The following is a 72,089-nucleotide window of genomic DNA, read 5'->3' as shown; positions in this document are numbered from 1 at the left end:
TACCTAGCCTCCGGTTGCCTAGTCGTAACTAGGATTTTTTTATACCTAGTTGTAACTAGGGTTTTTCTATGCTGCCTGCACACTCAGTTAAGCTCATCAGATCACTTCACATAATTAACATGAATCCTTTTCCATTATCAAAATTAAGGTTCGATCATCTGGTGCTCCTTGCACCAATAATCTCCCCCTTTTTGATTATGACAACCTAGATTCTAAGTTAAGTAAAATATTTACTTTAAAGTAACAAAGTAAATTCACAGTAACAATCAAGGTAAGTCATAACAAGCATATAAAAACTTAAAACATTTGACTCCCCCTTAATTTAAGACTCCCCCCGAAGTTAAGTTTTACTAAAAAAATAATTTAAACAAAATTTCTCCCCCTAAACTTGATATGGTCTTTGTTTGTCAATTTTGATTATAAATCATTCAAGTCATACATGGCTTTTTAGAAATATTTTATAAAAAATAAACCAATTTTACAAAAATTAATTTTGAACCTTTTTAGCCATTTGAAAAATATATTAAAATAATAAAAATTTTCAAGTCATATTTTTTTCATGTCAAGAATATAACCATTTGAAAAATATTTAACTTTCAAAAAATGCTTTGAAAAAATATTAGACAATATTTTAAAAAATATTTTGACTTTAACTTATCTCTCTCCTCCTTTGACATTATCAAAAATTTTGTTAAAACTTTATTTTTGTAAAAAAATCATAAAAGTTTGAAATCACTCAATCACGTGAAAAAAATGGGTTTGAGTCCAAGCATGTTATACAATATATAAAAATACTTGGATAAAAAAATTATCTCTTAGATGTAGGATTGGGTTGGACCGGCTAGAGAGGGTAAATAGACGGTTAAAAAGAATAGCACTCGTCTTTTAAAAAAGAAACTTTGTTGCAACTGGATCATTACTTCCAAGGCAGTTAACACTCAATCAGAATTCCTTTAGGTGGAGAAGCCTTTATAGTTATAGCACAGAGAAAAAATTATAAAGTAAATTGATGACCTGACTTTTAAAACTCTAAGTTTTATTTATAGCCCAAGAGAATAGATTTAGATGAACTTTCTCTTGGCCGTTGATCCGTTGATGTGATCCTAACCATTGATCAGAGATAGGCTTTGATCGTAGTAATTGATTAAATAAGGATAAACTTTATCTTTAATAAAAGATAAACAGAATTATCCTTAATTAAGTATTTATCTTTTATATAATAAAAGATAAAATTGATTAAATATTATCTTTTCTTCTTTTATTTTTTTCAAAGCCACGTCCAAAAGGTTCAAGTCTAAATCTTCTACTCTAGTCAAAGTCAACAGTCAAAAGTCAATGATTTGACTTTTATTGACTTTTTGTAGAATCGTTGGTTGGATGATTTCTGGTCAATCGGAATTAGGCTCACCCGAATCCGACTCCGACCTTTCAATTATATTCTTAGTGAATTCATCTTTACTCCTTTTGAAGTGATGAATTGATAGTAAAAATTATCTATGACAGTCAAAATAACTCGATTTCTTTTCATATTTCAATCTGATTGATTTTAATCTCTTCATACATATTGGGCATTCTAAAATCCCAGTGATACTCCTTTCCGTTAACATGCTAATAAGCTAAAAAGTTATTTATCATCCAAAGAAGTGCAGCCTTTATTATAAACATCTGATTAGTATGAACATCATTTGTAAGAAAACTTTCATCCCATAATTATTTCAGCTCTGCAATCAATGGTTGCATATAAACATCTATTAATGTCTTTAAATTTTATGGGTCAAGCATAATCAATGTTAAAAATATATACGTTGTTTTCATATACATCTCAAGTGGAAGATTATACAAAGTTAATATAACTAGCCAATAAGAATAATTTCTTTCTAATTTGTCAAATGAATAAAATCCATCAAAACAAAGATCTAACCTAATGTTTCGAGTTTCCTTCGCAAATTTAGGATATTTTCTATCAAAATTTTTTCACACATCTGTATCTGATGGATGACACATTAGACTCCCTTCTATTTGATGATTTGCATGTCAAGTCATGTATTTAGTAGTGACTTTTGATGCATAAAGTCTTTGTAACCTAGGAGTTAAAGGTAAATAAAACAACTGACTATATGATTTACATCGTTGTTGACTCCTATTGGTTCTCTTATACCTAGCTTGATTATAGAATTTATAAACATTTGCATCTTGATCATCTCCCTAATATATCATACAACTATCTCTGCAAACATCAATCCTTTCCATAGGAAGATCAAATTCTTTCATAAATTTTTTCATACTATAAAAATCATTAGGCATTATGTGATCACGTAGCAATTACCTTTCTAATAACTTGAATAAAATTATTAAAATAATCTTTAGACACATTATGCTTTGCTTTGACATTCAACAGTCTTGGGGTGAGAGATAATTTAATATGACTGTCACAACCAGTCCACACAAGTTCATCTGCAGTACTCAATATTTTCTGAAATTTGAGATATACCTCATTATTCACGTTTTCATGAACACTTTATTCTTCTACCTCCTCCAATAGTGATGTATAAGTAGTAAACATTTGTTGAACTATTAGAGGATAACTAAAGTTTACAAAATTCAATTTGCGAAAGAAATTCTGACCTCCTGCATCAATTGTCATCCTCTGATATGGATTTAATTGATTATAATAACTTTGATCACCACTAACTAAGACTTATATGTTTTGTCCATAATCCTTGTCAGATATGAATGGTTCATCTATGACATGTCAAATTATAGTAATTCGGGATAAAATCAAATCTATAAAGATATTCTCAAACTTTATCATACTGTAAAAATTTATCATTGTGACACTTTCTACATGGACACATTATCTTATCTCCATCCATATATTCAACATTACTACAAGCAAAATTCATAAATTATTCCAACCCTTAATAAACTCATTAGTTAAACTTCTGACATTCAGGTATGTTCTTTTTATACATCCAACTCCTTTCTTTTTGTATTTTTTTTATTTTTTAATTTATTAATATATTAAACAAAACTACTACATATAAAAGCTACTACTCTCATTAACAACAATAACATAATTCATTTCTGCTAAATTTTTATAACAATAAATAAAATTATACCTAAAGCAGGTGAACCAAAAGAGAGTGTATCCAAATACTTTAAGTCCACATCAAAATGACACCTACACAAACAATATTACAAAGTCAACAATATAAAATATATAAATTATATGTGTAATTGTATGTATTAATTGATAAATAGTAAGTGATTGCTAGTTCAAGTGGGACTAAAATGGTTGCAAGGCTCACCTAGCGTCCACGTGCGAATCACCTCAGTCGCCCACGCTCGGCTCACCTCAGTGCCCAACCAAATCGCCTCAGCAATCACTCGACCGACCGGCCAACCAGCCTCATCGGGCCACCCTTAGCACGGCTACCTCAACCTTGACCTCAGCTAGCGCTCACTCCCCAGTAGGTTGGCCTACGGCCAGCTAGCCTCCTCGATCGGCCGTCCAACGACCTCAAAAGCCAGCTAGCCTCATCAACCAACCCCCCAACCTCATCGCTGACTCCACCGCCATCCCCCCCCCCCCCCGCCCCCCCCCCTCATCGTCGGTCGGCCCGCCAACCTCACCGTCGTCCCCCCCCCCCCCCCCCCCCCCCCCCCCAATTACCTCACCGTCAGTCTACACCTAACCCAACTAGTCGACCAGCCTCAGCTAGCGCTAGGCCTGTCTCAATGGCCCACCAACCTCAGCGGTCGATCGATCAGGCAAATCAACATGCCAATCGACCTCAACAGGCGATTGGGCAGCCTGATCAACCACCGGGCCAACAGATTCGTCGGTAGGGAGAGGGGAGAAGAGGGGAGAGGAAAAGAGAGAGGGGAGAAGTTTACCGCCGGAGTTTCCGTCGCCTAGGACATTATTGTCATCATCGCAGTCGCCGGATTCATTAGGATAGGGATCGAGATCACCGAGATCGGGGGAAACAACTAGGATCAAGGTAAAATAGGGATCGGGGAATAGAATCAAGGGAATAGGAATCGGGATGGAGGAATGACTAAGTTAGGATTTTTTACAATGAATGAAAATTCGTCGTCAATTAACGATGACTTTTGTGGCAAAAATAAATTTAACAATGATTTTAGCAATGAAATTTATACATTGCTAACTCCGTAACTAAATTATTTTTGTCATAAAATTCATCATCAATTAACGATGAAAAAATATTTTATTATAAAATTTGATGCTAATTTATGACAAAATTTATTTGTCGCTAAAATTCATTCCTAATAAACTATTTTTTTAGTGAACCATCAACACCTTAGACACACATACTTGTGAAATCCCCAAGCACATGTTTTCATCTCCCTTGCTCTCTCACTTGATTTCCACCCACTACCAAAAGCTGAGTTCTCATAAACTTAAAATTTTTATTTGTTGCTTTTGTTGGCACGACTAAAAGCTCTCTTACCATTCTCCTTATATTGTTTCAACTCCCTGCTCTCCTTAAGATTGTCTTGGCATTTCCCCTTTGTCTTTGCCCCCATAAACATCATCTTCTTTTACACAATGTCATAGGGTTTCAATTCTAGCTTTCAATCTCCTCGAGAGGTATGATTTTTTTTTTAATGTAATGTCAACGTTTAACAAGCATCGTATGTCTCAATGTAATGGTTAGTGCGGATTGTTGAAGTGAACAAGGGTCGATCGACAAAGTTGAGACAATGTCCTCTCCCGTAGTGGTCAACTGTAACTTCCTGATTTACCTCCTCAGATGGTCGTGGGGCCGACAACGGATTCCTTTTTACAACCATAGATTGGAAACCTGCAAATATACCTTGGAGTAGGTCTAGTGGATTTTAGAATCACCATCTAAACATACCATTGGGCATGCTTTACCTTGATTGATCCTATCAATGTCTCACATGTCATATTCAGTATTTAGGAGGTCACCAATCACTTTTTTTTTTTTTTGTAGAAAGAGCAATTGATGTAGTTGGAGACCTTAGATTGAGTCAAAATGGTCACCCTTCCTTACATTCTTGAGATTTCCTAGATTTGTCCCCGGGGCCATGGTGCCACATCCAGGTTGTGACCATCCCTCCCCAGCTACGGCGTATTTGTAGAAATTTTCCTCCATGGGGATCGCAATTGGATGCTGGGCGTCTACATTTATCCTGGTGGTCGATGAGAAACTTCCATGGGACCGGGCCGGTCATCCCCAGGGATTGAGTCCATGAGACTGATGGGATTATCATTTTTTTTAGATTTCCTAGATTGCTCATTTTCCCTAGTTTTAAGGCCTTATCCATTAAAGATTTTTGGCCAAAAGTTCTTAATGGATGTAGTGGACTCAGATTGAGTCAAAAGTGGTTACCATTACATTTCTGATTCTTCTCATATACTCATTTTTCTTGAATTTGAAGCCTATATACTCATCAATGACTTTTGACTTGAAAGACTCATATTGAGTCCGAAGTCACCAAATTCCTGACAATGTTCTCATTTTTCCTATGCTCAATCTTTTATGCATTTGAGGTCTTTATGCCTATCAATAATATGTTTTAGTAAAGAAGCACTTGCTGGATATGGAAGACTCAAATTGAGTTCAAAAAGGCATTTTTACATTTCTGATCTTCTCATTATTCTTTCTATGCTCAAATTCTCTGCATTTAAGCCCTTTATGACCATTGATGATTTTTGAAAAAAAAAATCTTTAATGAACCTAGAGGACTTAGATTGAATCTAAAAGGATCTAAGTTCAAATTTCTTATCTTTGACTTCTTTCCATGTTCAAATTCCTTGTATTTGAGTTCTTTATAACCATTTCTGACTTTAATTTGTCAAATCCTTGATATACGTGGAGGACTCAAATTGAGTCTTAAAGGTCATCTTTGTTGGAATTTTTGATGAGGCCAAATGGAGGTTGAATATCCAATTGCATTTTATTGCTTGTTTGATTCTATAATTGTGTTAGTATGCAATGGAAATGTGAAAACAAATACAAAACATAAACAATATAAATACTAGGTTACATGGTTTGGAACCTTAAGTTCTTACTCCATACCTATAAGTCATCAATGAGTCATTCAAAAAAATCTCTTCATATTTTCTTCTTAATTCTCAAATGTGTTTTAGAAATGGAGAAATAATCTAAACTTACAATTAGCAAGAAGATACAATTTACAACATAAAGAAACAATTACAAATGTAACTCTTATTTTGGCTTATTCTCACTTTCTAATTCTTACTTTCATATGCATAATTAATTTGCTCAAGAACTCTGTCAAAATCTCCTCTTGTTTGTCTTCTTATAGCTTTCTTGTTATAAATAGTTATTTGCTTTTCGCTCGATCAATTGATTACCAACTTACCCCATCAATCAATCTCATGACTGTTTCAGTTAGAATTGGTTATACCTATATCTAATCAATTATTTGGTTCTCTCCAACGACCACTTGAGTTAACTAATTACTTGTTGTAATATGTAGGTCATCTGATGGTCACAACTTGATCATATCATATCAATAATTATTTTTCTAAATTTCTATTGTTTTATTAATCAATTGCTCTTGTTCATTAGCGTACTAATTTTACCTTAGTTAAAATTAATCACTCACGAATAAAAACATTCTACTTGTTAGCAATCTAGCGTAAGTCGATTGCCTACTCAATCCATTTATCAATTAATTGAATCTAACCTTTAATCGATTGCATCCTTCAGCCAAGTCTAAAGTTGAGTCTTTACCTAAGTGAAATTTACTCAAAATTCAAAATATAGATTATTCGTTAACTTTCATCATACTTAGATTTTTCTCTCAAAAGCTCATGCTTCCGAAGTTTTTTTTTTGTGAGATCTTGTCCTTGACACTTCTTGTATCAAGAGACTTTATTCTAGGATTTTCTCATTTGCGTAGCGTCGATCAATCTTATCCGATCAAAATTTTTTTTTAATCAAGAGATCTAACCTCTGAAATTTATCATTTACTAATATTATTTAGTTTTGACTTACTAAAATTTTCACCTATCCGATGAATCAGGCATAGATTCATCTTTACCTATCCTTGTGCTGAGGTGACCCTGATCATTTGCCTGAATGATCCATATATATATTGAATGATTGATGTGCTTTTGAGATGCAGATGTCCCATCCTCCTCTGGTTATTCAAGGGAAAACAACAAACGAAGCCATACCTTGCCTTTCCCATCTATCCCAGAAACTAACCTGACATCACTCTCTCTATAAATTACAGCAAGCACCCATCTGCAGCTTACGAACCATGAAGGCAACCACGTTTGCAAGCATCATCCTCGCTCTCGCCCTAGCGACGATGGCCGAGGCTGGGCGCCAATACACACTGGTCACCTGCCCCCAGGTAGACATGTGCTTGGCACCTTGCGTACCGTACCTCACCAGGAAACAAGCGGCGCCTCCGCCGGAGTGCTGCACCGGAGTTAGCAGACTCAAGGCTTTGGGAAGCACCACCGCCGACCGCCAGGTAACGTGCAGCTGCGTGAAGCAAGCGGCAGCACGCTTTCCCGACCTCGACGGTGAGGCCGTGAGTGCCCTCCCGACCAAGTGTGGGGTGCCGCTGCCATTCCCCATCAGCCTTGACTTCGATTGCTCCAAGTGAGGAAATTATAAATTGAAATTTCCAAACACAATTTTATGAATTATTTTTCAATATTTAACTAATCCATTCTGTGGAAATATAATTATATATTAAGTCTGAATTATTTTTCTGGTTCACGCAGGATTTCCAAGTAGAGTGGGAGTTTCTAGAACGAAATAAATTGTGGAAGTCATATGTTCGCCTAAGAGTGTGATGCGTGCATGCGTGCAATGGAATACACAAAGATTTGGTTTGTAATAAGAGCTACACAAGTGTTTTTGTATGCTTAATTTGGCGAGTTTTCTAAATTAACTGGAATAACAATACGTAAGTTCATCTGACGTATTTTATGCATTACAAGTCTGGGGATCAGTGAGAAACTTAATCGGTATTACCAACACTAACACCTTGATTAATTGAGAGAGAAAGTCGAGAAAAGGAATACAAAATGGAGAAAAGGAACCTATAATAAATATCATTTGTGGTGCAACCATGAATGAGAAGTTGTCACACGTCGGTCAATATTTAAATAACTCTCATGTCGTGGTCGCCAATGAAACAATAGAAAATAATAATGAAAGAAAAAAAAAGTGAGATTAGGTTTAGATCCTCGTACCGTCGTCAGCTTTAATTCTTGTATGCTATAAATATGTTGAACCCTAAGGTTGTTGGACGATCATGTGCTGCAATAGCACAATCATAAGGGAGTCATGCCAAATCTCAACTAAGCCGTATTTATTTAAAGGATGGTCAATGAGGTTGAATCATCCATCTTCAGAATTAATGAGATCATAAAAGCTAAACATCTATATTATCATAAATTAATAATATTAGGGAGTCATGTCCAATTATAACTTGTACTTGTAAAGAGCATCTCCAATTATGGCCCCTACCTACAAGGGTCATGACCAATTATGGCCCATGGCGGCAAAAGTCATGTCCAATTATGGTTCATACTTACAAGGACCATGTACTTGAGTTGAGGTTGGCCGTCGTGGAGAAGATTAGGGTAGCCTAGAATGCTCGAAGGGGAAAGTATGGACAACTCAAGGTACCACCTAGGGCTATATAGCATGGAGATCTCAAGGGGAAAGTATGGACAACTCAATGGGGGGGACTTGAGGTGTAGAGTTGCATGGACAAATCAAGGTGTGAAGTTGTATGGACAACTCAGGGCGCCGAGTTGTACAAGGAACTCAGGATGCTGAGTTGCATGCATGGGGAACACGGGGTTCTGAGTTATATGGGGATTGAGAGTCCGAGTTGAGCAAGGGACCACCTAGGGCTCTTGGTTTGCAGGACTGCTAACATGGAATGGAATCATGTAGGCTGGATCTATTGGCATACCATAGAGCTATATGGGTTGGATTTGCTAGCATAGAAGAGGATCAATATCCCTAGATATCACATGTCCCCTTTTAAGTCAGACAAAGGAGCCAAATGAATAAAATCCTAGTGGAAGCTGGATATTAGAAGTTCAAAAATTCCAAATGGGCCATGTTATATATGACACTTGTAATGGTCAATCTCCTACCTACATTTTGAATCATGCCATTCTAACATAGCCAAAATATTGTCATTATGATGCCTCACCTAACAAATTTGAGGGTAATCTCTTAAACAAATCATTTAAATTAATAACGACAGTTAATCTCTTTGAGGTCTCACTGTGTCATAGGCTATATAGCATGGAGATCTCGAAGTTGTGCTGCTCCCTGCTCTTGTTTAGGACCCTTTCTCTTCCCCAGGTCGTTGATCCTCTCGTGGTTTATGCTCTGTCCAATTCTTGCGATTATCCCGTGTCATTAGATCAACGGTTTTGATGGCACCGATGAGTTTCCACGCCATTGGATTAGAGATTTGATAATCCTGAGGAACCCCCTGCATCATTGGATATAGGGAGAGGTTGTATAGCAACTATTTTGCGCTTCTTCTCCCTTCATGCGGTTCATTAGATCTCCATCTTCCATATCTTCCTTTGCATGTGTGATCCTTGTAAGTTCTTGTCTTCACCTTTTCTTCATCTCTAGCCTCACTTAGGTGGCTTATAGGTCTAAGTTTTCTAAACCAGCTAGTGAATTCGATGGTAGATCACTGATTGTTGTTGTGGGTGACGCTCGGAGAATTGTCTTCCCAAGTTTATCGAGTGGCCTTGGTTCAAATTGTTTGCCACCCAACTCACTCTTGTCAACAACCAGGTTGGCCAGGAAGGATTCTATATTCCTCTAGATTATTATCCCCAAGCCTTTTAACTGCCCCATCTACCACTAATCGGATCCCTAACTTTCTTCGTAGGTTAGTTTGGCAATAGCCTCGAACTTCCCTTTCATCCACTCTATCCGGAAATCACTGCCAACTCATCCTTTAACCAACTCACCTCCAACTCTTTCCGCCTCTAGAGAATAGAGTTGAGTATTCTATTAACATCGAATCGAATCAAACTGAATTAATCAAAATTGAATCGAACTAAATTTTTTTGAACTAACCGAACTGATCAAATTTTTAAATAAAAATTAAACAAATTGAACTGATAAAATATCGATTAATTTAGTTTTCGACCGAATTAATCAAAATAATCAAATAAATATTATGAAAAATTTACTAATTAATTAGAGATTTATAAATTTAGTTATTTAGAAATTTATAAATTATATTTTTATTTTGATTAATTCGATTTATTCGAATTAACTAAATTAAAAATTTTAAAATCGAACCGAATTAATTAATTAAAAAACATAATTAAAATTTTGAAATAATCAAATCAAAATTTTAAATTCGATCGATTCAATCGATTTATTCAATTTAATCAAATTTTTATTCATCCCTATTATATCTCTATTGGATAGCTCAGGTAACCACTTCATGTTTTTTTTTTTTACTAATCTGCTCGTGGTGATCGTTTCAAGACTTTGCGAGCTAAAATAGAGTTGCCAAAATGCGTCCATGATTTTTAGAAAGGTTAAACGTTGACAAAAATTTTAAAATATTATTTCAAAACATATCCTGAAATTAGGCCAATTCATTTTGTCAACGAATATTTTAGAAAAAGGATTCAATTTGCAATGTTTTAACCTTTGAGAAGCTCCAACACTAAAATGCATTAAATTTCAATTTGTTATATAGATTGGATTTTGTCAAATTATGACTTTTCTATTAAAGATGATTTTTGTTAAAGAATGAAATTGATGATTCTATATATTAAATTAGTTGAAAGTAGTGACATAGTCCGGATTTTTAATTAAGAGACGAATTCAATAAATTTAAAAAATTAACACAACATAAATATATAATCAAAGTCATATAATTTCAAATATTTTTACAATAAAATTTTTTGAGATTTCATGCTTTGAAAATATTAAATAATAGTTTCATTATCAAATATATCAAACACATCTTGTTGAATATATGATACCAAACAATCATTTACCATATCATCTCCTAACCGATTATAAAGTGAGGTTTTGATTATTTTCATTGCTGAAAATATTCTCTCCACTCGCAATATTAATTTCAAAAGTAACTATACCAAAGGATACAGTCGATGTTTCTTCAATTGAATCATCATTTTAGCAAGCTCATTAATCCCTGCAATCTTAGAGAATTGACTGCTATTTTGCATATCAAAAATAAAATTATCAAGTTGGTGTTAAAGTTGCATTAATTCTATCGGAAAGAAATTGGATGGATAAAACTGAGCAAACTAAAATAATTTTCTCTTATCATAAGTAGATAATGAATTTAATGGATTAAGACAAGTCATACATAACAATAACTTTGTGTTCACCTCATTAAAGCGACTGTTTAACTCTTAAAGTTGCAAATCTATCACTTCATAAAATATTTCAATGCAATAATAGTGAAGATTTGTCTTTCCTTCAATATTTCATCGTCGTTATCTCCCATTAAAGGAGAACAAGTCTTCCATGTGTGAGGTGACTATCTCATATTTAATATAAAATAAAAAAACTTTATTCAATAGCAAATCCCAACCATCATCTCTCATGGTTTGTAGTCGATGTTTACTTGATCTTACAAGAATCATGACATTTACGTTGTCTTGATCTTTTCTTTGCAAAGCTTGCGACAAATTATTTGTGACTCTCAAGATATTTTTTTTAAGTGCATCTAAAATATGAATTCATATTTTCTTTTCAATTCCAATAGATTATTTTTTTACCACTAAAAAAAAATTTTTTTTAGGGACGAAAATTTATGACGAAATATTTTCATCACAAATTTGCAAATAAATTTATGATGAATAATATTTTCGTCGCCAATTAGTGACAACTTTTGCGACGAAATCTTATTTGTTGCTAATTCTGCAACATATAAAATTCGTCGCAAATTTCATTGCTAAAAATTTTTTATCGCAAAATTTATCATAAATTAGCCATGAAAAAATATTTTGTTGCTAATTGGTGATGAAATAATTATTCATCGCAATTTTACGATGAAATATTTTTTTGTCGCCAAATTGGCAATGAAAATATGATTCGTCGCCAAATTGACGATGAATTTTAAGTTTCGTCGCTAAAATTTGACAACGAAAATAGGATTCTTGGCCAAATTGGCAAGGAATCTCATTTTCGTCGCCAATTTGGCGACGAAAATAGAATTTGTCGCCAAATTTGGCGACAAATCTCAATTCTGTCACCAAATTTGGCGACGAATCTCGATTTCGTCACCAATTTAGTAATGAATCCTATTTTTGTCGCCAAATTTGGCAACGAAACTTAAAATTCGTCACCAAATTGGTGATGAATTTGACGATGAAAAACTTTCATCGCCAAAAACCATAGATTTGCTGACTTTCTCTTCCCACACATTTTAGGTTTTCGATCTCTTCCCTCTTGCAGTGCGCCTCCGCCGTTGCCGCGTTTTTGCTAGATCTCTCCAAAGAATGGAGCTTTCGTTGTGTCTAGATCTAGGTATGCGAAGTCCTTGCTCCTTCCTCCCTTCTATTGGCTGGCCGACTCCTTCTTCTCGGTATTGGGCCGCTACTCGCGACTCGTCGGCCGCTGGCCAGGGGCGGGTCACGGCCGTAGGCCACTTGATCGCTGTCAGTAGCTAGTCGCGGTCGTTGGCCACGTCGGCACTGGGCTTACAGTCGCAAGCCAACAGTCGTGGGCCAGCAGGGCACTAGCCACTGGCTGGTGGCCGCGAGCCGTGCTATCTGCCTACCGTTAATCGCGATCGGTGGTTGTCGCGATCGGTGGTTGCCACGTTTAGTGGTCACTGACGGCAAGTGCGAAACTGATTCAACTTTTCTAATTTTTTTTAAGCATATTAAATTTAAATGTTGATTAATTTTTTTAATGTTATTTGTGCAGGTTTACAATTTACGTGGACGTGAAGTAATTGGAGATATACTTGTATTTGTTTACCAGCTTTAGGTATATTTATAATTATAGTTATTTTAAAATTTTGAATAATATTTAGCTATAATTATATTTATTTGAATGTTAATATTTATTATTTTAATTTAGTTTGAATTAATTATGCTTATTTAATTGATGAAGATATAGGAAATAATTTTTATTTATAGTAGATAATTTTTATTTATAGTAGGTAAAAATTATTGCAATTAAGTAATAATTATTAATATTTTAATATGTTAAAAATTTTGGGTTCAAGAAAGTGCAGGAAATACGAAGTTAGATGTATAAAAAGAATTTACCTGAACGTAGAGGTTTAACCAATGAATTTATTGTGGGATTAGAATAAATTTTGAAGTTTGCTTCAAGTAATATTGAATTTATGGATAGAGATAATATAAGATGTCCATGCAGAAAGTATCACAGTGATAAATTTTTACAATGTAATAAAGTATGAGAATATTTTTGTAGATTTGATTTCACTCCTAATTACTATAATTGGACTTCTCATGGTGAATCGTTCATATCTGATGAGGATTATGGACAAAACATACATAAGAATCCCCTTCTTTACATGATTTCTTCTTTATATAGATAGATATAGGATCTACGGGGCAATTATTTAAAAGTACACTTTGTGCAACAACCCTTCCTATTTGATAGAAAAGGATCCCATGATCCTAAACCGATATTACCTGGGAACGCAAATCCCAAGTTTGTCTATGAAGAGCTAATCTAATTGTATTAGTTTTTATAATTGATTTCTTCTGTGTAATACTAATGGATAGGGTCTCATTGATAAGTGTTGCAAGATTTCATGCATTTTAACCCATGGTTATGGATCCGAATCCGTTAGTATGGAACATTTTCTTTTCCAAGTAAAACCCTTTAGTATATGAAAGAATGAAAAAAATGCTTTCGTTGTTGTTGAATAAGAAACCTTCGTATCTTAATGCATGCATTTAATTTATTTGGAGCTATTAGAGCGGAATCCGCTTTTTAGGAAATATGAGTCGAACCAATAATAAAAATATTTCTTGTGAAATATCTTTCACACCCAGTCATGAGGGATCAAAGTTACTATGATCAATTTAATTCATATCAAAGGATGGTAACTGAAGCAGTAGGTCAGAATTTTTTTGCTGAACCGAGTGGTCCAAGTTCTAGTTTTCCTCCAATGTTGAACAAATATTTACTCCTTATGCATGACCGTTGGAGGAGACACAAGTACCAGGAGTTGGTGAAAATTTGAATAATAAATTATATCTCAAATTTAAAGAATTATTGAGTGCTGCAAATGAACTATTGTGGGCTGGTTGTGATAATCACACTAAACTATCTCTTATAGCAAGATTCTTGAATGTCAAAGTAGAACATAATATGTTTGAAGATTGTTTTAATGATTTTGTTCAAGTTATTGAAGAGGCATTACCACGTGATCACATAATGTCCAATGATTATTATAATATGAAAAAACTCGTTAAAGACTTAGGTCTTCCAGTAGAAAGAATTGATGTTTGCAGATATGGTTGTATGTTATATTGGGGTGATGATGAAAATGCAGAAGTTTGTAAATTCTGTAATCAAGCTAGATACAAGACTACCAGAAGGAGTCAACAACGACGTAAAGTATAAACTCAGTTATTTTATTTGTCTTTAACTCCTAGGCTACAAAGACTTTATGCATCAAAAGTCACTGCTCAACACATGACTTGACGTACAACTCATCAAATAGAAGAGGGATTAATGTGTTATCCATCATATGGGCATATGCACAACAGTGAAAATTTTTTGATAGAATATATCCTGAATTTGCAAAGGAAACTCGAAATATTCGACTAGGTCTTTGTGCTGATGGATTTACTCTATTAGGTAAATCAGGAAGAAATTATTCTTGTTAGTCAATTATTATAACTCCGTATAATCTTCCACCTGGAATGTGCATAAAAATACCGCATATATTTTTAACATTGGTTGTGCCTAGTCCACAAAATTCGAAGAAGTTAATAGATGTTTATATGCAACCATTGATTGCAGAACTAAAACAACTATGGGATGAAGGTTTTTCTACCTATTGTAGGGTCTAAAGAATGTCCACATCTCCACAATGGCATAATATTGTCCACTTTGGGCCTAAGCCCTCATGGTTTTGTTCTTGGGCTCTCCCCAAAAGGCCTCATGCCAATGGAGATACTTTCCATCCTTTTAAATACATGATCTTTCCCATGTGTTTTAGATGTGGGACTATGTTTGCACCTTTGCAACCCAACAATCCCCCCCTTAAACAAAGGACCACCGGAAGCTCCGCTACCATTTCTCATGGTCCGGCTGCCATTTCTCATGGTCCGGCTGCCATGTCCTCATGGTCCGGCTGCCATGTCCCTCATGGTCCGGCTGCCATGTCCCTCATGGTCCGAGCCTCTCCTACTTCTTTTGTTTTCCCCGAGGGTCCCCATATGGTTAGATCTGGATCATGGCTCATCCGGCGGTTAGTCCGGTGAAGAGCGGCCTCGCTCTGATACCAATTGTAGGGTCTAAAGAATGTCCACATCTCCACAATGGCATGATATTGTCCACTTTGGGCTTAAGCCCTCATGGTTTTGTTCTTGGGCTCTCCCCAAAAGGCCTCATGCCAATGGAGATACTTTTCATCCTTTTAAACCCATGATCTTTCCCATGTGTTTTAGATGTGAGACTATGTTTGCACCCTTGCAACCCAACACCTATAATGTGCATACTAATCAGATGTTTATAATGAAGGTTATACTTTTTTGGATCATAAATGACTTTCTGGCTTATGGTATGTTATCAGGATAGAGTACCACTGAGATTTTAGGATGTCCAATATGTATAGAGAGATCAAAATAAATCAGATTGAAACATGAGAAGAAGCCAATTATTTTGATTATCATAGATAATTGTTACCACCAAATCATAATTTCAAAAGGAATAAAGAAGAATTCATAAAGAATAAAATTGAAAGAACACCTCCGTCATTGAGATTAACAGGTCAACAGATCTGGTATAGAGTGTATAATTTTTCATCTGTTATTGAAGATCCATATGGTACACCTTATGAATATGGAAGTACACATAAATGGACTAAACGGAGTATATTTTAGAATTTACCATGTTGGTATAGTTATTTGATTCATCATAATCTTGATGTAATGCATATTAAGAAGAATATTTTTGATAATCTGATTAATATAGTCATGGATATCCCCAGGAAAATAAAAGATAATCTGAATACATGAAAAAATATGTGACTCCTTTATAAAAGACCTACTCTTGATGTTGATGAAAGTAGTAGGGGACCAAAGTCAAAGGCAGTTTATACATTGAATACAGATCAGAGACGTGTTCTTTGTGATTGAGTGAAATCTTTGAAATTTTCAGATGGTTATATCTCTAATCTTGGAAAGTGTGTCGATTTGAAGGAATGTAAATTAATTGGTTTAAAAAGTCATGATTGTCATATATTCATGGAAAAACTCATTCATATCGCTTTTAAGGAGTTGTTACCAGATTTTATATGGGGTGTCATTACGTCGTTAAATATTTTTCTTAATGATATTTGCTCAATAGTTTTGAGATACTCACACATGGAGACGTTAGAGAGAGAAATTCTAATAATTTTGTGTAATTTAGAAAGGATCTTTCCACCTTCATTTTTTGATTCGATGAAACATCTTTTGGTTCACTTGCCATATGAAATCAAAGTTGGAGGTCCTGTCCATTCTCGATGGATGTATCCATTTGAAAGGTAAAATCATATTACTTATATACTTTATTATTTAATATATATTAATATCTAATCACTTTGTTTTATTACAATCAGATTTCTATATCATCTGAAGAAAAAAGTAAAAAAATAAGGCTCATGTTGAAGCCTCTATTATTAATGCATACATTGTGGAGGAAGTAACACTTTTGCATCATATTATTTTGAGCCTCATGTCCAAAGCACAAGATGAAGAGCGGGAAGAAATGATAAGGGCCATATTGATCTCAATTTGACATCATTTTTAATTTTTAATTATCTTGGTCAGCTAAGTGGACCATATAAAGAGAGATACTTAACTGGTCAAAATAGTACACAACCTACACATATATTTTACTGAATTATCCAGAAGTAATATCCATATTTTGAGTGGGTATATATTTTATATTTTTTTCTTCAGTCATAAATAATTTATATTATAATTATTTTTTATAAGATTTTTCAGAATTTAAACTTTGAAATGTCAACACAAGAGTTTAATAACTTTTACGATGAAGAATTTGCATCATGATTCAAAACTTAATAATGAGCTTTTGTATAAGGAAGCACAAAGGACAAAACTTAAGTGAAGGCACCTTCGTTCATGATCTAACAAAAGATTTTCATTATATGATATTTATATTACATCAACCTTAAATTATATTATTCTTTTACTGTTTTGCTCAAATTGGTACATCTATTTCTAATAAACTAGTGTATCCACAAGTTGGTAAATTAATACATCTATTTCCAAGGGATAGTGTCGAAGCATGTTGGTATACGGCTTCATCTTTCAACCCCTAACTGTTAGAACCTTGTGAGCTAGAAGGGGAGGGGGATTAAATAGCTCAATTCGCTCAAATTGGATCTATGTAATGATGAAAGCTTTTTGCTACCCAGCCACTCAATGAGCACAATGCTAACTCGATCGATTTACTTGTTATCCGCCACCTTGAGGTGACTAATCTAATGATTCACATTCAACTCACCACTTCCACTATATCTTCTTCTTCTCGGACAAATCACGAAGGTGGAGAAAACCTTTTACAGCAGGATTATAGTTGTACAATAACAAGCAAAAATCACAAAGAAGAAGAAGAGAGGTTTTACAATGATCTTGATGGATTTGCTTCTTCTTCATCTAGAAATTGCTTCAAGTTGTGTAGTTGAATACCAGATAGATTCTTCAGCACTATAGCAAGAGAACTTGGAGCAAAATGACATGAACAGTGGCCATCAACGACTAACTCTCATCATTTAAACAGGTTCAGCTTCTCTTGAGATCAATCGACTAATTTTCTCATACCAGTCGACTGGTTCAGTCAGCGACAGATAATGACTTCTAAACCTTCTGAAATCGTGTCTGAGTTTATCAAATTTCAAATGTCAATGGAGTAATTTTACTCATCATTCGACTGTTATAGATGAATCGAGTCATTAGTCGAATCAATTCTCTTCTATTTGCTTTTGAAACAGAATTAGTTGATTGGTGTGAAGAATCAATCGAGTCAATTCTATTCTGTTTATTTCCGAAATAAAATCAGTCAACTAATGTAAAGGATCAATCAAGTCGATTCATAATCAGTCAACTAATGTGAAGAATCAGTCGAGTTGATTCTTTTCTATTTGCTTCCGAAATAGCATCAGCCGACTGATCTGGAGAATTAGTTGAGTCGATTCTAAAATCCATTCGACTGACTTCAATATCAATCGATTGAAATTTTGAATCTGGCTAAAAAATTTAGTATCAATCGACTGATATTTCCTTTCAGTCGACTGACACCAATATCAATCGACTATATACTATAATCAGTCGACTGATAGAGGTTTTACTGCATCCATCTAACTTACCAAGTGTAAGGAAGCTAGGTTGTATGAATCCCTTTCATTAGGAGGCTACATAAGCTATACATGGTAGAAAATAAAACTTAATTGAGCTTTTGAATATTACGGAGGTAGATAGATTTACAAAATTCTTAATCTATTTTATTGGTTATATATTTATTGTCTTAAAGTCATTTTTTAACTGCATTTTTTTTCTATAGATCATTACAGGTGACTTAGTGGTGTGTTGATAGGTGCAATCTTTACAAAAAATAGCATAATGGTAAGTTTTTTTATATTCCTCATTATGCAAATAATTTTTATTTAATTTATTCTAATATATTTTTTTACAGTTTCGACATGGTCGACACAGTACGAGTCATGACCACTCTGCACCTACGATCCCCATTTCTTCAAGTGCAGGACCATCTCACACAAAGGACTCGTTAGGACCTTCTCATTCCCCAGTACCCATGGAAGGTCCTTCGACTCGACAGTCAACTGTAGAGATCATGAATACACGAGAGTTTATATCCCCTCTCGACGATTCATAAGTATTTTAAATTAATTAATATTGTCAATTATATTTTTATAATTATTTAACATTATTTATTTTATATTATATTATAGTTTTGCCGATTGTGTACGTGTTATTCATGGTATTAATCGAATTATGAATAACCATTGGCGAGGGAATTCTATGACATATACAAGCACTCCTAATCCCACCCAAGAGTTGTGGTGGAATGAGTTTAAGGTAAACTATCCACTTTATTTTATATATGATATTACTATTGAATATATAATAAATTATTTATTTCTTCTTTCAGTGGATGTTCACTAGGGACCCTAACGATGAAACAAAAATTAGAAGAATTTTTAAGAAAAAATATGGTGACCACATCCGTCATGTGCTTAATCATGCTAAAACAAGGGGAAAAAATCACCATGCATTACCGAAGAGAATTGGATTAGGATCTGTCAATTTTGGGAATTGAAGAGAGCAGAAGGAGTCACCAGAATAAGTTAATCAAGCTTATAATTCTTGTGACTTATCTGTGACATATACAAGCGGCTCAATCAATATTGATGAGCATACATATAAATTGATAGTTTTTTAAAACTACTTTAATTTTAATTTATTTCAACTTATTTTATTATTTCTAACAATGATTTTTTAGGCTAAGAAAATAGGATGAGAGCCATTTTTTATAGATACTTATACTCACATATTTAAAAAAAAAGACAAGAGTTGGAGCGGAAATAGAGCTAAAGCAATTAAGGTTTAGATGTGTATCTAAATATTTTTATATGTGTTTCTCAAATATTATAACATATTAATATTTCTTTTGATAATACAGGAAAATATGATGAGCTCGAGCTAGCACAGTGAAATTCAAGTGCTAGCTCTGAAAATGATGGATCTGAGTCTTCTATTGGGAATGATCTGAGTCTATGGCTGGAGGCCAGTGAGGGATCCAAAGGTGGTGGAAGAATATTGAGTATGAGTTCTTTGAGTAGAATTCATAGAGTTGTTGGTACATCTTCTGCCACCTCTCCAACCGTAATGACACAAATCCATAATTTGACTGAAGAGGTTAGCCACTTAAAAAGTTTGTTAATGCAATGAGATCAAAAAATGAGGCAAAGAGATTAGGAAATTAATGAATTACGTCGACAACAAAACCTGATCATGCAACATTTTCAGTTAAAATCCGCTCCTCGTAATGATGACGACGACAATGAAGATAGTGGTTCCTTATGAGTTTTTTTGTGTATGAATTTTTTTTACAATAAGTATTTTTAATATTTATCATTTTATTAGATTTTAAGTTATTAATTTATATATTTTTTATTAATACTGTTAATTTCTTTTTAAACCGGATTTGTGAAGCAAAATCAGAAGAAGTAAGTTTTACATATTTAGTTTATAGGTTTTAGTTTTAATTTTAAGAATGATACTTTTCTTTCTTTGTTTTCTTATGTAGGACAAGAAAAGATATTGATAGAGAAGGAAGCAGAGTCTCTCGAGAGCAAAAACGATGACGATGATTTTATTGTATTTTTTTCTCGTCCTGAGATTTCTTTACATTACTTGTATTGTATGGATATGGATTTATATGACTGAATGTAGTGGATTGATTGTATCATGTTGATATTTATTTGGTATCATGCATATAGTGGATTTATTGTATGGACATGTTATATGTAAAATTTTGATATAGATTGTGTGATCTTGATTATGATATATATGAAGATTTGATTTGCATTGAATGAATGTGGTGTAATGAATGTGGAATGATTCGTATTTATTTAGTATGTTTAATTTGATAGGTTATATTTATAATTTGAATCGATCCAATCAGATCAATATTTTGTATCTATGGGATAATCCATAAATAAGAAAAAAAATTAAATTTGTGACGAATGTTACGACGAAAATGAATTTCGTCGTCAATTTGCGACAAATTTTACAACGAATCTAATTTCGTCGTCAACTGATATTTTGCGACAAAAATAAGTTTTCATTGCTAATCGGCGATGAAATAGTTTTCTTCGTCAATTGGTGATGAATTTAGCAATGAAAAACTATTTTTATCGCTAAAATTTACGACGAAACATAGAAATTTCATCGCAAAAATTGATGATGACTTTATAGCAACGAAAATTTTTCATCGTAAAATTCATCACAAATATTTTTGCGATGAATTTTTTTTTGAAATTTGTCGCTAAATCAACTTTTTTTTATAGCGTATACCCTTTACTTGTGATCTTTTCCCTCCTCTTCAACAATTAAAAGGATATCAATAATTGAAGGATAAAAGCATATCAAACACAATAATGTGAACCCCAACATGTCCTCCTGACTCTTTATAATGTCTTCTCTTGATTCATATCCCGTCTAGTGGAGATATCACCATTGCAAATTCCTTCAACAACTTTTTTAAATTGTTTCTCATGAAGTATGTTTCTTCACTTGGTTGACACTCCAACAATATTGTTCACTCGTGCAACCACATCAAAAAAGTAGAAATTCTCATGTGATTTTCAGCAACAGCTACAAGTGTAAGTTATAGTTGATGAGCAAAACAATGAACATAATAAGTAAACTTGTTCTCTATCACAATTAAGCTTTTTAAGCCATTGAATTCTCCTCTCATATTGCTAGTTCTATCGTATTCTTGCCCCCAGTGATTAGATATAGATAACCCATGTTGACACAATAAAGAATCAATAACAATCTTAAGTGATAAGGTAGTAGTGTCGCTTACATATACAATACCTAGAAAGCGTTCAACAATATTTCCTCTTACATCTACAAACCAAAAAACAACTATCATTTGCTATTTAACAAATACATCATGAGCCTCATCAACCAATATAGTAAATAATTCATCATCTCAATATCGAAGAATAGATAATTAGTGGTTAAATAGACAATGGATCTGATATATCTTGTTGAATATTAGGCCATGTCAGTTTTAGGTTTGAGGGAGCAATGTCCAATGCAACTCTATTGATATCCTCATTATCGTCAGCAAAAAAAATCTAATCAGTTCAAAAAAATTACCATGATTGAATTAGTTTGTGGATTCATCATGACCATAAAATGGTAATCTTTGACGCACAAGAAATCTTATGCAATCAATTGATGCTATCAAATGAACATGATAATCGACAGCTATCTGACTACACTGATTGATCAAACAAGTTTCAATATGTTATTTTTGATTAATTAAGTCATAAGTCACCATCATACATTTATTATGAATGTTGCTATGATTTCCAACATGTTCATCAAAATTTTCTTTCTTTCTCTAATTTTTAAATCCCTCGATAACAAAAGAATCACCACCACTTTGACCACCATGACCAGTTTTGAATAAATAACAATAAAGACAAAAGGTTGCGCCTTTTGCAATGCTATACTCTAGCCAATTAGGATGATTATTAAACCATATAACTCAAAATCTTTGTTTCTCCTTTGGTTAAGAACGCCAAGGAAATTCATAATTTTTAGACTAAAACAGACACTTTTGTAAATAGTAACATTGAACAATATCCCTTTCATTCACATTATACTTGAGGATATTCCTTCTTAGCTCAGGATCACTAGGATACTCATTCAAGTTAATATAAGGAGATGGTGGAGGCGGGGGAGGAGGATGTTAATGCAGTTTGCCTCTAGGGTTTTGATGTTTAACAATATACTTAGGTCTGATTAGTTTGACCAAGGGTTGATTCAAAGAGGATCTAATATTTAAATATGAGTGAAGTCTAGTTAGGTCAAAGTTGACCATATGACTAGCAAGAGAAGTTCTAGTTGGAAGCTAGGCAAGAAAGTTCTGGTCAGTGAGACTGGGCAAGAAGTTCTAATAGATCAAGAACACTAGGTGGGAAGTCTAGGTGGGTCAATAGACCGAATGTCTAGCTAATCGATGGGTCAGTGAGAATCAGACATCAAAAGCAAAGTCCTAGGTGTCAAAGGATTAGATGCTAAGCAAGAAGTCCAAGCAGGTCAAGGGTGACTAGATATTTGGCAAGTGGGAACTTTACCAAGTGACTAGTCCTAACTGAAGGTTAGGTAATAATAAGTCCAAGTAGGTCAAGGGTAACCAGATGTTTGACAAAAGAAAATCTTAAGATACTAACCCTTAAGTAAACTTAGTAGGTTAGACCTACAAGGTAAGACTTAGGTAAGCCTAGTAGGTCTGATAGACTATAGTTAGGATTAGTTGCTTGCTTTGTTTGTTGAATGCTTATCTTGCAAGAACTAGAAGCAAGACTAAACATGACAAAAGTAATCAAATCAAGTCCAGAGTTAACTCAAGTCAAACCTAGTTGAATCAGCTCTGGGCGCTCGGATCATATTCCAAGCACCCTGGTTTGGTCTAGGCGCCTGGACAAGGGTAGCTCCAAGCGCTTGGATCTCATTCCAGGTGCTTGGATGGTCTAGCGCCCTAGGCTGGTCCAGGCGCCTGGATAAAGACTAATGAAGCCGTATTAGATTAAATCGGTTCGGGGCACTAAAAAAGAGATCTGGGCGTCTAAAAGAGCCTTTATAAAGCCTCAATGAGCAACATCAAAGAACAATAAACTGACAACTAGTCTCAGATTTTGTGGTGCTCATGAATGCAATTGAAGCTCGGCTCGTGCGACCGAGAAAATTTCAAGAGGGGTGTGCTGTGTTCAAGACTTGTAGATCGGCTCTACTCGAGTGTTTCTAATTTGTCTTACTCTTTATGCTTCATTTTTTTTTTCATTGTACATTGACTGTAAGACAGATTTCTCTACCTCCGAAAAGAATTCTGGAAAGGAGACCACTAGTGGACAGGCGTCTCCTATAGATAAGCCTTCGATGTACTAATCCTAAGTGGTGGGAACCAAGTACATTCATGTGTCATTGTATTTTATGTTTTTAATTTTGCTATAAATTTTTTGTGACAGAATCGAATGATTGAACGAACGATATTCACCCTCTCCTCTCTCACACGCAATGATCTGACAGAGGAGATGGTGGAGGAGAAGTTGTCTTATTTGAAGTAGGTTCATCTTGTCTCTTTTTAAAATACCTTAACATTACTATTTAACATAATTTATCATTAACATAATATTTTAGAAATATAATCACCTAATTTAATTACTACTTTTTTCAACAATTCAAAAATAAATAACAAATAAAATTTTTATAAAAATCTCAAACTTTATATTTTACTTAACAACTACACAATAATTTTTTAAAATTATATTTCATAATTATAATACATCAACACTTCATAAATAGAAAATTAAAACTTTATTTTTTTTGTGTTAGCACTATATCTCAATAAAAAAAAAACATAACTTAACTCTTCTAATTTTTAAAGTCATGTAAAAGAGAGAATTGGATGGTGAATAAATACTAAAATATGTTATATTATGAGATTATCACTCAGAGTTTAGTAAATCTTGACATTTGAATATAAAATCTTACATAAAAAAATTTCACAATTCATACTTAAAATACCAACGATTTTAATTTCATAATTAAATAAATAAAATACAATAATAAAACTCTAGATCTCAATAAAAAACATTAATTGGTCAAACTCTACAAAGAAATAAAGTAAAAGGTCGTGTAATAGTACAAATTACAAATATAGAAAAAAAAAGTAAAGAGAAAGGAAGTAAAAATATCATCAGAGAGATCAGACACTGCCAATGCCGGACTAATAAGATTCAAACTTGGATATCAAGGGTTATCGGATTATTATTTGTCGGTTTCTTGGGAGAGTTTTTGCAATTTAAAGACGAGGTGAAGTGACGACGGCGAGACAACTACAGGGTAGCTGCGATGACCAAGAGAGGCGGATGAAATAGGGATAGGGTTTTTTTTTTACCATTTCATGAGAGAGAAGGGACTGAATTTTTTTTTTTATGGTTGTATGTATAATATTTTTTTTTATCGTCGGTTATAATACCTATAGTTTTTTTTAAAAAAAATCAGGGGCGGTCGCACCGGTCTACGCCCTTGGATGAAAGATTTAATAACTAAGTAATAATATCTGCTATAATAAAAATGAAAAAAAACATATTCATTTATTAAAATGTTAATACAATTTTCATAAAATTAGTGCGGCTAAGAAATAAGAAACGCCTAGCCTCCAAGTGATCATTTGTGAAAAATTCCTTCATATAAATTTTATTCTAATTCAAGTGCCATCAGGTTATATTAAACACCGGTACCTCATATCCCATATAAATAAAACATGACGTTAAACAATTTTTTCCAGAATATATTTTAGAAATCAGTTGGCATTACTATGTTAACTGTTAATCAAGTATCTATCTCCAACTCTTCTGTAAAAAGTAGAATCTGTCATCCCAACGGCTCCACACGATCGATCCCTACGATTATTTGTGAGGAGGTAAATCGAGAAATTATAATTGACCATGACGGAGGAGGGCATTGTCTCGATTTCATCGAAATTCAAACCTATGCTTACATCTGCAACTCTATTCTATCGTAATCAACTCAGCTGTGTTCCAGAGGCATCTATCTCCTACTCAAAACTAATAGTTTAAGTGTCAACTTTTAAATCAATCAGGTACCGTATCTATTTTATCATGAAATTTTAAACTTTTCTAATCATGTGGTTTCAAAATTGTATCAAATCTATCATTAAATCTTGTTAGTTTTCTGTAAGTGTTGATATAGTCATCTAATTTGATATCTCACATTCCGCCTCACCTTCCAATCAGCCATCACACAGAGTACAAAGGAGTACGCCTAACAGTTGGTTATAACCCCAGGCCAAGGGGCTCCACTTTGTAAGAAATAAATGTAATTCTAATGTAAAACTAGTTACAAGTTGCTTATATCAAAACTAACTTTCAATGTGGTTAAATGTCATCTTTTCTAGTACACTGTGAAGTTTAGACATTTCTAATTATTACCACTTCAGAGATTACATAATATCCAAGTCATAATTTTTCAATTTTGAGTATTTATTTAGGACATGAGATACTCAAAAGTCCATAGATATCGTGAAACCTGAGACGTAATGTAAGGTGAGACATACTTCTTATCAAAATAATACGTTCTCAGTATATATTTTTATAATTCAAACGTATATAAAAAATTTCTGTATTTCACTGATAAAATTGTAATCAATAAAATATTAAATAATAATATAAATATAAAATTTACTAATAAATAAATACGTTATACATGTATAATTTAAATTAATAATAAAAAAATCTGAAGTAATTTATAATTTAAATCTATGAAGAAGAAAACGTGCCACTATTATGCCAAAATAAAAGGAGAAAAACTATCAAAAATTTGAAGCAATAAAATGTAAACAAATCTTTGTTGATGTTGTAGACGAGAGAAGAGTTCACATTTGAGAAGAGAAGTTGATGTTGATTTTTTTGGGGAGAGGAAGAGTAACATAGAGAAATAAGTCGCAAGGGAGGCTGATATTGATTTAATTAAAAGGCTAATTAAAGATATGGGATGGAGTTTAAAATGTTTTTTTTTTACCTGATTTGCATCTATACATTTCACTTCACTTCAATGAGATGAGAAAATCACACCTCAAGCGCGCTTATCAATTCTCACAAAGCACAAGCTTCTTCAAACATGGCACTTAGCTCACTACCAAGCGCAAGAGGTTCACCTATGTTACGCCCCGTGAGACGGCTTACCGAGAAATTTCGGCAGCATCTCCCCTGTAACAACTGACTTTCCTTGAATACATACACATATATAAGGCCCACACGGCCAATCCATAACAGGCTATGGATTTATATAAACTGACAGGTAACAATAAACAAACTATCCACCACAATCATATACACATCCACACAAAATGACCCACACGGTCGATAATAACATACTCAGATCTAGAATCACAACCACGCATGTATATCAAATCCGTCCAGAAATCCGATAGACATCTCGAATAAGGAAAACAAATATCGAATCATCGGAAACTCATACTCAAATGAGAAACATCGCCAGAAGTCTAACAGATCTGAAAACGCGAATGCAGTAAAGTAAATAAAACTGAAACACCAAGGTTCGGGACTAGCAGTGCAGCTCTCCAGACGGCATCAACCTGAAACAGACACAGGTAAACGGGGTGAGTTCCAAAAGAAACTCAGCGGGTATCTAGCAGATATGTGTATAGAGCTATTAACAGTAATAACATGTTGTACAGTCTACTGGAAGGTAAATAAGGTAGAAAACTGCACAACAGTAGATCTGTACATACCCGAGTCCGATAAACAATAGTAAGGTAAAAAGGTAATCCCCAAACCAACAAATAGGTATCCTATGCATGCATGTCATCCAAGTGCATCAAACAAGTGCAGCAATCACAAACAAATGCAATAGTGCAGTATGCACATGGTGCAATGCATGTCCTGGTCACCCCTGACGCCAGTCGGATCAGTCACCCCTATAGTGGGGAGGTCGCGTGGGAGCCAAAACCCGTCAGAGTACTCGTCCACAGTGGTGAAGTCGTCGAGTGGGTAGGGCTGTGACCTCTGTGCACTCTGCCGTCACTGCTCCTGCGTGACCGAGTGGACAGTATGTCCTCGAGGTGTACACCTATCCTGGTACCCAAATCATAAGTGGGCGAGCAAGCTCTCATCTCCTGGTCTCAATGACAGAGGAGGGATCCCTGTATGCTATCACGCTATGAAACCACTATCCTGGGTGGCCTAGCGGAAGCTCCTGTCAGGGCAAGTATGCACCAATCTAAAGGTTTCCACTAACCCATGAGTGGATTGTGTGTGTAAATCATACACAAGCGACGGTCTCACACCTGTGCTGCTATAATAGGAGCGACTCGACTAAAATAGGAACAGAACGCCAATAATCGCTAGGCATGCAATTACACACACCCTTTGATTGGTAGCCCGCATGTAACTGACGCCGGACTCAACAACAATGGAATCCCGCACGTCAGTTATGCAATATATGCAAGCATGATGTATGACACTAGTCCATGCAGCATATATCCAAATGCATATCCATCAGTATGATCCATGCACCACCTATCCATCTACAAGTCCATGTCATATGCTCCCATAATCAGAATGATATAAGGTATCACGTCTAGTATAAATACCGATACAGAGCAAGATAAATCCAACTAAAGCATATGGACAAGTATCAGGTGGTATCAAAAATCCATAGGTATCAGATATCTAAACATGGCAAAGGTATCAGATATCTAAACATGGCAAAGGTATCAGATATCTAAACATGGCAAAGGTATCAGATGATATCCGGAGAAAGAAATAACTGATAACCAGAATATAAGCATGTGTAACTGATAACAAAGTCAGATCCAAGCAGCATGTATAGTCCAAATGAGCAGAAACATAATTACTGGAATCTAGCAATTTACACATATCTGTAAGCCCTATCTATAGAAGACAAGTCAAGGTACCCGCCTTCCGAGATTGGTTGCGAATAATCGCAAAGAACCTCCGAATCTGATAACGTCCGCAACCAATCAACTCTAATCAAAGTCCTGCAAGTATTATCACCACCTCTCAATATCAGACTGTAGCCCGAAACTTAATCAAACCAGAGTTAGTTCAATTCTATTTAATTTAACTAACTTGGTTTAAACGAATTTAATTAGTGGGTTGTTATTAACATGAATTAATTAATTAATTAATGTCATTAACTAATTAATTAATTAATCATATTAACCCACTAACACCATTAATCCACAATTAAATTAAATTCACTCAACTCCAAGCCATAATCAGATTAACTAACTTAGATCCACCAGAATAATTAAATACCAATTTCCAACTCTTCTGTTTCAAACATAACCACAACACATCTAACATGTCATTTAGTCAATTATACAGAACCATGATAATCAACCAAAATTTGTATCCAACAGGGTTCTTACCTCAGATCGAGGTTGAGGAGACCTAACCCTTGCTTCTGTTTCCTCAAGCCTCCGTCCACAAACAAAATCACTAAGCCCGATCAAGCAAACTGATTCCCCTTGTTCAGCCTATCAACAACATCCCAGGTTTAAAATCACAATCAAACCAGGCAAGAACTCAAATCACAATCTGATGGAGCTTACCTTCGCTTTTCTTCTTCTTTGCTTCAAACCGGAACCCACAGATAGCTCCCAACTAAAGATCAAGTTCTGAAAATACAGCAACCCATGGATTTAAGCTTAAAACTAAGAACGAAACCGAAAACCTAGATCAGCATCCTCACCTAGGCTTCCTCTCTTGCTCGTTGCTTCACGTTGGCTGCCCCTCCAGTCGGCGTCGGCAGTGAAGGGAAGAAACCAGCTCCAACCAACTAACGAATCCAAAGCCAAATCTGACCTCCCAAATCCCTAAATCCAAACGCTCAATCACAACCAAGGGAATCAACCGAGTACCACAAAAAAATTGCTAAAACTTACCGGCGATTCCCTTCCGCGATCGGTCGCCGCCAACACCGCCCCCCCCCCCCCCACACGACGAATCGAGCTCCTCCGTCGGGAATCGAAACCTCAAATCCGCTCCTAGGTCACCGGCGATCCTCTAGCTTTAGCTTCCGCGTCCGAGGTGGCCTCCTCTCGGCGTCGGCGGAGAAGAACCGGAGGTGGAGGCGCGATCGGAAGAGGCGGAATACGCGAGGTGCTACTGTAGCATCCTTATAGGGTGGATTTTTAGTTAACGGGTAGGGTAGGATCCAATAACCCGTTACCATTAATCCAAGAAATTGAACACAAGTCAAGTTCAAGTTAAACCGGCTGACCCTGACTGAACCCAAACCCCTGAACCGGCCAAACCAAAATCGAATCGGAACCCAGCTGAACCAAACCCTAGTGAACCGGTTTTAGAACATGAGATTTAAATTGATCCGGATGGAATGACAAATCCATTCATTCAATTAAAACAAAATGGGCAAAACACGTAGGATAAAGAGAGTCCCTCAGAAGACACGTGGCAAGGACGGAGCATCCAACAAGGAAAACTCAATTCCCCTAGGAGGAGAGGAAGGTGATTTAAACCCAAATCCTAGGCAGGAGAATCACCCCCCCGGCACCACGGCCGAGAAGTCCTACTAACAACCCCAACCTGCTCCCAGGAGAAGAACCACCCGGGGCCCACCTAGCCTCGAGATCGGCACACACCTTAGCATCTCAGATGCGCCCCCCCTACAGCTAGGGATAACGCCCTACGCAAACTATACAACCGACCTCGCTAAGGGATTGTACGTCTGCGCTATTAGCATCTGGCAAACTCAAGTAGGCACAACATCCCCTGGCCTACCTGCCTGCCAGGTCAGAACGGCTACCATTATCCCAGCCGAGCTCCTCCAAACTCCGGTACCCAATATCCTGTAACGCTCGCCGACCTCGTGATTTGGTCTCGAGATCATAAGCCGACCTCATAGCAGGATCACCGCACTAGGTGCCTACCCTAGGATAAGGGCCCCACATTGATCCCTACAGTAACAAAACAGGTAACAAGCTCGGGACGGACCGAGCACCCCCTATCAACGCAGTTGAGAATACCGGGCAGCCACGCATCTCAACCGCACATACCGGCCACTCCTGACACCTAGAGGATACCAACGGATCGATGCGCCTCCTTCCTCCAAGGCTTTATCCACAAGAGGCGATGGGTACACCAAGTCTCTTTACTTGGCCCCACTCGATCACAGCCCTCCAAAAAGGATAAGCCGCACGGACAAACCGTCCGATTTGCGGAATCTGTCACACGCGTGACCCAGCAATTCCGCCCGCTCCTCCAATGACAGGCGCATAGATCCGAAGGCATCTCCTCCCCTCACCCTATATAAACCTCTCAGGTATGACATTCTGCCCATCTTGAATCCGGAGGGTACACTTGCATTTTCCCTTGGTCTGACTTGAGCGTCGGAGTGGCCACGCCGGGATCCCCCGGCGCCCAGCTAATCCGTGCGTTCAGTGCCCCCCTTTGCAGGTCCTTTCTCTTCCGCTGTGGAAACATCGGGTGACGCGGCCTCCCCCCTGTCTGGTGACCCAGCCGTCGTCGGTAAGGAGCCGGAACATTTTGGCGCCGTCTGTGGGAATACTGAGCTGAGAAGGTACGATGGTGAACACCCGACGCACCGCGAGCACTCGTGATCCCGTGGAGGAAAGGAATCCTGAGGGAGTGGTGACAATGACAAAGGACCAGTTTGATCATGTCGTGCAACAGGCGATTGACGCCGCCCTCCGTAGTGCGACAATGCAACCTCCGTCAGCACCGGCAGGCATGGCCGCGCCGGGAAGACGGAGACCTTCGCCTATTGGAGAAGAATCCGCACCAGAAAGATCTACTAATAGAAACCCATTACCCGAGGCGGAAGACTCAAGTGAATCCCATGCGGGTGAGGATACTCGCAAGAGGAAGGTCCCGGTAAACCGGGCATCCGACCCTCCCAATATCCCATTCGCACGGGCCATCCTCGATCAGGAAGTGCCTCGACATTTCCGACCTCCTCAGGTCGGAGAATACGACGGATCCACCGACCCGGAAGATCATCTCAATCGATTCGAGAATGCCTGCTTACTGCACCAGTATGCGGATGGCATTAAGTGTCGATTGTTTCTCAACACCCTCTCGGGATTAGCTCAACGTTGGTTCAATAAGCTAGCAGGATCCAGTATAAAGTCTTTTCAAGACTTCAGGGAATCCTTCTTGCACCAGTTCGCTAGCAGCCGGAAGCATCAGAAGACCTCCTTACACCTCTTCACCATGAAGCAAAAACCCAAAGAAACTCTGCGTGCGTACCTCCACGGCTTCAATCAGGAGGCGTGTGAAGTACCGTCCACGCCGCCAGATGTCCTGACAAGCGCTTTCACCCAAGGGTTACTGAAAGGGGACTTCTTTCGATCCCTTGTGAAGAAACCACCGGCAAGTTATCAGAAACTGTCGGAGAGGGCAACCAAGTATATACAGTTAGAGGAAACTCAACTGGCTCGCCGGGGCAGCCAGCCCACAGCTCCTCCAGTAGAGAGAAGAGCATCACTAATTGGCAAATGCTTCACGATATCCTCAGATATTCAGATCCAGAGTGATCTCACTGGCTAAAGACCTAGCATTGTGCTAAATAATCATGCACAAGGAATTTCATAAAGTGTTCAGTAATAAAAGCCAAAACCCAAATCCTTCTACCAAAATTACAGAAGCAAAATGTTGTATGTAAGATCCGTAAAAGAGAAACATAACCATAGTTGATAAACTAAATCTATCAGCAAGATTAAAAGACGGAGAAATGAGGAAATGTTCATAGGGTAGGGATATTACTTTTTGATTCTTCAGTAGTTGACCTAAGAATGATCTGACAAGATTTGAGATATATAATCCTTCCATCTTATCATCTCCCATCTATGAAGTTCAATAAAATCCAACAATTGTTAGTGTATCATCTGACAATCATATTAAACAACTGAAAACCCTACCTCCAAAGGGCCTTTCTTGGCATTGCATCTCTGACGTTTTCAAATTCAAAGAATCATATGGTACCAATTAGGTAAACGTGTACAATATCATACAATCCTTTAATGCTACAATGAAACGACAAGCATTTTCAGATGAAAAAGTTACGAGCTCACAATGGTTAGTACTGAAGATAAAGAAACAAATAGATCCAGAGAAGATCTAAAATTTTAAATCTGCTAATAGTTAGGACAAATGATATTCACGGACTCAAGGTAATGAAATATCGCATATTCCGGATCTGTCACCCAACCAGCATGCAGTGATGGAAATGCCTATTTTATGAGCAATATACCGTCATAAGTCAGTAGATGTTTCATCTTCATTGACCTTTTTATTACAACACAGATGTAGTGCTGGAAGGAATGAGTTGAACCTTTCCTTGAGCACTGGTGAGATTGAATTACAAGAAATGAGAGGATCCAATGAATGTACCACGCCTTTTCTGAGCAATAAGTTAATAGATGCTGAAACACTCCCAGCAAGCATCTCTCTGTGATGAACATCATAGTTATCTACTAGGAGAAACAAAAACTCTAGCAACATATGTGTAATATCAACATACTGTGGTACAGAATTTACCATCAAAAGCATTGCAGGTTCAATGTTCATGATATTGTCAATCTTTTCATCAAAAAACAACCAGTCATAAAACAAAGCAAGCTTTGCATTTGCCTCAAAATAATTCCTCCTGCATGATTTCAGAAGCCAACCAATGACTGCCCACCTTGATATAACATTAGATTGAATTATCTCATTCGAAGGATGGTGGGCACAACATATGAAGCGAACTAGGTCACTTATCATAGACTCACTACCAGGCCAATATAAGTGTTTCTTGGCAAACCATGCTTGGTACCTTTTCTGGCTCCCCCATTTCACAAAGGTGAGCAAAAACCTCAATTGGCTTTCCATTTGGGGACTGATCCTCAGCAAGAAAAAGTGTGACGGTGTTCTTCTCCGATAAAGGTTGGACAGACCAAAAAATTCTGAGACCTGGAAACTTTTAGGATCAAACAGAAGATCCTTCCAAATGTCCTTGAACTCAGGAATATAGGTCACATCTTGTAGAATGCGGACAAGGTCTCTACCAATATGCATAGACAACTGAAAGTGTTCTCTCAATGCCTTGACACAAAAGTCAATCTCCATCCTCTTCAGCTCTTCCAACTTGAAGCTTCCTCCTAACCTAAAATGATCTGCTAACAACCTGAGATAGACATATAATGCACTTGAGAGGACTAAAGGCTCCTCCACCAACCAATCCCAATTGTTAGATAATATTTTAAGAACCTCGACACTCAACCACAAATTGGACTCGCTGAAATCCCCTCCAGTAATTTGCCTCATGAGAGAGATGAGCAAAGTTTCAATCTTTTCGGCTGAGACGTGGATCAGCATTGAGCACACCCAGAGCAGCTGGCATTTTGGAACCTCCAACAGCCTGGAGAAGGATTCATTGCAGAGTTTGAGAAGGATGGACGTGAAAATCTCATATCCGTCTATAACAATGGCGTGAAGGTGGGTGAGGTGCACTTTAGCAAGGTGCGGTTGTGCCAGTATGCCAAAAGCAATTGCATGATTCAATTGGGAGTACTCGGGAGGAGATGGGATCGTAAGAGGAAAAGGGGGGTTCAACTGGTTCTGCAGGAGAAGGAATGCTTCTCTGAGGGACGTTTCCGTGGGATTCTCCGCTTCGTGGGGAGCGGTTCGAAGCAACCTTTCGGGGCACATACCGAATTGTTGGCCTAAAGAAGCAATTACAGAAAAGTTGGAAGAACAAATCAAAATTCTTCTAGTACCCGCCCGCATCGGAGTTTGGATCTTGGGTGGCCAAAATGAAGCTTCATCGTGGCCACAGCTCTAGAGCAGCGGTAGGCGCCCGCGCCAATTCTTTTCAGGAGAGAGGCTACTGCTGGATCTCGAGAATCGATGCTCCAATAAGGGAAGAGGAACCACTGTCAGTTGGGTAGAGGGAGATTTCGGTGGCTTGACATGGAAGAAGAAGAGGAGTCGCCGACGGGATGTGCCGGAGGGTCTCGTGTTGTGAACTAGAAGAGAGGTCGAACCCAAAAAAATAATCCAAGGGTTTAGTTGTTTTTTTCGAAACAACCCCTAGCATTTTGTTATTGTCAATATAACCCATTTTTAATTTCGTTTTGAAATCCCTTAAAGTGAGTTAAGTCACTCACCAACTATTTGAATCTTAATTTTATATATAGCAACTTAATGAGTATGTTCATAAGTTTTTAAATGGACATATTTGTAAATTCATAAATCAAATATGGTTAAGTTTGAATTTAATTTGATATTAATTTAATCAAATAAATTCAAATAATTTTTTTTAATTTAAGATTTGAATAGTTCGTGGGTGACTTAACTTATTTACACCTCAAGGAATTTCAAAACAAAATAAAAAAATAGGTTATATTGACAATAACAAAATGCTGGGTTTCTATATATGTGTGTGTGTAAAATTTTGATATCCTGCGCGATCACGACGACGTTGACATTGCTGGGATTTCTCGTGGGATTCCACGAAACAAAAATTCTCAAAATCGTGATCCTATCCCTGAGCCCCCCATCTCGATCCCTCTGCTCTGCGTCATCGGCGTTGTCGCCCCTCCATCCCGATTGTCGCCGTCGCACTTCTCATCTTCCTCCTCCGCAGGATAGGGATGGCAACAGGTTCGGGGGTTCACGAGGAAGCCTTCTCCATCCCCGTCCCCGAAATCCAAACTCATATATCATCCCCGTTCCCATCCCCGTCGGGTATCATAATTTAAATAACATCCTCATCCCCGTCGGGTTTCGGGTATCCAGCGGATTTCGGGGATCCCTGCGGGTTTCGGGGTTGGTTTTCCCCGCGGATATTTTCATGGGTATCCCCATACCCATACCCATACCCATCCTCATCCCCGTCTTATTTTTTTAATATTAATTTAAATATATATATATATATAATAAAATCCTTACAAAATAACATTATAAAACTAAATATTAAACTCTAAAACAAAACATTATCTCTAAAACAACATCCAACTAATGCATAATCGATACAATAAGTTTGAAATTCTTCTATTCTTCAATTTTTCAAAATTTTGACACCACTTATCCTACAAAAGAAAAAAAAATAAAAAGAGTTAACTATAAGATGGGTCGGGTTCGGGGATGGGGACAGGGAATATTTGGAATACCATCCCCGACCCATCCCCGTTTTCCGAGATTCAGGGATTCCCCATCCCCATCCCCGCTTTCTCGGATTCGGGGATTCCCCGGTCAAAATGGGTTCGGGGAACGGATTCCCCATCGGGTCCGGGTCTAATTGCCATCCCTATCGCAGGAACTAGGATTTCGTCGAGACTCCTCCGCCACGATGTCTAACTTCAGCGGCGACGAAACTGCCACATTCTTCGGACTCCTTGGCGAGGTCGTCGCCCTGGTCTTCTCTTGTAATTTCCCCTAATTTCTACTTCCTTTCTAGACTCGTGTTCTGTTCGAGTCAAAAGTTTCGTCTCTGGAAATGTTTCGTGTCAAATCTTCATTCTTTTGCAGGCATGGGGCGGCGTAAGTCGGGGTGGCGTCCATGGGTGTGATGCGGCCGGAGCTCATGATGAAGTCGATAGTTCTCGTTGTCATGGCCAGAGTTTTGAGAATTTACGGTCTCATCATCACGGTGATCATAAGCACCGGGATGAACCCCAAGGCCAAGTCGTACTACCTTTTTGATGGGTATGCCCATCTCTCTTCTGGCTTGGCTTGTGGCCTTGCAGGACTTTCAGATGGTATGGCAATTGGCATCGTGGGAGATGCTGGAGTCAGGTAGTTGTCGTCTGGGATCCTTTCTAGATTCGATAGTGCTCTGATAGTCCATTTTTCCTCTGTTATCGTATATTTGTCCATCAGCCCACCTTGTCTTCTGTTATCGTATATTTGTCCATTTTTCCTCTGATAGTCCTTTCATAAAAGAGCAATTTATTTTTCTAAGTCATGTATGTAGAACTACTACCTTAAGATTGGCCAATTGCTTTCCATCTTATATGTTGTTGCCGTCAACATGATCAAGGGTGTATTTATTACATCATTAATTGTTATAGTTAAATTACAGAGACCTTGATGTTCTTATCTGATATTGAAAACAAGAGGTAAAGTGTACTAAAATCATGGTTAGTAGTGAGGATGCACTCTCGGAAAGAAAGTAGTAGACATCGGTACAACTTAAGGTTTCATAGGAAATCGAAAGTTGAGATCGGACAGATGAAAAATTATCATTCATACTGCTTATATATTTGTGCTAACATTGTGATGCAGAAAGCAACAAATTAATGCAAGAAGCAACAAATAGGAGATGATCGGAAATAACAAGATCCGAGCTAATAGTGATTGTCTAACAAAAGCGGGCTAAGTGATTACGGACTTTAGAGTAGCAGCTAAAGTCTATAAACCAATTAAAACAAAGCATCTCTATTTTATTTTATTTCCACTGCACTACTTTACGTTATGAACGTAAAGTAGCGGGCTAAGTTATTTTATTTTATTTTAAAAATCTCTCTATTCACTCCCTCTTGAGCTTTCTCTATTCAATATAATATATGTACCTTACATCCAAAAATTTTTAAGTATTTTTAAACATTAACTAATTAATTAAACCCAAACTAATTAAAATTCGTTAAAGCATGACCCAACCCAATTCGGGCACCCAGATAAAAATTCAAGTGCCCCAAATCACTTCCTAAACACCACCCACGGTTTTGCCAGGCTCCCTCGGTTTTAGGATCCAGGCGCCTAGATATTCTTTCTAGGCGCCCCACACCATGCAAAATTCGAGTGCCCCTATTCGAATCCAAGTGTCCGAAACAGGTTTATAAAAGAGACCCAAACCTCACAAACCATCTTCCAACCTCAAAATCTCTCCTTCTCTTGCTGTCACCAAGCTTATAGGTTATCACGTTCTTATTCCTCCTCCGAAAATTTCTAGGTAAGCTCCCAAAACAATTCTAAAATAATTTCAAGTTAATGTTTTCTTAGTAAAGCCTTACTTTATGCAACAGAATTAAGAGGAATATCACTGAGGTTGGTACCTCTAGTATCCCTAGTACAGACCCCAGGTTCCCCCCGAGGAACATAGGATTAGGTTTGCATCATTGACTTTTTTGTACCCCTGCATTCTAGATATTTATGTAGGATATTTTTCATACGGTCATGCATACAATCCATAAAGGTCATAGAGCATTACGACCTTCAACAACTAGTGTATTATACTAGCTCGGTCAACATGAATTTGTGTGCCGAGTTGTACAATAACCTAGTTCAGATCGACGATCTGATTTATTCCACCTGAGTAGCAGGGAGGGATTTCATCATATCACCCACCATCATTAAAGAGCACTTAGGACTTAGACATTCATCATGTCTATTTACCTGTTACCCTCCTATGGATGTATCTTTTAGGGATCCCTACTAACACATCATTCTAGATCTCATGCATGCATATTTTTTTGGAGAGGCGAGGGTCCCTACAGTGACCCAGTTCTCTTCTATCAGGCTTAGAGTGTAGGACTATGTTCTGTACAGAGTCTTAGGATTTGAGCCTCCTTCAACTAGACTTAAGGGGAATATTTATGATATGGTGGGAAAGGGAGATTTATACATGGTGGAGTCAAGTCAGAAGTCAAGCTTGGGTAGAGGTCAGAAGTCAAACCTAGGTTAAGGTCAAAGTGCCCACTCGATTCCTGAGGACTCAAAGTTCTCAACTCCATTAGCTCGGTCCACCCACCCATAGAGGACTTAGACTCCTCGACTCCAGAGGAAGCCTAGGTGAAGGTCAAAGCGCTCACCTGACTCTAGATGACTCAGAGTTCTTAACTCCATCACCTTGGTCCACTCAATCCACAAAGGACTCAGACTCCTCAACTCCAGAGGACTCATGCTCCTTGACTTTATCAGCTCAATTCACCCGATCCCTCACTCAACTCGGTCTGCTCGACTCTATAAGACTCAAGCTCCTCGACTCCATTAGCTAGATCATCCGATTCTAAAGGACTCGGGCTTCTTGACTCCATCAGCTCAATCAATCCAACTCTAGAGAACTCAGGCTCCTCGACTTCATCAGCTCGACCACTCGATTCCAAAGGACTCAAGCTTCTCGATTCCATCAGCTCAATTCATTCGACTTCAAAGGACTTATGTTCCTCAATTCTATTAGCTCGGTCTGTCCAACTCCAGAAGACTTAGGCTCCTCAATTCCATCAACTCAGTCACCCGATTCCAAAGGACTCAAGCTCTCGACTTCATCAGCTCGCCCACCCAATTCCAAAAGACTCGAGCTCCTCAATTCCATCATCTCCTCCCCCCCCCCCCCCCCCCCCCCCCCCCCCCCCCCCCGCAAGGCCTATTAATGGTTACTATGAATATTCCTAAATATAACACTATAGGTGAATAGAGGAGCAATCATATGGGTGTCAAGCTTGGTCTCTTAGATAGTTTTCTATATACACATGACATTCAATGAGTGGAGAAGCATGAAACAATTGTCCAATCTGGTCTCCTATTATTGCTGACGTGGAGATACTCTTTCGAACTATATAAAGCTTAAAAGGCACACATCAAGTGTATGCACAAGAATACTCTCATCTTCTTCTTTCATATTTTTCCATTGCTTTCGTTCTCTTTGAGCTCCTGTACTAACTTGAGCTTTCGAGTAGCCCTATCGAACTCCCTCAGCATCCGTTCAAATATCTTCTTGAGCGTTATAGATCTTCTCATGTTTTCTTCATCCTCAATCAGTCGCTTTCTTCGCTGTCAAAGTCTACAACGCCGCCTTTTCAACTATCGTCTCCTGCTAATTCATCGGACCGCGATCTCAAACGGGAACAAGTATCTAGTCATGTTTCACTTAAATTGCAACTAATTAGTATTTATATATAAACTCAACCGGATTGTCTTCTTAATTATTCATTACATATTGATCTCGACTGATATATATAATGACAACATCACACGCTATAACAGTAGTGACGCCACTATTGACTTTCTTATTTTAACATAACATGAACACAAATAACGAAAAGCCGGTAGATGATTGTTATAACATGAACACAAATAACGAAAAGCTGGTAGATGATTGTCCGAAAGTAGGTTGCTATTAGTTGTAGGTCCAGAACTGCGCCTGGAGCCAGTCAATAAGGTTTTTGCCCACTTGGAAAGCCTTGGCGAGCACATCATCAGAAATGGGCGGCTTCGACCCGAACACAGCGTTGGCGATAGTGATGACGCCTGGGTTTTGGCTGCTGAGACCGGCGAACGCGATCACATTAGTTTTCCCAATGTTAAACTGGAAGTGGATGAGGCCCTGCGGGAACACAAACACATCACCCTTTCTCAAAATCTTGGTGAAGAGACGGTTGCCACCACCGTTGAGGTTGGAGGTCACAAAGCCAACGTAGAGCTCTCCTTCTAGCACAGCGAGGATCTCCGTGGCCCGTGGGTGGGTGTGAGGAGGGTTCAGACCATTGGGCCCATAGTCAATGCGAACCAAGGAGATGCCGAGCGTGTTCAACCCTGGGATTTGGTTTACATTTACGGGGGTGACATTGGAGCGAAGGTAGTTGTTGGTATCGCCAGGCCTATCAAGGCCGCCAAAGAAGAAGTCTTCCGCTTTCACGTCGTTCATGTTCTTGCATGGAAATCCATTGACGAATACTGCAAAATATCGATATATATAATGCTGTAGAGGAAAGATTAATTTTGCTAAACGAGAGTAAGTTAATTAAATGCATGCATACTCCTTGAGTTAAGATCGGCGACGCAGAAGTCCTGCAGGGGACTAGGATCGGAAGCCAATATTGCACTGGAGGAAGCCAAGGCAAGGAGTGCAAAGAGGAGGAGTTTAACAGCCATGCCTTACTTGAAATCTCACTGGAGCTTGTATTGAGGAAGTTGCTGGTGAATGCATTGAGAGCTTAGAGATGATGGGTTTATATAGAACAGATGCGGATTAACTAGCTAGGTTTGAAACTTCTTACTTGGGTGAGAGATCAAGTTGAAAAATGTATTACGGTGGATTTTCTTCTGCTGCAATCAATGATTATATTCTTCACCTGCTCCTTATCTACTCTGACGATGCCTTCCCGTACACAGGCAATTAGTGATTTCATTATGCAATCAAATCTCTTAGGTTGTTAACGTTAACAATTAAATAGTATCAAAAACATGACCATGCTTAAACATGAAAATCCAGCTAAGATTTCAACCGTGACGAGATGCTATCAAATACCAGGAAATTAGTGATTTCATTATGCAATCAAATCTCTTAGGTTGTTAACGTAAACAATTTAATAGTATCAAAAACATGACCCAGTTCCTACTTAAACATGAAAATCCAGCTAAGATTTCAACCATGACGAGATGCTACCAAATACCAGGAAAACATTTCCGTCCACGAGAAAGGATAATAATTGATTACTCAATTACCTACCACTTTCCTATTTTGACTAATCATATAATGTAATTCTTGAATGTCGATCTAATTTCACTTTGCTTCTCACAGCATACGTTTTCCAAATATAAACCTTATTTGTATTTTGAAAAAAAAAGAACTACTAGTTAAATATTTTTGAAGAATAAATGACATGAGTTTAGATAACATAAAAAATTTATGATATCATTTTCTCCATTTCAATACATTTAGAAATTATCCAAACCATAAATGACTGAGTCTACACCCTTTTTACTTGGCCAATATAGAAGCTAAATGGACCCAACTTTAGGTCAGGTAGAATGGATAATTAATCAATTTGCTTCTTCTTCTTCATTGTAAAGTAATAGTTAATTATGACAAGTCGACGAAAGATTGATTCAAACTTTCTTTTCTCTATTTAATTTATATATCCATCTTCCTAACCTATTGCATCATTGCAACCAAAAAGGAAACTCAGAGTCCTCTAATTATTATATGTCCATCTTCGGTTGTTAAACTCCTAATGGTTATTGCTCTACTTGCTTCCACTTACTCTCATGTTGTATGGGCATTATTAGATCCTAGTCCACTTTAAGAAGGCCGCTAGCATTTACTTTGCTAATAATAACTCCAAATGTCTATAAATTTTCTCTCCCCTCAATGTAATTTAGTCGTCATCAATTAGCTAGCATGTTTTAATTTAATTAACTAATTAAATTTTATTCATTCTTCAAATTAGTGTTTGTAAATGGATCCTAGTTTGCAAGAACATGAACAATGTGAATGCCAAATTCTTTGCCTCCAACCTTGAGAAACCTAGCAACACCATAAGAAGCTAGACTCTAACATCAATACAATCAACGTGAAGAAAGTTCTCAAGTAGGGACAGATCTTAAAGATTGTCCTTGGCTCTTAGTCCAGTTCAAAGAATTTTTTTATTACCTATTGTAAAAAAAATTCTAAAAATATTTTTACTATTATATTTATTACACATTAGTTCTTTTTATAAATTTTTTTTACTTAGTCTACCTCTTCCACACTTAAAGTTCAATCCATCTCCTTTTCCTAGATCCATCCCTGTTCCAAGCTCAACAGCCTCAATATCTCCATGGCTTGAATTGACTTTTCACCTCACAGCCTCAACCTTCACCACACTTAACCTTGCACCGCTAAGATTCTCACTATACTAGCCTCAACCTTCACCACATTTACCCTTGACCTGCTAAGATTCTCACTATAATAGGAGAGATCTATGTTGGCTTTGTGTCATCCATCAACAACAACATCAATAACCTTTTCACCAACAATTTGAAGAAAGGGAAGATGTCTTTGTGTTTCCTCAAGACTGTTATATTTGAGAGGTGTATTAAGGCAATCACCTTATGGTTGTATTATTTATTAGATAAATAACAATTCATTATTTGAGTGTACATTCTCTATGTGTTTGATTGGATCATAAACTCATTTACTAAATATTCGTAATACGATTCATAGCATGAGAGAATTTGTAATTATATCACAACTAGAAAATGTCTCTACATATACAATTATGAATGTATTGATGAAATTATCCCTAATCGATGAATTGATGAGCACGAACATCCACTACAAAAAAACATCCATTTTGGGACGAATTTTACGACGAATTTTTAAAAAAAATTCGTCGCAAAATAATCTGGGACGAATTTTGGGATGAATTCTTTTTCGTTGCTATAAAGTCGTCGGCAAATTTGGCGACAAAATTTCTCGTTTCGTTGCAGATATTTGCGACGAAAATAAAAATTCGTCCCCAAATTCGTCGCCAAATTTGCGACGAAAATATTTTCGTCGCAAATCTGCAAAGAAAATGATTCGTCGCGGATTTGCGACGAAAATAGAATCGTCGCAAATTGGCGACGAATTTGATATTCGTCGCAAAAATCTGCGACGAATTTGATATTCGTCGCAAAAATCTGCAATGAATTAGATATTCGTCGTAAAAATCTGTGACGAAATAGATATTCGTCGCAGATCTGCGATGAATTTGGGGACGAATTTTGGGACGAAACAATTTTCGTCGCAAAATTCGTCGCAAAATCACTTCCCTTTATTTGTTGATTATCCCATAGATTTGCGACGAATTCAATTTTCGTCGCAAATCTGCGACGAAAATCGAATTCATCGTAAATTTGCGACGAATTTTTCGTCGCAAATAATTTTTGTCACAGAATTTTCGTCGCAGATTTGCGACGAAAACTGGATTCGTCGCAAATCTGCGACGAATTTGGAGACGAATTTAGGGACGAAAACATTTTCGTCGCAGAATTCGTCGCAAATTCAAAATTTTTCTTTCCTACCCCTTTATTTGTTGATTATCCCATAAATACAATACACGATCCAATCGGATCGAATCAAATTTTACAAATAACCTGTACACATATTAATATCAATCCACATCCACATACACATATCAATTCACACAAATTGAAATCACAAACATCCACATTCATATATATCGTCAATCCATACTTTACAAATTAATATACATATCAATCCACATCCACATACATATATCAATTCACACAAATTGAAATCACAAACATCCATATCCATATATATCAATCCACACTCTACAAATATACATATCAATACACATATCATGATCAAAAACATTAATATCACTCTAGAACAACATCAATATCAACAGGTAGCATTTTGATCTGGATCAGAGTAATAGGAACTCCTCTGGTGTCGAAGGATGAAGGTAAAGGCACAAAAGTTTCAATTAAAGCTCTTGTCTGAGAATGGTCAAGCAGCTCAAACCAGAAGTGTTGAGGTGTATAGTAGTTATCCTTGATAATCCCCTTGAATTGGTTCTCTGTGAGGGGTGCCAATATATTCTGATGCATCCGTAAAATCAAATCTGACTCCAATTTCTTTAAGTTCTTCTGTGTATTCCGTTATCTTTTCACCCTCCTGCATAATGACCAATTGCAGTTTCTCGATTTACCTCCTCACAGATGATCGTGGGACCGACCATGTTGGACCGTTAAGGTGGTGGATTCCATGCCTTTTGTAGAAGAAAAGAGAACTTCAAAATCTGTAACAGTTAAGTAAGATGATCATATAAAGGATATAGCATATCACTTATGGTAATTAATTTGAAATAAAAATGATCCCTTGTGAACTCGATTCTTGGTCCACGACAAATTTAAGTCCATGGACTGTGAAAATGACATGTATTCTTGATCCACGACAAATTTAACTTTAACCTGAACACGATCCACAATCTATTTTTAATAAACAGGTTGAAAGTTGTGATGCGGACATGATACAATTTTAGACAGATTGATTAATATGCTTTGTTGCATATATGTTAGTTATTTTTTTAATACCTATTGCAATATGCCTTTTCCTACCCAATATATGCTATAGAATCTTGGTTTTAAGTGTTTCTATACTATCACCAAGAGGTTGAATGTGTTTCAACTACTGTAGTTTAAATGCTTATAATTGTTCATTTTCGAAAAGTTCCTATAAGATTTAGTAGTGGGCATCATTTCTATTGCTCTTCACCTCTTAACACTCTACTGCCAATCTTATCTGAATGAAGCCATGTATGTGACATGAAAATAGCAAGATTTGTAGTTTATACGATAACTTGATCTTTTCTAATAGCATGCGTGATGCCGTTAGTCGACCGACCACAGACCACTTGTGCCATTTAAATATTACCAAGAGATTAAATATGTTTTTAGTACTGTTTTACAGTTAGATGTCAATAATTGTTCATTTGGGAAAAGGATCTTGTAGGATTTAGGAAGGATCTTGCTGGAATATTGTTCCAGCGCCAGCCAGAGGCGGCCAGCGCCGGCCAGCGCCGGCCAGCGCCGGCCAGCGCCTGCCAGAGGCGGCCAGCGCCGTCCAGAGGCGGCCAGCGACGCCCGACGCCGCCCAGGGCCAGCCAGTGCCGCCCGACGCCGCCCAACGTCCGGCGATCTCTCTCCAGCGGCGCCGACGGCGAAAAACATAGAAAAAAAGGAAAAAGAAGGGAGAAAGCTTACCGCGCGCGAGGAGGAAAGATTTCGGAGAGAAATCACCGAGATCCGGCGAAGGAAAGGTTCGGCGAGGGAGAAAACCGGCGTGGAACAGCTCCGGCGACGTTCGTGGGAGAGAATCGGCGAGAGGAGGAAGATTTTGTCGCGTGGGAAGAAAAGGAGAAAGTCGGGATCTAGGTTTAAGTTGTTTTTTTGCGACGAAAGCTGTTTCGTCGCAAAATTCGTCGCCGATTTGGCGACGAATACAGGATTCGTCGCCAAGTTCGCGTGGAAAAAGTGGCGAACAGTCCAGATGTAGGGTTTCGCTGATTTGTTTGCGACGAATTCTATATCGTCGCCAAATTGGCCAAATTGGCGAAAAAATTGGATTCGTCGCCGAATTGGCGACGAACATCGAGTTTCGTCGCCAATTTGGCGACGAATTCTCCGTTCGTCGCAAAATTTCATCCCTATAAACCAATTTTTTAAATTATAATTTAGCGACCGAACCGGCGTTCAGTCGCTAATTTAGCGATCGAATCGGAGTTCGGTCGGTAATTTAGCGACCGACTGGAATTCGGTCGCTAATTTAGCGACCGAACGTCGGTTCGATCGCTAATTTATAGCATTTGTCTAACTGCCAAATTGGGACGAATCTGGAATTCGTCCCTAATTTTTGCGACGAATTCTAAATTCGTCCCTAAATTTGTCCCAAACTTAGGGACGAATTCTGGATTCGTCCCAAAATTAGGGACGAATTCTTGACGTCCCAAAATTAGGGATGAATCCAGAATTCGTCCCAAAATTTCACGACGAATTCTGGATTCGTCCCTAATTTTGGGACGAATCCAGAATTCGTCCCTAAGAGAGCCTTCTCTCGACCCTTGTTGAAATGCTTGGGATCAGATGAAGCTGAGTATGTTCTCAAGGAGATACATCAAGGATGTTGTGGTAACCACGCTGGAGGGCGAACTCTTGTTCGCAAGACATTGCTTGTTGGATATTTCTCACCGACTATGCAAAATGATGCCTCCCAGCTCGTTCGTAGCTGCCTCAGCTGTCAGAAGCACCAGACAGTCTCTCACCAACCAACGGAGCCGTTGAGGACTTCCACTGTTTCCTGCCCCTTCGATCAATGGGGTATAGATATTGTGCACCAACATGGATATTGTCCTTTCCCGGCCGGTCCTGGACAGAAGAAATTCTTGTTGGTAGCAGTTGATTACTTCTCCAAGTGGGTGGAAGCCGAGCCCCTGGCTAACATCACGGAGAAGAACGTGTTGAAGTTCCTATGTGGCAAAATTTTGTATGCCGCTTTGGCATACCCCGCAAGTTAGTCTCGGATAATGGGAGACAGTTCCAAGGAAGAAAGCTACAAGAGTGGTGTAAAGGTTTGGGCATCCAACAGGCCTTCACTTCAGTGTACTATCCTCAAAGCAACGGACAAACGGAGGTGGTGAATCGAGAGCTGGTTCGAGGGTTAAAGATCAAACTAGACCATGTCGGCGGATCATGGGTGGAAGAGTTACCTAATATCCTCTGGGCGTATCAGACGACACCGCGCGACAGCACAGGATTGACACCCTTCCACCTGGTATATGGAGGTGAAGTTGTTGTCCCAGTAGAGATCGGGTGCGGCTCGGCGAGGATCGAAGCCTACCAAGGAGCAGAGGACAATACCCAGCATCGAGCAATGGAGCTCGACTTGATCACTGAAACAAGGGAGCAGACCAACATCCGCCTGTTCGCCTACCGACAACGTATGAGCTTAGCCTACAACAAGCGGGTCAATCATCATTCTTTTCATGTGGGCGACTTCATATGGAAGAAAAGGAAGCCATTAGAGGGTGTTGGGAAGCTCGAGCCTCGGTGGGGAAGGTCCCTACCGGGTGACATGCCGGCTCGACGGAGGATCTTACTACCTGGCTGACGCACAAGGCAACAAGCTTCCTCGGCCATGGCACGCTACACACCTCCGCCCCTATCATACCTGAACTATATCCTTCCCTGTATCCTTACTAAGTTTTTGTATACTCATTGTTTGATATACAAACTATCAAAAATTTGGTCATGTGTACTTCTCAGATACCTCGGTCCCCTCAGCCCAGTCGCTGATGGTCGCAGCCTTACGACAGGCAAGGATTCCTAGCTCCGCGCTAGCGATTTCAGAACTCCTCGGCCCCCTCAGCCCAGTCGCTGATGGCCGCAGCCTTACGACAGGCAAGGATTCCTAGCTCCGCGCTAGCGATTTCAGAACTCCTCGGCCCCCTCAGCCCAGTCGCTGATGGCCGCAGCCTTACGACAGGCAAGGATTCCTAGCCCCGTGCTAACGACTTCAGAACTCCTCGGCCCCCTTAGCCCAGTCGTTGATGGCCGCAGCCTTACGACAGGCAAGGATTCCAAGCCCCACGCTAGCGACTTCAGAACTCCTCGACCCCCTCAGCCCAGTCGTTGATGGCCGCAGCCTTACGACAGGCAAGGATTCCTAGCTTCGCGCTAGCGACTTCAGAACTCCTCGGCCCCCTCAGCCCAGTCGCTAATGGCCGCAGCCTTACGACAGGCAAGGATTCCTAGCCCCGCGCTAGCGACTTCAGAACTCCTCGGCCCCCTCAGCCCAGTCGCTAATGGTCGCAGCCTTACGACATGGCAAGGATTCCTAGCTAGCTCCGCGCTAGCGACTTCAGAACTCCTCGGCCCTCTTAGCCTAGTCGCTGATGGCCGCCGCCTTACGACATGCAAGGATTCCTAGCTCCGCGCTAGCGACTTCAGAACTCGCCCAGATCCACTCAGACAGTCGCAGATGGTCTTAGTTCACCACCGGGCAGGATAGTGTCTCAAAGCTAAAGGCTCCTCAGCCTTCATCAACTCTTATCAAGGCTCCTTCGCCTTCATCAACTCTTATCAGGGCTCCTCAGCCTTCATAAACTCTTATCCAGGCTCCTCAGCCTCGCCCACTCATCAATCCTTATCCTGTCAAGGCTCCTCAGCCTTCATCAACTCTTATCAAGGCTTCTCCGCCTTCATCAATTCTTATCAAGACTCCTTAACTATTATCCGGGCTCCACAGCCTTCATTAACTCTTATCAAGGCACCTCCGCCTCGTTAACCCTTATCGCTGCCCTACGGTCTTTCTGGTTTGCATACTATGGCTTCTCAGCCTTATGGGTTTTCTTATATGGCTCATCAGCTTTCCCGGCTTCCTGATATGGCTCCTGCCCAGCCGGGTTAGGCTACATACTAGCGATTCTTGGCCTCACCGGTTTTCTTATATGGTTCCTTGGGATTCCCTGGTGCTCTAGTGGCCTCATGGCCCGAGTGGATTTCTTGTGCGGCTCCTCAGCCTGCCTTATATTGTATTGTGGCTTCCTTACTCCGTGGGCACGCATGCTATGGGTTTCTGTACGCTCGCAATTTGCTCCTCAGGGTTTCTCTGCAGCCTCCCCGAGCGCATACCCTGGTTTCTTGATTCTCTGGGCTGCATATCATAGCTCCCCGGCCTCACCAGATTCATACTGTGGCTCCCTGGGCTTCATACCGCAGTCCTTGCCAGCCCGGGTTATGTATTAAGGCCACTTAAGCCTCTCCGCTCCGGGTTATGAGCTCTCCACCTCCCCGACCCCGTGCATGCCCGGGTCTGACCTTCTCGGGTTTAGACTTCCCGGCATCCTCTCGGTCACGCTTGGTTCTGGATTACGGTCCTCTTGGGTGGTTCTGGGTAAACTTGTCTCACATGGTCACGATGTTACATGTTCTATTTTCTTTCGACATTTACTATCATTACAGCACTTTGTTTATCTTGATAACATGCAAGTTCATATTATTACCCACCCGCAATCTCGTACAAATATTTACCTCGTGACATTCAAGTTATGCAATCACATACCCTTCAAAACAGCCTTTATACAACCAAGTTGACATAATAAACTGGGTTTTATTTCATGCCCCAACATTACATAATAGAAGAGAGCATAGAACAAAGGAAACAAGCCCCGAATGAAACATAAGTTTAGAATACCAAAATTATTACCGTGTACTCACGGTAATATCCTTCAATTGGTCAGTGGAATTCGATATTCCGCCGACCAATGGAAGGGGCTTCATCCCCGCACGCCCACGGTAACGCCCCTCCAAGAGTCAATGGAACCTAATTCCCGTTGACAAATGGAGAGGAATAACCCCAGGTGCCCTGGTACAGCACCTCATGGGATGGGGGTCATCTCGCCATCTCCAATTGGTTGCCGATGCTCACCAGGGAAGGGGGCCCCACCACGCCAAAGAGCGCGGAGTACGCTCCGTCTCTCCGTCTGCGGAGCAAACACAGGAAGACCCACGTCCAGAGCCAAGCGTAGCTTGGTCGGACGTCGGTCTCCCTGGGCGGATGGGGTGGTAAAACTAGAGGTCGCGACGAACTAGTCCGAGGTCGCGACGAACGCATCCCGTATCGTTGCCGCCTCCCCTAGTTGAGTCCGAGGTAGGGAGGGGGAGACTCCCCCCCGTAACGCATCCCGCCCCATTTATCATAATTTAAATACCATCCCCGCCGCCTCCCCCTCCAGATTTCGAACCGCGATTTCCTGGGTAGAAATATTTAAAAAGTATTTTTTAAAATCTATTACTTTTTTATTAATTAAAAAAAAGAAAATATTATTTGTTTTAGAGAAACTATAGTATTCCAAGTAATTATCAATATGCATTTTTTCGATATGGTTTTGCCGAATGAAATTATCTGGGTTCGGGGAGCCTTCCATCCCCGCTTTCCGAGCCTCCGCCTCAGACCATGCGGGGAGCTTGGCCCGTGAGCCCGTGACCGCCAGCTTTTCCTCTAGCTGGGCATTCTTGTCGGCCAAAGCCAAGTACTTTGGCTGAAGCTTCGACAGCTGCTCCCGGGAAGAAGTGGCGCTCTGGATGCAGGATTCTAAAATTTGGTCCATTTGCTCTTTTTCTTTCTTCAACTTCTTAAGCTGCCTCTCCATTAACGCCGGGTCCATCGTCAGAGTGAGGAAGAAAGAAGCAAAAGGGTTGGAATGACTTGGGTAGAGGATTGTCCTTAGGGTCCTATTTATAGCCCTGAGGGTACGACGGTTACCGTCCGATCGTCTTCCCCGTAACCCTTCCCCTCTAGATCTGAGACATCGCTGCTCAGCGAGTACGAAAAACGAAGAGTCGACCATAACTCCTCGTCGTTTTCTGCGAACCTCCCTTTTGCCCGGCGGACACCCATACCAAAGGGTCTGCCATAAATGCCCGTCACTTCACGGATTGCCTTTTTCTATCCCAGATACTTTAATAGCGTGAACAACATCCTAGGAGATGGTGCAGGTAAGGCCCCCCTTAATGACACCTGACTTGACAGACCCACTGCTGTACAGATACGGGCCGATATGGATAATTCAAACACGCTACCGGGTCATAGGAAAGGTGACAACTGTCTGTTTCAAACCACTATACACAGAGAATAGGGAAAGAAAGAACGCAGAGTTTATGGTTGGTTCGTGATCACGCTTATTATTGAGAGGAAAAATGATCTGAAAATGATATGTTATACAAGTTTAGATTAATGATTATCACCCTTCACGTCCGACTCATCTGGAGGAAGCGCCGTCGGGCCGAAACCAGAACCCGACTCGATCAGTTCACGCTCCATGACCCTTGCTCGGGCCACTCCATCCATGAACTCTTCTTTCAGTTCTCTGGCTTGGCGGAGATCTTCCGCCAAACTTCGCTCAAACGCTCGTGCACGATTGAGGGCGGCGGTTAGATCCTCTTGCAGGGTGGCCGCCCGAGACATAGCGTCGATATGTTCTTGTTCCCGCGCTGCAAGCTGAGTCTGGGCCTCATCTCGCTCTGCTTCCAACCGCTGAGCACGAGCATAGTGGCGGGCCGCATTGAGAGCCCAAGTCCTGGCCTCTCTCTTCGCCGCCTCCTTCTCTTCTATCAATTGTTGAATGTACCTCTCTATGGTGGCACTGTGCACCTGTGCTTCGAGTGGCGGAAGAAGGGAGCAAGAGAGGGGAAAACAAACCCATCGGAAAAATGAAAGCGAGAAGAAAAGGTGTGACTTCCATCATATTTATACTACGAGCGAAGGAACCACCAATGCCCTTCCGGTGCTAGCATGGCGATGGTTCGTGCTCCGGAAGCGGGGTAATAATTAACGCGCAATAAGTCGGGAAGAATACAAATGGACGGATAATCAATGTCAGTCGCAGTGATCGAGATAGCACATAAAGATCCTTCCCGACGCAAGGGATCAATCTGAATATCCGGTAACGGATAAAATCAGCGGGGATTGAAAAATTGTATGGATTTTTACCCTACTTAGGAGCGCACCCATTCATTCATCGTTTGGAAGATACGAAACAATAAGCTGCGTGAGAAAGGAGGAAGGAGAAGGCAACAACAAAAGTAGAGAAACAACGACGACAGTTCATGAGCTCGAACTGGTTTCGCCTGGTCCATCACCAGAGGAGGAAGAAGGAAGGTACGTCCTGAGGAGAGTCGCCTCAGCTAACCCTTGCTCTAACTTGTCTAGTTTCCTTTGGTCCTCCTGGAGTAGTTTCTGCGCCGACTGGACCTCAGCCCTCGCAACCGCCAGCTCTTGCTGAACCTGCTGAACACGGCCTTGAGTTTCCTGTCCTGCTCCAGTTCTTGTACCCGTTGAGTAGCCACGCGTATCTCCTGGGCCAGTAAGAAAGCCCACTTGCTGTTCGTCCGACGCTCTCGCTCTAGCGCCCGAAACGCTTTGTGAAGTTCAGCGACCCTTCGCTCCCGGGCTCTGGCCTGCTGATCGGCTTCTGCTTGTTCTCTGAGGACCTCCTTTAAGTGTTGGATCAAGGTAGCCACGTCCATGGCTTCTCCTGGAAAGAACTTTAGAAGTAATGGGGAGGAGAGCAAGACCCCCTGGCGAAGGCATATATATAGTCGCCTGGCTAGCAGCCCAACCGTCAGATTTGATCTTAACGGGTTTAAGAATGTGGGTCTCAGGATCCGAAGAGTACCGGAAACCAACGAAAAGACGGTTCGCGGGAAAACATACCAGGAAACAGTGCAGTTCACACCATATATATATATCAAGTAGGACACACAATCCTGAGCCATGTCCACAACCGCGTCAAGATTGCCAAAAGGAAAAGGAATAACAAACAGCCGTATAACGACTCGCCCGACTTTAACATTGGTCGGTCGTGGGGGCCTCGACAGTGCCCGGCGAAGCTTGTGGAACAGGGGTAGACCCCGCCTCCTGCACCATGGCAGCCGTTGCACTCCCCCGAGTACTCGAAGAAGCCGGGGCAACTGGCATGGACCCGACACCTGGCGCTCGTCCTTGCTGCCCTCCTCTCTTCAGTTCCGCCCAGTCCTGGGCCGGCTTAAGGATGCTCAGTTTTTGATTGGGGGGAACAAGGCCCAACCGATGCAGTTGACGAAGAGCTGCCATCATCCCGTGCTGGAAGGCTTGGAAGCCTTCTCGCTCCAATAACTGGGTAAAGTCTGACGAGGCGCGATAATCCCTCCTTGCCCCCTCCAATCGTTCAGCTTCTCCAGCCTGATACGCTGCTAACTCCGCCTTTAAGTTCGCCAGGTCGTGTTGGGCCTGGTCACGGACAGCCTTGACGTCGGCTAAGTCGGCGCTGAGAGTGGCCTCCCGTTCCCGAGCCATGTTTAATTGCTGGCGGAGCTGTTCTTGCTCTTTCTCCTTCTCCTCGAGCAGTTTCACGGCACGGGCATAGGACTCAGCCATTCTTTGCTCCTTTTGGCTAGCTAACTCGACCAACCCTTTCTGATAGACCAGCTCCTTCTCAAGGTCAGTAACCGAGCAAGATGCTCCGCAGACTGCCTGCGGTATTGCTCCGTCTCAGCTCTCGCCTCATCTCGGGCCGCCTCAGCTGCAACTCGTTTCTCTTCGAGCTGTTTCGCTGCTTTATCAGCCGCAGTCGCTGCCCCTTCCAGCATGTCATACAAAACATGGAGATTCCGAGAAAACTGGAAACAAACGCGCGTAAGAAAGGAGTCGTCAGAGGACAATGCAAAGAACTTGCAAGTTACCTTATCCACGGGCCCTAGCATATCCCTACACCACTCAAGTGGTGTAGACGTAGGGAGGATTGGCGTATGGTGCCCAGCCAAATCACCTACCTCGGGTTCACCAATCGGCGACGGCCTCCTCACGTCAACACCTTCCGGCGGATCTGAAGGATAGCTTGTAGCCTCGGCCCTGTCTTCTCTTAAACTCGTCCCATCCGGTTGCTCCTCCCCTAGACCAGAGGAAACCTCCGCCTGTAGGATCCGCCGTCGCCGAGACATCCGACGCTTCTTCATCGGAGGGCTATCTCCCGGCGAGATTGTGATGATGTGGCTGTGCTGCGGAGAAGGCGGACCCATGGGATGCCATCCACCACCAGAAGATTTTGCCTGTTCCTGTTCCGCCGAGAAGTCCGCTTGCAGCCCGGCCAGGGTCATAGCCTCTGGCTCAGTACCGGGCAATTCCGGTTCGGCACGTTCATCAGCACAGCCGTGCTGCTGGTGCCCCTCAGAGTATGGCGGAAGCTCCATATCCTCTTCCCACATTGCTTCTATAGCGGCCGAGTCGAATTCACCATGTCCCTCGGCCAAGGTCCCTTCATCTCCATGCACCCCCGCAATGAGCCCCGGTTGGTCGGCTATCTCTTGCAGGGGAGGTGGCAGCGATAACGTGGGGTCCGCCGGCACTTGAGGGGCCCCGCCAGCCCCGGAAGCCCTTATATATTCCTCTAATGTGTCCTCTCCCCAGTCTAAAACAGGGAAGAAAGAATCGCCCATCGCAGCCTTTTTGAATATTTTTCCTGCAAGGATAGCAAGAAAGTTAGTTAGTATAACGGGAATTACTACGTCAAAAGGAAAGCTTACGTAAAGGAGCTCCTCCTGGCGCCTGAATTTGGCTCAGGCCTGCTTGAAATAATAGTCCTTCATTATTGATGAGGCGGCCCACCCGGAATTTCAAGGCCCCTAAGGTGGATACAGCCTGTTGGAAAACACGCGACCGACGACAATCGGCTAAAGGAGGTATTGAAGGTGGACCGGTGTTCCACACCCATGGCCACGGGTTAGGAGATGGTGGCCTCACATAGAAAAAACACTCTTTCCATCCTTTATGTGAGGATGGTAGTTCGGCCAAGAAAGTATGCCTTTGCCGGCTCCGGAAATAATAGACCCCGCTTTCACCTTCTTTACAGCTAAATAGGGCACAGAACAACTGGGCATCTAGGGCAATTCGGTATGCTTTACACACTATGATCGCTCCACATAACTGACAATACGCATTGGGGGCTAACTGTGTCGGACTGATACCAAAAAGTCTCGCTACGTCCAGGAAGAAGGGGGGTATGGGAAACCTAAGACCATAGGTTATCTGTTTCAGAAAACAAGTCAAGAAGCCCGACGGGGGTCGATGTATCGTATCTCCAGCAGAGGGAAGGCGAACCTCATGATCGCCGGGTATTTTCCCTTCCGCTTGCAGCCGAGAAAGGATATCCTGGGTGCAGGTCGACCGCATCCACCCATACCACTCCCCGGGATCCGACATGAGACGAGGAAGCAGATAGACTAGAAGTACAACGAAAGGAAGAATTGGCTGGAGGAAGGAAAACTTACGAGGAGCCCAGGCCTGAGAAGGAAAAAACGCGCAGAAACGAAGAAACCCTGCCGATGAATGACTTAGGAGAGAAGTCGAACGAAGAAAGATTGAGGTGTTTATCATTTTGAAGCAAGACGTCCGATCCGGGCAGTTAAGATCCGACGGTCAAGCACCTGTCGTACTCGCTAACACGACTCTTGTCAGGGACCTATCGCCATGTGACACGTGGCCACCCTCCGAAACGGACAAGCCTGGCACGCCGCATCTCACGTCACCCGTCAGTAAACAAAAGGTATGTTCACCTTTGTCGAGGCTGATATCCTATCCCGACATTTAATGCCGTTATCATCATCATTCCTCGTCCCCGTTAGCCCATATACCTTTAAAGGGGCTCTCGATCTTGGGTACCCGTCAAAGCCCGGGAAGGCAGCTTTAGACGCCAAATTCATTATGTGGGCCAAGCATTATTTAGGAACATAACCCTCTGCTTAATCAGGGCATTGACGGTTAGAACACATAAAAATTGATAAATAAAATTTTCTCCTGGAAAGTTCACAGACATTGACTAGAACATAGGTTACCACAAAACAAAAGCAAGGGAGAAATCTCGGCCGATCATTGGAAAGTTATCGGCTCTCCGCCTCCTTTCTGCGAATGCTCGGTGGCACTTGGCTAGCGAACTGTGATGGTTCCCCGGTGGCAGCGGGCAAGAAGGATCTGGTGTGTTAGTGCTGGCCAGATTCTCGACGGACGGAGCAACAACGGGAATCGCTGGGATTATGCCTGTCCCCGGAGCTTGGGCTGAGACAGTCTGAGGAGTTGATCTCGAGGTACTGGCCTCGGCATCATCGAAGAAAGCCCTCACTGAGGCGGGAACTTCTGCCCACAGCTGGCGGATATCCAATGATCGGGGATCCAGTCCACGAGTGCTTATCCCTGCCTGGGAGAGTTGGCGAACCATTCCCCGTGCACCCAATTCAAACAGTAGCTTCCCACGTCTTCTCTGGCTAGCCGTCAATTTGTACACATCTGACCTTAGGCCCGCCTCGCGGGTTTGTGACTCTGCCAGCCGATGCCTCAGGGCATCAACCTCCCTCTGTAAAGCTCGTCCTTCCTCTTCCTGACGAGCCAACAAATATTCCGCCTGTAAGTGATCATCCCGGGCCTGTCGCTCGTAGGCCCGAGCAGTCTCCATGGCGCACTTGTCGGCTAGGGATTGGTCCTTCAGCTCTTGCACGTATCGGTGAAGGTCCTTGGTCCAATCCTTATAATCTTTGTATTCTTCCTCGACCTTCCGACGAGCCTCGACCTCTCGCTCCAGCTCTTCTTGCAGCTCCATCATGGACCTGTAGGTGACCACCGGTGTTGCATGCGGAGGTTGCTGACCCCGAAGGACCGCTGTCTCGTCCTCTAAGATCGCGTAGTCCCTTTCCAACGTAAGTAAGTGCTGGCGTAGGGCCTCCTGCGATCGTACCGCCTGATCCACCAAAGCAATAGAAAAGGTCAGGCATGGTTATGAGTAGTTATTATCGTTCGGGGAACATTTGATTACCTTCATCTGCAGCTCGACCAAACTCTCACTAATATCGAGTGGACCTAACCTCGGGAGCACCTCCCGCTCATAACGTCGGAGCCGCTCCTGCACAGCTTCGGGGGCGCCCACCAGGCTGGTATCTCCTCGGAATCTGGTAGGATGAGTAGAAGAGGAAGAAGCGCCAGGAGGAGGTAAAGTCAAGAAGAACCCAGCCGCCGGTCTAGCCCACTCCGGAGAGGAGGAATCCCAAGGCAGCTCCACCTGTTCCTCCGGTTCGGCGGTAGAAGGTTCACTTCCCCTAGCAGGCCTTTTCCCCTTAGCATGAGTTCGGGGAGAGCAGTCGGGGGAAGCCGGAGGAGTGATCTCATCCAGGCGACGCTTCCGATTATCCGCCCGACTCGGGGAGTATATCACCACCCCCTTTCCACGGGGTCGTTCTTCCTCTAGCCTTGACCCCGGCACTGTGGCTGGCGGGGCACAAATGGGGGAAGCCTCACACAAAGGCGCAGCTTCAGGAGATTCCCTAGCCGCGCTGGCCCCCTGGAATGGTACCACCTCAGGAGAGCACCCGCAGCAGTTTCCGTCAAGACATCGGGCGCCGCCGTCTCAGGTAGGGGAGGCAGAGTCGATAAAGGTGTCGCCCTCAACGGCTGTCTGGCACTTCGTGGTCGTGTCACCGGTGACGCCTCTGACGACCGCTGAGTCTCAGTCTTCGGAAATAGCCTGCTAGGTCCCCGCGACCTAGTCGTCGGAGGCGCAGTGCTCGTTTTGGATCTTTGGGAGTTTTTCTTCTTGGTCTTAGTCGTTGTGGGTATCTTGAACCAAGAATCCCCAGGGGGATCCCCTTCCACTCGAAGGTTGTTTGGGCGGGCCAATTCCCACTTTATGACCCCGTTAATAGAATGCTCCGATATCACTCGATCTGCCAAGAAATATAGCATCAGTCAGACAGTAAGGCAGTATCATCTCAGAACACCCATGCCACACTTACACAGAGTATCTCCCAGCGGGATGTTGGCCGGACTCAACCCGGTACGGTGCAACAAGGCCTCGTTGCGGATGATCTTCTGCACGTCAAAGCTGAGGCCCTCAAGTAGACGACGCGCTTCACTTACAGCTCTATTGGAGGAGGGGGAGGGCAGTGATGGCAGATTCCTGGCCCAGCGGCCGGCCCAGGAGTACGCTTGAGGAGGGTGGATGTAGAAAAAATGCTCCTCCCATCCCTCATCCGCGGGACGAAGATTGCTCAAGAACTCGTAACCTGGCCGAGCAGTGAGGGAGAAGAGACCTATCCGAGAAGCCCTTAACAAATAGAAGGAGTGGAATAAGGAGGCATCTAAAGGAATGTTGTACAGACGACAGACAACAACCGTCCCACATATAAGTTGGAAGGATTCTGGGGAAAGCTGGGCGATGTTTATGCGATAAAAATCTGCCAACTCGTGAAAGAAAGCATGGAGGGGGAATCGCAAGCCCCCAGATAGCTGGTTCAAAAAGAAGGTGGCATACCCTGGTGGTGGCCTGTGAGGACGATAACTCGCGGTGGGGCGGCCAAAAGTATGATCTCTAGGGATGGAGTATTGGGAACGAAGGAGCAAAAGTGTGGCCTTATCGCACCCAGAAACTTGAAGCACATACCAGGGAGTTTCGGAGGACATTGTTGGAAGAAAGGAGAACCGGGGGCAAAGCTGCCAGAGAAGGAGTAGCACGGCGGCAGAGAAGACGGTGGCGAAACAGTAACACAGCAAAAAGCCACCACAGGAGTCATTTATACCCTACCTCCGAAAGTGAGAACCGTTCGATAAAGTGACTATCCTCCCAAGGACCGATCAACACCGTACGATGAAAAGGGTTGCGTGCCCGTGCGGCGGCAAATGACTAGTTTCCCTGCACATACCCAAGCCATATCATCTAAAGCCTGACATTAGCACGTGCCTGACGTCATTTGGGTGACACGTCAGACTAACACCCTGCTTGGGCTGCGCGCTCTTTCCGCACGACCTTCGAGGCAGGGTTGGAGAGCTCATCCGAATAAGCGACATGTCTAGTCAGTCGATGCACCTCCTTCGACTAGACTTGGTGGGGAGACTTGTGATACGGTAGGTCTTGCCCGGTCCCCCGTGGCAGGGAGGGTCAATAGGCAGCCCTATCTGGCCGTTCCCGGGGTCCATAGTCAAGAAGGTCTTACCCGGTCCTATGTGGCCGGAAAGGTCAATAGCTCGGCCTACCTGGCCAACCGTCGGGTCCACCATCCAAGCCTCGAGGGTAAGGACGTGAGGGGCCCGGGGAACTTACCCGGGTTGACGGGCCCGGCGCCCGGTCTCCCTGGGTATATCATTTTCGCGAGGAATCCCGACATTGTCGGCCCGGCCAGCACCGGCTTTTCACCTGTCTTCCCGGGACAACGCAATCATAGCATGGCCCGAGGATACCTCACATTGCTGGAGTATTACCCGGGCAACTCTGGTCGCCGTTCAATCTAATATTGATTAACCATTCTCCTCGGCCAAACCAGGCGTCTCGCCCACCATCCCGTCACAGCACTTGGCTTGCCCGGATATAGGTCATGGCTTCTTGCCCGACCAAATGGGGCCTTCACCTCCCCTGTCCGGGATAGGAGGTTTTGGGCCACGCTTAGGCCGACCCTAATCTCTCGCATGGTTTCCCAAAGGTACTTGGTACTCATTCTCCGATCTTAACCCAATAGACACGGACTTCGTGTGTGCCTAGCCTCACCATCATATACTCGGCCAATACCTCCCATGGCTGTCCTGAGCCCTTTCGCTTTCCTAAACATGTGCCTGATGGTCGATCTGCCCTGTCCGCCTGGCCATGGGCCTTAGTCACACTACCCGGCTAAACCCAATTCTCGCTGGTTCCGGGTACCTTTCCCCACTCCGACAATTACTCATGCTCAGGTCTCACTATCACCCAACTGCCACACCGACAGTTAAGCGTGCGAACGGCGCGCACAGGAGAAGGCTGCGCCCATATCCCCATGCCTTATCCTATCTCGACAGCTATCTTTCTACTTGCAGCTAAACGACGAAGGTGACGTATGACATCTGACCGCAAAGCAGGTATAGGAGTATCGCCGATGTTTCCTAGATGCCCTCCTGTCTGCGCAGCTGTCAGACACGTCCAGGCTTGGTCCCCTCAGATACCTCCATCGTCTGCCCTTTCTGTCAGATGGAAGGTTCTCTTGGGAGGTATATTACTTCGCACGCAGGTATGAACAAAGGGGAGATTCTCTTGCATTCCAACTAATACACTGTTCTTTCATCTACTACTATCTTCACTTTGGAAAACTGACTTGAGCGTCGGAGTGGCCTGCCGGGATCCCCCGGCGCCAGCTAATCCGTTCGTTCGTGTTAATCTTGCAGGTCTTCTTCCTACCCGGGCCCGCATCGGTTGAGGTGGCATCTTCTTGACCGGTGGGTTGACTGTCGTCGGTTTTTGGCCGGAACAGTCCTATTATTTGTTTTCATTAACTGCTAACGTAGTTGCTTCAAAAAACATGCCACTTTCTTATTAGAGTGCATCATAGATCTCCAAAATAATTTTTCTTTAACTTATAATAATCAAATACAATTTTTTTGCACTTTAAGATAGAAAGATATATTAGATCAGCTTTAGCAATAGCCAATGGAATTATTAGTTCTATATCCACAAAAAATATTGCATATGCAAATGATCATAAGGTGCATTCTAGCTCTTCCCCTTTTTTTTTCTTTATCAAGCAACATACAGTACAGCCCCGACAAAGTATGATAAATGATGGAAGAAAATATTTTCCTACATATAGCCCAAGATAGCCCAAAATTATTTGCCTCATTTTCCTACATATACTAAAATATTCAAAGAACTTAATTATAAAGATTCAATTTTTAATTGCAATTTACAAGCAAATAAATGATACTAATCTTACCAGGAAGATAACCTAATATCAGTAGAGGTTGTAACCAGATTCTGGTTTTCTACCGCACTAAGAGGAACCCAAATGATTGAGGAATCCTTGAAGCCACAGGAACGAAGAAATGCACCAAGCTGTGATTTTATAAAATCAAATCTTTCCTTAGAATACCCCCACAACATCCATCTTATTAACAGCGACAATGATTTGCTCAACACCAAAACTTCTAACTAGTTGAGCATGCTCCCTTGTTTGTCCAATACAATAACCATCCATACCTGCCTCAAACGAGCCAGTTGATGCATCCACAACGAGAATGGCTGCATCAGCTTGTGCCACACCTGAAATCATATTTGGAACAAAATCTTTGTGACCAGAAGAGTCAAGTAAAACAACATGATACTTCTTGGAGTCAAAGTATGCAACGGCAACAGTCATGGTCACTCCCCTTTCCCTCTCTTCAGTGCTCTCATCCATTGCCCATGCATAAGCAAATGAACCTTTTCCCTGCATTAAATAATGGCTTGATTATCTACTGAATTTGTAGGAAAAAAGGATAGTAGTAATAGGAACAGAGAGAGATATGAATTATGGGGCACGCATCAGTGTTAGCATCTAGTATATATACATATATATGCATCGTAAATATACCTTTTCTTTAGACTCTTTTTCATATTTATGCATTTCTTTCTTAGAGACTTTTCCCAAAAGATGTAGCAATCTTCCAGATAAGGTAGATTTTCCAGAGTCCACATGGCCAACCTTGTAAATTTATTAATTAATTTCATGGCAAAAAAAAAGGTAAGATAAACAATAGGTGGAAAAAATCATGCTCGGGCTTAATAATCGGTTTCTCACAATTGCAAGATTTAATTGCTTCAGAATTCCTGGTTCTTTCTCAATTAACATCCATTCCTCTGGTTGGTACTTGGTCTCTAAATTCACTTTTTTGTTAGGAATGGGATGCTTACCCAACTTTAACTGGTTCAGATTACTGCTCAGTGGTGCTGATAGATTCTTATTCTCCCCAGAATGACTGCTCTCGCTGTCACAGACGCTACTTACTTTTGGCCCATGAACAGAAGGCACAAGCGTTTCATTATCTGAAGATAATACTAGAGCTTCCTTTCCTTTACTGTTGGATTCTACCCTTCTATATTCTGGTTGTCCTATGCAAACCAGAAAAAAAAATGTCAAGAAAATACATAACTTCATGAGGTTGATTTAGTAAAACTGATGCAAATTGTGGAAGGATAATAAAAAATTCAATTACCAAAACAATTATAGATAGAACTAAAAGATTTCAGGTTGCTAGGGTAAATACCAAAATAGCAAACTTGAAAAAATAATCAATATATTATATGATATACAGATGATAAAGTACATAAGCAATATTGAACAGCTAAAATACTCTTAGAACATATTATTTGATGTATGATAATATGGAGCTAAGGTATCAAACTACATGAGAATAATAGTCATAAAATTCATATAACTCAAAGTTCAGGCAAAAGGAGAACAGGAGAACCCGATGTGAATGTGAATCCGTTACCAAATCATGGGAAGGATGTTAATGCCATCGATGGGGAACTCACTTGTTGACGACGAGACTTGTCTGAAGTGAAGTTCCCAATGAAAGCTATGTCTAAAGTCCTGTTTGATGAAGAAGTTATCCAACAAGAGATCTAATTATAGTATCAAAATCTTGTCTAATTTCATTGAATACAACAAAAACATATCCAAACATTCAAAAGTCTGTCAAAAACAAACTAAATCTCCAAACGATTAAACAAATTCAAAAAGCATAGATCACAGTTACAATTCCAGAAAACACAGATCACAGTTACAATTCTTTCAAGTTAGAGCACCATTTTGTTGCATAATCTCTGTAGGTTCATCTTTCCTGAAATATGGACAAACTTATGGTAAACGCACCTTCAATTTCAAGGTAACAAAATCAATAAACAAAAAATAATTCAAAAATTTTTTTAGAGAGACTTACATTCATTATGAGCTCTGGGAGATTGGGAGATCTTGGTAACGGTATACATCTATTTTCATGAAATAGGAAAGAATAAATGATCGCAATTTACCAAAATAAGCAAGGTGTTTATTTAGCTATCAAACAAAAATATTTTAACAAAGTACAACTAGTCACTAAGCTTTGGGATATAAAAAAAACTAATTACTAAACTCATAACATGGAAACTTAAGAATCAACTTAAAATTAAAAATCAAACTCAATTAGAAATAGGATTTTTTAGTACTTAATGTTCTAGTATAATAATAATGAATTACTCACCTGATTTAAAAATAATGAGTTTGGAATTATGACGTGGATCCATTAGAATTGGCTGAGGATAAGAATATGTTAATGATTTCCATTTTTATCACTTGACCTTTTGTTGCCCCAATCTGCATGTTCAAAAGCATTAATGATTAACATTTTGATTGATAAAGCAAATGTGAATATCAAAAAATATAAATACAAAAAGAATTAAGAAACTTGTATATTTTATCAATTGTTTTAAGATATATATATACAATCAAGCTAAAAATGAGAAACCTAAAGACAATCTAATGCATAAAACTCTCTCCAATGCGAGGTCTCGAGAAAGAGTTAGACAACACTGTGTCTATCGTACGCAATTTTATCTTACATTGCAAAAAAACTATTTTCGCGACTCAAATCCTGACTACACGGTCACACAACAACAATTTTATTATTGTATCAAGACTACCCTTCTAAAACAACTATGATTCTATCAATAAGAATTAACAAATGTTATAGTTGAAAGCAGAAATCAAATAGTAAATGTTAAAATACAACTAATATTATTTTACCATTGTAGCATAACACAATATTAGTTTTCAACAAAGATAAGAATTAACAAATGTTATAGTTGAAAGCAGAAATCAAATAGTAAATGTTAAAATACAACTAATATTATTTTACCATTGTAGCATAACACAATATTAGTTTTCAACAAAGATATGCATAAGATTAAATACCTGTATAACGTCTCCAATTGTAAAAGGCTTTGTCAATTGTAAATAAAAGCCACTCAATACATTTCTAAATAAGTCTTTGGCAACAAAAGTTATACACACACCTACAATGAAAAAGAAAATACAATAAAATGATAAATTAGACAACAATGACCATATGAATACTAACAATAATTTGGTAACTTAGAATAAATATTAAGATTTCATCCAACAAAAAAAATTAAAGTATACATGCCAACAAAATTTATAACAGACTGCATGGGTAAATCGTATTACTCCTAATGTTATGCTGAAAGATAATAATTTATCAAATATCATCCGGTTTTGAACCTCCATCAAAGCCTTTTTCATAAATTGATTTTGCATTGGTAAAGAAACCAAACGATATAAAGCACAAGTGCTCCTTTCCATGATTGTAAAATATACTTTGTAATAACGATTGGCATAATCACGGTTGGTACAATCCGAAGTATACCTCTGTATAATAGTATGAAAAAAAAAGTCAATAGAATATCTTTAAAGGCAAATGTATGAATTAAAAAAACACAATAAACTGTGCTAATTTATTAGAATGACAATCAAAGAACTCTTTTGTCTACTTAACAGGATAAATCATACTAGCAATAATACTGAAAATAGAACCCCTTTTTTAGCACAAGGCTCTTGAATTGTAAACATATTATGATAATCTAAGCACATCTTTCTCATTCATTTAGTAGTGTTATTTGTTCCCATTGATGTAATTAATCACCCAAAAAATGAATTCTTAACAAATTATAGGTTTCGTTGTGTTCCTTGTTAAAAATAAAGGAGAATTGATTGCTTACCAACTGAAACCATAAATCACTGTAGACTTATGAGATGAAGAGTTGGATAAGTTGAAATGGAAATTTATTTTGATTAAAGAGTCATCTTGTTTATGAAATGATTTGTGGCTTATGAGGTGAAAATTAAGATGATGATCTTGAGGTGATTTGATGGCTCCCTATGAGGTGAAAAGATAATACATTCCTGAGGTGGCAAGTTGTCTAACCAATATGGTTTTTGAATAAGTTGATCAAAGGTCATGTTAATTGTGAATATCATATATCTTGTCTCCATAACTAGTAGGGGATTTTAATGTATAACTACTAATCAAGCTATAATGATATATATAGGTGCACAAGTGTCATGCCTTTAGTCGACCATGTGGCTGAGCCAATTGAGGGTTAAACTATCTCTTCACCCAAGACTTACCCTTATTTTAGATTATACCCAACAAATATTAATCAGTTGTAAGTTAGTGCTCTTGTTGATTCTAATTCTCTTGTAAAATATATCAATAAAAGAAGAAAAATCTCGATTTTAATAAATTTTGTGTTCACTAGTATACCAAATATAATTACAATGACCAAATGTTTTGCATGTCTTTTTAAACCTAGACTAACGTGGTTATTTTTCCTTGGATTTAGTTTATATCTTAAATGTCATGACTACCTTTTGATTTTTGAATGACATTTTATAATATATTCATAGTCAATAAAAATAATTAAAAAATATTAATTAAAGAAAGGTAGTTGTAAATTTTTTTAAAACTTCTTGGACTTAGCCTTTTCTCCTTCTCGTGACCTTTTCTATAAGAAGACTTTCTCATTGAGTGAATTGTAGGTCGTTCATACTATTCTATGTGAGATATATTCAGATAGATTACGAGCCATTTATCTTATATATGTATGTATGTATATGCGCATACACATTATATACTTTGTATTGAGTGGCTTATGGATCCTTTATACATATTTGTAATGTATCTCGTATTGGATGAATTATAGGTTGTTCACCCCTATATATATACAATACATATTTACCAAGTGGATTGTGAATTGTTAATCCTATATATATAGGATACATGTTTACCAAATGGATTGTGAATCGTCAACCATATGTACATATTTATATATGTTTATGATGAAATTCGTTTTGGATGTATTGCGTGTCATTCATCTGTGTGTAATCGTCATTCATATAAAATTTATATTTGTAAATTGATTTATAACTTAAATCATGAAGAGTATTGATAAGAGAATAAAAGAGAGTATGAAAAATGATGAAATAGTATAAGAGAGGTTTAAGAGAAATTTATACTACGAGATATATTATTTTAAGTGTATAAAATTTTATATCTTGATTATCTAACTGCTGTCGTAACCACTCAATTCTTCTATTACATGTTGATTTGTCAAAAATTCAAATCCCTTAAGTTCATGATCCATCAATGAGTTTTGGTCAAAACACATTAATAGATCTAGAGAACTTTGATCGGACTCATTATAAATACTATAAGTTTACTCTAGTATCAACAGAGTAACTGACATAAATAGCAAAGGTATCAACATGATAGGAATCAGAGTGTCACAAGGTCAACAAGTAAGTATCAAATGATGATTATCAATAGGTACCAACTAGATCAACACCTCAAACAATATGAGTAGCAACAGAATTGGTAAAGTAGCAACAAAGCATGCACGGAAAGTGAACCTGTATTGACTAAGTACAGGGTACCCACCTGGTCTCAACGATCGTAGACAACTAGAACCCCCTAGAAAATAAACTCCGAGAATAATAGGACCAATCAAATCACGATCCTGCAATAAACGACAAAACCACATTTATTACAACAATACTGTATTAAATTACAATAACCAACTTAAACAGTTTAACCCAACTAATCAGTTAACTTAACCGTGGTTAATCCTCCGCTCACAACCCCACTTAACTTAGATTCAACCTAACAATTCATTCAAGATCTAATCCTATACAAACCCAATCAATCGTGATTGGATTACTAAACCCCATCAACTAATCACCCACTACCAAACTCCAATCAAGCTTCGGTTCCGCCTGTTCCACCTATAAAAATAGTACCCAAAATCCCAAGATCATCCTACCATCTATTGCTGAGCATAGGTTAAACACACTCAAGGGAAGATCTTACCTCCAATCAGATAGCACTAATCAAGCCGTTCCTGCCCTAGGCTCTGTTTCCCTTTTCTTCTTGCTGCCGTAACCCAAACCAACACCAACCGGATTCAAAACACAACAAGCTGTGGGGGAAAAAGAAATTTGATCAACAACCTAAATAGATTCAAGATTAGGGAAGATTCAAGGCTGATCTAATAAGATTCAACCCAACAAACCCTAAGAAGTCAAGATCTCGGCTTACCGTTCTTCGATTCCTCTTCGTGCTTGCGGCCGAACCAACAACAATCCTCCGATCCAAGGTCCAAGCCCGAAAATCTGATAAACCATAGCTCTAAGCTCAAAAACCAAGCCCAAACCGAAAACCTAACTCAACATCCTTACCGATCTCTCCTTCTTCTCCGATTCACCGCCGCCGCCCGTCACCTCCACAAGCAGGATCGCGCCTCCACTGACAAGAAGGCAGCCCGAAGTTGAAGACCCTTCACTCCGGCAGCTTCCCTCGTTGCCGGCTCCGACTGCTGGCTCCGACGGTCGCGCGATCAGCGTGAAGGGGAAGAAACAGAGGATACCGCGGTGGAGCAGAGGAAAACGTCGCGGAAGAGCAAGAGAAAAATCGCGGTGCTGTAGCTTATAGGTTAGGGTTTCTTATTGGATTTTAACGGATCGGGTTAGGTTTAAGCCCATTTATCCATATAACCCATTAACCTATATATATCCAATTATAAGACTTAGGGTTTGATTAATTACCCTATTAATACTTTAACCCTCTAATTAACTTAAGGATTAGTTGTAAGTAGGATTAATTTATTTATAATTTAACCCCCAAGTTTCCGGTATTTTACAATCTTGTAGTCTATATGTGCCCAAATCTATCAACTTAAAATTGTTAATAATAGTGATTCAAAATTTCAGACTTTAAAATAATTGAGTACACAATTTATTGTAGGGATGTCGAAATTATAAATGGACATGATAAATACCTTCAATGCACTCAATTCTTCCATTATATGTCAATTTTTTAAAAATTCAAATCCCCTAAGTTCATCGATAGAGTTCAGTCAAAATTCATTGATAGATTTACAAAGCTCTAATCAAACTTATTCAAAGTGTTATTAAGTTTCTGAACTGTCTCAGAGCTTATACATGCTCAGAAGTAGCAACTTGAAATCATTAACAACAGTGATCAAAGGTTTCCAAAGTTTCAAACTTCAAGACAATTGTCGTATATATACAATTTTTTTTAGAAATGTTAGAATTAGGCATGGACATCATAAATATCTTCAATGCACTACACTCTTCCATTATATGTCAAATTTTCAAAAATTTAAATTTTCAAAAACACATCGGCGGTGTCACCTGATACGGAGGACCTGATATACATCATCAGGGTGCTTCAGTCCGCCACTCCGGCGAGATGCTCGGCCTAATGCCTCGCCGACATCGTCCACCGAACCCGCCGTATAGTGGAGGCTACCTCCGTCGAACGGATTGGAGTAAAGCAGTACCTACCTGATGTAGCAGCCTTCGCTGCTCCATTGGCCCAGCCACTTCGGTGGGGAATGGAACTGGTTCATGGCGAGAAAGGCCCGGTACGATCTACTCGCTATATTGAGTCTGGGCTCTATTTTGTAGTTTCTTTTACGACAATAATTCTGATTTTTTAAATTAACATCGTGTACCTAAGCGCCCGGATGACTGATCTAATTTTATAAAAAAACTTATTGATTATCAAAGTAAATCAAAAAAGTACATGTGGATGCCCATCCAAATAATTAACATTCTCGAATTTTACTACCTATTAGGGAGAAAATCTCTATAATACCTCGTTGAATCTCAACTATACCGTAGTTGGAGAGTTTAATCACGACAATCATGTTCCAAAGGCAATAATTTCAAAGTTTAAAACATATGTTAGAGAGGTATTTCTAGCTATCTTCCTTTTACCATAATAATTCTTAATTTTAAAGCATATATTGATGGATAGAGGAGAAGTAAGATTTCAAATTTGCACTAGAAATTTTGAAACTAGACCTTTTATTTAATTTTAGACGTGTAAAATTAAATTGAATGATCTTTATTATTTTAATTAACATTAAACATCTAGTCCTTCGAACTAATTAATCCTTTGGATGATCACTCTACTCCTATAAAAATTTTCTACCGATTAACTAGATAAATTAAGAAATGAAGATGTCGACCTAATCTATCAAGTAGCATTGACGAATCTATAGAGAAAATTTTTATAAATTTATCGTAGTTGAATTTCAAATTCTAAATATCTGATCCATCTCATCGTTGATGGACTTCACCATCTCATCGCCCTGGGATAAGATGCCCCGAGACAATGATCTTCATCTCTTAATTATACAGTTTTAACTGTATGTGTTTTTATCAAATTAATATGATAATACACTACAAATTATAAATTGATTTATCATATTTATACAGTGAAAGTAGTTTTAAGATTAATTAGTTGATATAAATGTTAGTATTTACTTTATTTTTTTATTGTTACATCGTCCAATCCATTTATTAATGGGCCGGCCCAATTAACTATTTCGAGTTCCGGAGAAGCGAAAACTGATCACGTCATCGATTGTGCATTTTATCAAGCGGTTAATCCAGAGAAGCGAAAACTGACCACTCGATGTACAAATCAGATAGAACACCTCATTATTTGTTATCATGATGCAGTTAAGTTAATCACCAACACTAGCCACCTGGATAAACATGTTTTAAAATTGTCAAACTGATCAACCAGCCACTTCTTATTTCACTCTGACGTCAGAACAAATAAGCTCTTAAGTCTCCTAATCTCTATCAACTCCCAAATTTAAAAAGCAAATCCAAAGTGGCATAATGATCTATTGTTATTATAAAATACCCATTCACCTCACGCTTCTCAAAATTTCTCTTTCAGAAAAGGAACTTTTTGATACAAATCAACAATATGCATGACATACGGATCTGTAAGTTCACTCTTATGAAACTCCATTTACGGACAAACAACCAATGAAACTTAAGTTTGGAATTACAACATTCTACCCTGCTGAGAGCCTAATCACAACCCGCTTATGTAACTTAGTTTATCTTTCTGCCTTCTCCTGACACTTGATTGGAAAATACAATTATCAGTTCCAGATGAACATTGACCCTCTTAATAACCGCCACAAATAGATAAAAATGAATGGACGAATTCTCAAGAGGGAATCAACGAAGCAACGCTTTCAATTGAAGGTCAATAAAACTCGAAAAATAAAATAAACCAAAGGATAGCAAAAGAAGTAGAGGCAAAAGAACCGGATTTACCTGGTTCGCCTTTGGAACCGCCGCTCAGATAATCTCCGGCACTGGGTTTAGGGTTCTACGCGAGCAACAGCCGCAGCGGATGCCAGAGACGGTGCTCGTGGATCTTCGTGGACGCCGGCCACAGCTCAGGGGTTGATCGGAGTGGGAGATGACGAAGGAACGTGCGCGGGCGACGGCTCGGAATCGCGGCGGCGAAGACGATGAACAGTGTAGAAATCGCGGAAGAGAAGAAATGCGCTGAGCCTAATTCTTCGTAAGCCGTCTTCTGTTTTTAACCTAACGCGATGAACCACTGGACAGGCTGCTTTTGACTGAACCGGACCGCATTTGATGAACCAGACCGGACCGATTTTATTGAAGTGGCTTGGGCTGTTAATGTTGGGCCTGAACAGTGAGTCGAAATTGTTGGGCTTGCTTTGTTGGCCTGGTTGAAATGATCTGAATTGGATTTGGGTTGAACTCTCTCTCCTTTTATCCAACATTGACATGGTCCAGCTCAATCACATTGTTGAAATTTAGCTTGAATTGAGTTTGGGTTGGGCTTGAGCTGAGGCATTTAACTGATTTAGCCCGAATTTACCTTGGGTTTAGCTGATTTCTTTGGATTGATCTAAATTGATCTTCAAATTGCACACAAGTTGAACCATCAGTTTGGATTAAGTTGATTTCGAATCCAACTGAACCCATCCTTCAAATTTAAGTTTATGTAAAAATAACGTGCACAAATTAATATCCATAAATTTCTATAAATTAATGCAAATTGCAATAAAATCCATAAATTTATCCAAATTAAAGAAATAGTCTAAAATCCCTACTTATGATATGAAATGTGGTCAAAACCAGTCCAATCTAGCCCTAATCTACTTGCAAAAATGTCACTCATCAGGAACGCCTCCGGAGGCATCGCGCGACCTCAGCGACATCGTCGGAGGCGCCGCGCGGCCTCGACGACACCGCCGGAGGCGCCGCCCGGGGCTGGCAATGCCGTTAGGGCCCAACGACGCTCCGCGCGGGCCGCGCTTACCGATCGCGCAGTGCGCGATTTTTCTTTTTTTCTTTTTTTAAAAACTTAGGGTTTTAATTACATTTTAATAACCAATTCCTAGCTATAATTCAAAGTTATAATTCGGATAATTTAAATAGGCTTTATTAAAATCAATAAAATTATCAATTTTTTTAATAAATATTTAGATTAAATTTTTTATTTTAATTAATATATTTTATATTTTAGAAATACTGAAACTATACTGACACGGTACGATATGGTACCGAAACTATATCGTTCCAGTCCGGAACCGAAACTCCGACACGACTCGATATTTTAAACCTTAGTATGAACGACTTACAATTCACTCAATGAGAATTCTTATAGAAAAGGTCACGACAAGGAGAAAAGGCTAAGTCCAAGAAGTTTTAAAAAAATTTACAACTACCTTTCTTTAATTAATATTTTTTAATTATTTTTATTGACTATGAATATATTATAAAATGCCATTCAAAAATCAAAAGGTAGTCATGACATTTAAGACATAAACTAAATCCAAGGAAAAATAACCACGTTAGTTTAGGTTTAAATAGACATGCAAAACATTTGGTCATTGTAATTATATTTGGTATACTAGTGAACACAAAATTTATTAAAATCGAGATTTTTCTTCTTTTATTGATATATTTTACAAGAGAATTAGAATCAACAAGAGCACTAACTTACAATTGATTAATATTTGTTGGGTATAATCTAAAATAAGGATAAGTCTTGGGTGAAGAGATAGTTTAACCCTCAATTGTCTCAGCCACATGGTCGACTAAAGGCATGACACTTGTGCACCTATATATATCAGTTATACATTAAAATCCCCTACTAGTTATGGAGATAAGATATATGATATTCACAATTAACATGACCTTTGATCAACTTATTCAAAAACCATATTGGTTAGACAACTTGCCACCTCAGGAATGTATTATCTTTTCACCTCATAGGGAGCCATCAAATCACCTCAAGGCCATCATCTTAATTTTTGTTAAAGCCCATATACATATTAGGGTTAAGGCCCATATTAACCCACAGAATCTATATATAGTTGTATTATGTAACTATTGGAGATAATTCTAAATCCTGTTTTCGTCACATGGTATCAGAGCAGGTTTATCTCTAAAACCCTAATTTTTCTTTTCTCTTTCTCTTTTCCCGATCGCCGCTCCATCGCGCGACTTCGGCGTTTTCAGTCGCGCCTCTGTTCCCGATCCGCCTACCGGAGCCTCCCGTTTTCTGGAGCCGACGGCGAACCTCTCCTCGTTGCCTTCTTCCGCTCCTCGTTGGCAAGGCGAAGCACCTCCGCCGTCGCTTGATTGCGTGGAAGAAGTCCCGCGGCGCAGATGTCAGCAGCTGCCGCCTTTGTCTTCTTCCTCTCCTCGTGACCAGACAGGTTCTTCCTATTCTAGTTTCATTGGAGTTTTGGCATCATTTTTTTTTGGTAATAATCACTGAGCACTTTCTCAACATGTCTTCAATAATGTAAATGCAATAATTATTAATATCACATTAGATGGTCAGAATTATCCAGAGTGGGCTTTCTGTGTAGAGACTGCATTAAGGGGTTATGGTTTACTTTTTCATTTAAATGAATCTCCACCTGTGCTTAAGAATGATGGTAGTAATGCTGCTGCAATAACAGAATGGCATATTAATGATGGAAAAGTGATGGCTG

At 39.8% G+C, this 72,089-nt stretch overlaps 3 protein-coding genes, 1 long non-coding RNA gene and 1 pseudogene across 4 annotated transcripts; 1 reads left to right on the top strand and 4 right to left on the bottom strand.

Moving 5' to 3' along the window:
• Positions 1–7,284: 7,284 nt before the first annotated feature.
• On the top strand, positions 7,285–20,344 carry LOC141813022 (uncharacterized; annotated as a pseudogene).
• A 12,571-nt stretch (positions 20,345–32,915) lies between these two features.
• On the bottom strand, positions 32,916–34,577 carry LOC141813934 (uncharacterized). Its single transcript, XM_074701941.1, has 2 exons — positions 33,151–34,577; positions 32,916–33,061 (listed from the first exon to the last, which is right to left on the bottom strand). Exons 1-2 carry the CDS (start codon positions 34,378–34,380, stop codon positions 33,026–33,028), a joined length of 1,266 nt encoding a protein of 421 aa, XP_074558042.1. The 5' UTR covers positions 34,381–34,577; the 3' UTR covers positions 32,916–33,025.
• A 4,891-nt stretch (positions 34,578–39,468) lies between these two features.
• On the bottom strand, positions 39,469–40,531 carry LOC141813233 (putative germin-like protein 2-1). The gene is made up of 2 exons (XM_074701162.1): positions 40,353–40,531; positions 39,469–40,269 (listed from the first exon to the last, which is right to left on the bottom strand). The coding sequence occupies exons 1-2, from the start codon at positions 40,465–40,467 to the stop codon at positions 39,713–39,715; spliced, it is 672 nt and encodes a 223-aa protein (XP_074557263.1). The 5' UTR covers positions 40,468–40,531; the 3' UTR covers positions 39,469–39,712.
• A 19,496-nt stretch (positions 40,532–60,027) lies between these two features.
• LOC141813021 (uncharacterized) lies at positions 60,028–61,788 on the bottom strand (the record flags this gene model as incomplete). The annotated part of the gene is given in 5 exon segments (XM_074700934.1): positions 60,028–60,272; positions 60,274–60,606; positions 60,751–60,861; positions 60,958–61,268; positions 61,695–61,788. Coding segments are annotated over 5 exon segments (1,011 nt in total), but the record flags the coding sequence as incomplete, so codon positions are not given.
• Positions 61,789–65,650: 3,862 nt separating this feature from the next.
• Positions 65,651–66,654, bottom strand: LOC141812928 (uncharacterized). Its single transcript, XR_012600369.1, has 4 exons — positions 66,451–66,654; positions 66,311–66,384; positions 66,083–66,191; positions 65,651–65,732 (listed from the first exon to the last, which is right to left on the bottom strand). It is a non-coding gene; the product is annotated as an uncharacterized LOC141812928 (long non-coding RNA).
• Between the last annotated feature and the right edge of the window lie 5,435 nt (positions 66,655–72,089).

Source organism: Curcuma longa, chromosome 20 (genome assembly GCF_044706935.1).
Source record: "Curcuma longa cultivar G26 ecotype Majalengka, Jawa Barat chromosome 20, ITB_CL_G26_1.1, whole genome shotgun sequence".
Classification (NCBI taxonomy): Eukaryota; Viridiplantae; Streptophyta; class Magnoliopsida; order Zingiberales; family Zingiberaceae; genus Curcuma; species Curcuma longa.
Note: the sequence above shows the minus strand (reverse complement) of the source record. Positions and strands in the feature narration are given on the sequence as shown.

Excerpts from the sequence above, each read along its gene's own strand:
- LOC141813233 (XM_074701162.1), bottom strand. The coding sequence starts at position 40,467 with ATGGCTGTTAAACTCCTCCTCTTTGCACTCCTTGCCTTGGCTTCCTCC. Across the intron at positions 40,270-40,352 it reads CGCCGATCTTAACTCAAGGA|TATTCGTCAATGGATTTCCA; the intron begins GTATGCATGCAT and ends GATATTTTGCAG.
- LOC141813934 (XM_074701941.1), bottom strand. The coding sequence starts at position 34,380 with ATGCGGGCGGGTACTAGAAGAATTTTGATTTGTTCTTCCAACTTTTCT. Across the intron at positions 33,062-33,150 it reads AACCTGCAATGCTTTTGATG|AGAGATGCTTGCTGGGAGTG; the intron begins GTAAATTCTGTA and ends TGTTCATCACAG.